The sequence below is a fragment of the Vidua macroura genome, chromosome 3 (genome assembly GCF_024509145.1).
Source record: "Vidua macroura isolate BioBank_ID:100142 chromosome 3, ASM2450914v1, whole genome shotgun sequence".
Lineage (NCBI taxonomy): Eukaryota > Metazoa > Chordata > Aves > Passeriformes > Viduidae > Vidua > Vidua macroura.
In genome coordinates this window covers 98,970,153-99,042,241 of record NC_071573.1, presented here as the reverse complement: position 1 = coordinate 99,042,241, position 72,089 = coordinate 98,970,153, and the positions used below count along the sequence as shown (strand labels likewise).

At 37.7% G+C, this 72,089-nt stretch overlaps 1 long non-coding RNA gene across 1 annotated transcript; it reads left to right on the top strand.

The window, feature by feature from the left end:
• Positions 1 to 32,561: 32,561 nt before the first annotated feature.
• LOC128805299 (uncharacterized) lies at positions 32,562 to 54,597 on the top strand. The gene is made up of 3 exons (XR_008436369.1): positions 32,562 to 32,750; positions 42,622 to 42,711; positions 54,543 to 54,597. It is a non-coding gene; the product is annotated as an uncharacterized LOC128805299 (long non-coding RNA).
• Positions 54,598 to 72,089: the final 17,492 nt, after the last annotated feature.

Sequence of the window (72,089 nt, the reverse complement as noted above, 5' to 3'; positions counted from 1 at the left end):
TACTGTTTTTTTGCATCAACATAATGATGTTAAAACTTTGCTTTAGTTGCTGGGATAGATTCTGTCATCATCACTAAGAGCTGAGCAATCTTCTTCAGTGTTATGGGGCTGCATAAAGTTAATGAGTTGAAAAAGTGCTTACAAAGTATTTTGGTATTGGTGATGTGGCAAAAGTCAGAAATAATCCTACTTGACTCAGTCTGCAGAACGGTTGGCAGACCAGGCAATATTTGTTTTTCTTTTTTTAAAAGTACTTTTTTATTTCATAAACTCTGAATAAAATTTTGAAAAGTGAGACTTTCTAGCTCTATTTGGTGCATGTTGGAGGCGGTGTTAATACATCTTTTAACTTTAATTGGAGCAGAGTTTAGCTAATGCCAAGTATTTTTGAGATGTCTCAACATCACTTTAAAAGTATCACTTCTGAAAGCATATTTTTTTCCAACAAAACAGTGTTGTTTTCAAAGCTGAGGGCCAAACATTGTTAAGTGTACAAAAGAATGGCATATTAGGTTTGAATTTTCCTTTCAAACACATTGGTTTGGAGAAACTGACAAAACAAAGCTAGTTGGATCCTCCATAAAAGAGAAAACTTAATTCAGATATTATATCACAGATCTTGGATGCAATATTTCCCTGTATAAAAAGGTGAAAATTGCTCCCTTTATGATACAAGAGATTAGTTTATGAAAATATAATACCCAGAAATTACTTGAGCATGTTTTTAGCATACATCATATCACAATATTTCCATGGATTTCTACGATAATTCCACTACTGTATGTTAAGAAAGCACTCAAAAAATTACAGAAAGTAAAACAAAAATAGTGACAAAATATTAAAAAAAAATGTAAACCTATAGTACTGTAATTGACATAATATCACATAGAGCTAGCTGAAGGAATATGATTCAGTTCACAAAGCTTTATTGTGAAAAAGATCTCACATTATTGTGAAATGCTGAGAAATACTCATTCCCTAAGATAGTTTTATTATTACTGAAAACACTGCCAGATTAGGGTAGAAAATAATTGACTGCCAATAGAAAACAAAGCAGGATGTATTTGAAATTGATCTTTTCGCTCAGTCATCTGTATTCATCTGGTCACCGCAGATGGTGTTAATAACCTCACAGGTAACGTGATTAACTGGGGCTTGGCTACAGGGCTTTGTGGATGTAGAGATATCAATCTGCTCATTCTCATTGTCTTTTTCTGTCTCTTGCTTTGCTAGTGGCAATGAGGTGCAAGCCCTAGGAGAAGAAGCTGAACGAGCTGGGGTTGTTTAGCCTGGAGAAAAGGAGGCTCAGGGAGGACCTTATCACTCCCTACAACTGCCTGAAAGGAGGGTGTAGCTAAATCTTGTCTCCTAAAAAGTGACAGGACAATAAGAAATGTCCTTAAGTTCCACAGAGGAGGTTTAGATTGGGTATTGGGTATTGGAAAATTCTTTTGCTGAAAAGGTGGTTAGCTGTTGGAACAAGGTACCCAGGGAAGTGGTGGGATCCTTGGAAGTTTTTGAAAAACGTGTGGATATGGCTTTTGGGTACACTGTTTGTGGTGAGCAATTGGACTTGGTGACCTTAAGGGTCTTTCTTAATCTAAATATTTTTATCAAGGAATCACAGAAGTAATTCCTCGTCTAGCATAGAAATTATGATTCTATGAGTCTAAATATTAGAAGCTCTCAGGATCAAAACCACCTCTTTTATCTTTGAATGAATGAAGGACAACCTTCTTCCTTCCTGTTTCCACAATGTCACAAATGTCCTTTTTTCTTGAAAGCAGAAAATTTTGACTCTTTATTTTCTCCCCCTTGTCCTATGATAAACTGAGAGAAGTAAGAAACATGCTGTACTTTTTGAACACACATTGAATGGAGGCGTTAGAAGATCATATATATATACACATACACATATATATACAGCATGTCTCAAAATCTTCCCAGGGAGGTGAAAATATACTTTGCAATGTGTGAAGGTAAATTTTTCAAATGATCCCATGGTCAGATTTTTTTACTTGATTCTGAAAAAATGCCAACATTTCTGAAGTACTCATGAAACTTTGCAATACTCATTGCAACATCTGCGGGCAGGTTTTTTAAAAATGATTGGTACCTAGGGTGCAATTAATGCCCCAGAGTCTGGCAATCTGTTTTGGCATTAAAAAGAAAACTGAGAAGTTTAGAAATCACTAAGGAATGAAAGAAACACTGAGAAACTGCTAGAAAGTATAGACTGTTTATTTTGAGTAGCAATGAAAAGTTACCTTGATTGCCTTGCTACTTTCCAGAAAAAGGCTGGCTATGGAGTTAAAATTATCCTATAGAAATAGAGGTGGCATGAAACTACTAAAAATATAAGCTTAACCAGGAAATAGTAACATTTCATCAGGATAACCCCTTGGTGGTGGAGCTGCTCAGTTGCAACATTGGAACCTCTGTGGTGTGTCTCTGAAAAGTGAACTCAGGTAATATGACTGCGGCTCTCAAGTGCTTGGAAAGCTTTCAGGGGACACAAAGTGAGTGGACAAAGAATATGCTCAGAGTCTCAGGCGTTTTGCTGGTCCAGCTGACCAACTTCAGTCAAGATATTCTATCAAACACTTTTTCCTGACATGCTAACCTCTGCTCTGCTTATATCTCTGTGTATTTTTTTCACGTGAGCAGCATGTATGAACAACATTGGGGTGAGGCACACGAGGCAGAGGACAGTGGGAGGGACCTGCCATTGTTTAGCTTTCAGGAAAAGAGGATTAGAATAAAAATTTGACAAAACTGAGAACTTTGAAAAGAATAGCCATGAGCAGTCAGATTTCAAAACTTTTAGTGGTCTCATTTGATCAAAGTCAAAAGAATCCAAAACAATTACAATGAATGGTGGGAGGAAGGAAACAGCGACTTTCTAACTTGATGGTCTCAGCATAGTAGGCATGCTTATTTCTAGGCCACCCTTGCAAATCTGGCTCAGCTAACAAGGGTGGGAAATCATAGCCATGTAAAAACTGTTTATTCTCAGAAATTACATGAACGGAGTCATAGATCTCTGTCACATTTCTGTGGGCAAATCCCTCTGCATTTAAACATACCCTCACAGTGGACAGTCCATGGCACTTGGTACACACTCCACACTTCAAGTGGGATACAAGGACAATATTGGTATGGTAACTCCTAGAAGTAATCATATATTCCCAATTTTTCCTCAGTCAAAAATGGAAAGACACTTGAAGTCAAAGCACCCAAAAGGAATTAACTTCCCCAAAGACTTCGAATTATACTATTACTCTGGCAAATTTTACTGTGGATAAATTCATGAATTTGAGAGGGGCTTGTGAAGATAATGGATGTGTCCATAATTTTGGCCTGCTTTGGAAAGTGTGGAACCAGATGTGGAAGTTAATGTAGAAAAGGAACGTTGAAGGAGTATAAACAGATGGCAAATAAAATAAGACCTTTCTGTCTCATATTTATGAAGAAGTCACATGTAAGAAAATGAACGTCTAAGAACCCACTGTGAGCAATGAAATAGGAGAGTCTGGAAGAAAGAATCTGGGATTGATCCTATTAAATAAACTTCAGTGTCAAAGAGTATTGTGGGATGTATTGCTCAAGAACAATAAATCCTATCACAAAGATTTCTGTCGCCAAGATTTAGTATCTACAGTATGATGCACATACTGCTGGATTAGCTTTAGCCTGCAGACCAGCTGATAGTTCTGTGTAAAAAAGATTTTTTTTGGCCATCATATTGACTGAAAAGTTTTACTTTCCACCAAAACTATTTGAAATTCAGTATTTTTCAGCCAGCCCAACACTTTACTGTGTACAATTTTCCCTTAGGATTTTCTTTCCTTTACATGTTAAAGGGTCCTGGTCCAGAGCTCTTGCTCTCTAACTAAATAATCGCCAACTGTAATTTAGTTAAGACAAGAAAAATATTAGTTTATTATGAATTAAAAAGTGATATAGTGTTTCTACCACAACATTATTTAAAAAAAATATTTAAAAAATCATGAAATTCAATGATGATTCAAATACTGACAGAGGCTTTATTTTATTGTTTACATGCATGTTGATGCTGCTGTAAACAGACTGAAAATGTACTTTTGTAACTTGAAGGCCAAAATGGACCCACAGCATTTTTAGTTTGACTGATAAGAGAGACATTTACATTGTATTTCTTTATCAATAAGTGACTTCTTTAACTGTATATATTCTGAAAGAAGAAAAATACATGTGGTAGAAATTCTTTGTTGAAATAGCATGTCAATTATTACAAAGTTATAAATGCTTTAGAAATGCTTTAGAAATTACTGTCTAACATATGTTCACTCAAGGCTCTGAGTTGAAAAAGGTAGTAAATATGCTACATGAAGAATGATCATGAAAATAAAGAAAGAAAGATCTGGACATAATTACCTAGTTCAATTTTAACTTTCCTCAGTAACTAAATACAAACATCTCAATTTACATAATCCACAGGGTTTGCTATGTTTGTACAAAATTGTAACAAAAAAATATCTAAACCCTGCAATAGATTCAAAACACAAGCAAGTAATAGAGGACATATTACAGTAATGTTGACAGCTGAACCTTAAGTAGAATTTTACATTTGAAATTTTACCATATCTCTTAATTTTTAACTTATGGAACACAATGAGCTCTTCATGAATTTGTTTCTAGAATTTGTCCACAAATGAATTAACTATCAGTGTCTGTTAGACTCTTACAGAAAAAAGATAATACTGACACTTAGAATTTTTGCAGCACTTTTAAAATACAGATTTACAGGAAGTAAAGGAAATAAAAATGGGTAAGGGATGAAATCTTTTGTTTCATCTTTAAGAAAAGGGAAATGTCATTCCTCACAGAAGGCCATTAAAATATAGATGAGAAAGAGGTGAAAATGCTGAATACTGAGAAAATTTCTTAGTTTGGAAAGTATCTGTGCAACAGAAAGTGAGAATCAAAGTTTCTCTCTTTTGTATATGCAAAAACTCTTTTGATGACAAAAATTTGGGCAGCTGGGGGACAATGAAGTTGTGTTTTTCAAAACTATTCTTATTCCTGTTAGGTTAAAAAGCATATGTCAAATCTTAAATGCAATGATCATTAGGTTGAATGCAATATTAACGTCAAGGTTTATCTAGGCTAAAGAATATCTTCTTGGTTGTTTGAGTCTCTCACCCTAAAAGCTGACCTTGCTTCAAAGAATGTAGAGGGTGAAAGCCTAGTCAGTAGAGTTTAGTTAGTGATGGAAAGGGACATCAGCTGAAAATGACTTCACAGGACTCTTAACTCTTTGGTTGGGTATGTGTCAAGTACATATTATCACTCTGTGCTGGAAAGAGGCACAAGGAAGGATCATGTTGCACACAGAATCATAGAACCTCAGAATGGCTGGAGGTCATCTGGTGACCTGGTACAGCCTGTTTCCCAGAACCATGTCCATACAGCTGCTCAGTCACTCTCCCAGTAAAAAGATGTTTCTTGTGCTCAGACAGTACCTCCTGTGTTTCAGTTTGTGCCTGTTTCCTCTTATTACTGGGACTGGAGTGTGGCTGAAAAACAGGGAACAGGTTTCTGATCAGAGAACCCAAATGTATAACAGGCAGGTAGGGCTGCAAATCAAGCCTCGATGAGCATGGCCACCAAGCATGCTCATATCCATGCTTGTGATGGAACTCTTGCTCATCCTAATCCATAGCAATGGATCCTGAATGTTTTTTTTTATGCACAGATAGAGACTCTGTGAAGGCACAGAGTCAATGCATTGCTTTCCATATGTTCATGTATTTTCTCAACTGAACAATAGACTGGGAAGGACTAATGTGGCCTTGACTGGTCAGTAGCTTTTCAGAAAAAGAATTTCCTCAGAAAAACATTATTTCTTCCTTCTTTCTTTCTTTCTTACTTTCTTTCTTGCTTGCTTGCTTTCTTGCTTTCTTTCTTGCTTTCTCGCCTTCTTGCTTTCTTTCTCGCTTTCTCTCTCTCTTTCTATTTGTTTCTCTCCTTCTTTCTCTTCCCATTCCTCTACGTTATCTATAGGACCACATTCCTTCCTTTTCTTCCAAAATTTAGTTTTGAGATGTTAAAGTACATCACTGATCTTCTTGATGTCTCCTCCACAGACATGTTATCCAGGGATATTTTTAGCTCCTACTAAGCTTCCATAATACTTCTCCAGCTGGGGTCAAGGGATGGGATTTGCTTGGAAGCAGAGGGTAGCAGTGGGCCTGTAAACTACAGTACAGACAGCATAAGGAAGAATTGAACATTTGGATTTGAAAGACAATAAGTGAAATATTAAAAAAAAAAATAAATTTTATTCAAGGGGGCCTTGATGTGGCAAAAACTCCAAAAGTCTTTACAATGACCTAAGTATTGAATTTGCAAAGAGATGATGAACATTAGACATATAATTTTTTTTTTTTTAAATGAGAATTGAGTAGCTCTAAAAATTGATACTTTAGGGCTTTTATCATTGGACTTCTACCCAGGGTCATTTGGCAGTATGAATGAGTATAATTTTTCATTATTTATTCCATTACAGTATTAATATTATGAATATTTCTGTTAATTAAGCCAGTAGTTTTAAGAGAAATTCTTTGATCCACTAGTATGTCAAAAGTCCTGTTTCCTAATGATAAAGTGGTAAATGACAACACGACTGTAGAAAGAGCAGTCTTAATCTTTATGAAACATCAGAGGACACAAACACTGAGTTTGCTGTCTTGGTTAATATATATTTTAACTACAGTTATTATCTTTTCCCCTATATTCTTCAGTAAAAGCTCTTCATAGGTATAACTTTTCACTCTGAAAATTTTGATTTGGTCTTTTTCCTCCCCCCTTCCCCAGTACTAGAAAGGTTAATGTCTTAAGCATTTGCTTATCTATGTGTTGGTTATATGTTATTGGGAAGCCAGGGAAATATTTTGTCTGGAGCCGTGGCATTCTTCAATATGTGTGCTTCTGGGTAAGCTTCCCTCTAAACTCAATATGAGCCAGCAGCAGTGCTTCAGTACATCCTACACTTGTTTTTTCCTTCATCTGTTTGGTTAACACATTCACCCATCCATGTCAAGTGCTGCTTGGATAATCTGGTAGAACCAGGCACTCTGACTTGTCCACCAAATACAGACAAGGATAAGACTCCAAGATCTACAGCAACTTGTCATTGTTTTTGATTGTTCAAATCTGGGCAGCTAAAAACCTTTCTAGAGGCAGATTATTCTCTCACAATGCTTCTTCTGTCTTTCCCCTTTCTAAAGAGTAATTGTCATTGTTATCAGTGAACCAATCTTTTGTTGACTCACATAATTTCACAATTGAAAATATAATAAAAATAAATATAATGCAGATGTAATGGACCTCTGCTCTTACAAATAGCTTATAATTATATACAAATATATTTATTTTAAAATATATTATATAATATACTTCACAGAGGATCATAAGTCTCAGAAATATAATACTGAACATTTCTTTTATAGATAAATGGCAAATGCCCTAAACTATGTACCTCAGACCTCCAAACAGTCATACATTTTTGAGTGTTTTGTTAACAAATTTTCCCATTCTTCTAGTTTTTACAAGCTTTTGCACTTCTGGTTTCTGTCTGAGACTAGAAAAGCAAGTACCCAAATACCACAACAAAGACAGTGCTCAAGATATTTCAGGCTTGATTTAGAGCAGGGAGTATTTAGATTCCTTTAATGTTTCCAGTTAAATTTTCAAATACAAGAGTATTCAGATAAGCAACCAAGCTGACTAGTGCTCATCTGAACTGAGTACAAATACTCAAACTTTAAAATTTACCCCCTTACAGCCAATAAGATCTTTTTATGGGACAATTCTGTATTGGTATCATGTAATGGACTGCTGGATTACATAATTTGTAAGCATTTATTGTGTCTAACACACTTTGTATTTACTTATGGAAAACACAGACTGCATACTGAAGCAATATAAGAAATATATTTCTGAGAATACTGGAAAAAGACTTGTCATATGTATACTCAAACATCTATGATTAGACTAGGCCCTTAAAACACATTTCAGCATTCCACATTTGTGGTACAACAAGATTACACTGTTTTGGATCATTACTGCATATTTTTTTCTAAGAAAAAAATAACTTTTTCAAAGAAAGGAAATTATCATAAACATTGGCTGTTTATCACACTATGGTATTTGTTTTCCTTGTGGCATTTGCATCATTTCCTAAACAAAGAATGGCAAGCATTGCAAGAAGTACAATGAAATAAACATAAGCACCTTGTTTAAATACTTATCTGAATATGACTTGAATAGTTTATAATCTTTTTATGCAGTTTTAGGTGCCACTCAAATCAGTCTAACTCTAACTGCAGTTTTAGTATTTTGATTTTAAATGGTTAGAGTTTGTGTTTCAGGGAGTAGCTGAAATAAGGTGTATCTGGGCTAAACAGGTGTTTTGGAAAACACATACAATAATATTGTTTTTTGAACCAAGATAGTTTCCTTGACATAAAAAGTGTATCCGGAGGAGAAAGGGACTAATTGGTGATTGTATAATGTGGCCTGAATCCAGAATTCACCAACTCACTGGGTCAAAGCTTTGGAAGAGATTTTCAAGACATTTAGACAAGAACAGCACTTAACTATGTGAAAAGATGATTAAGAAAGGCTGGAAAGAATATCTTGATGCTTACAAGTGGTTAATTTATATCTGTATGTATGGAAGGAGTAAAACTCTTGTGTCCAAACAGATCATAAGGCAGCTGAAGTTTGTTTATAGTATTTTGCCTTTATGTGGAATTCAACTTCTAATGCTGAAGCAGAAAATCTGCAACTACCACAAGAAATGCTAAATGGAAAGGAATTAATAAACACATTCAGATTCTGTTAGCAGTATAGAAAACAATTCCCTGCTTTTTTTTGGTGCAAGAACATTAAATACAAAATTTACATAGTTCAGCTTCAAAATTGTCAGAATTTTAAAGCAATTATAAGACACTGAGAAGTTACTGTACATGATGGAGAAGACTAAGGAAAAAGACAGTTCCCCACTGATATGTCTATGCAGCTCATTTATTTACCCTGAAAACATGCCAGATATCTCAGAACAGGCTGTAAGTTAACTAGCTGAAGAAATTTTGGCTACTGAGCTGCTAAACCTCACGTTTTGAAGAGATTAAATTATAAAATGAAATAACTGATATTTGAAGTTGAGTGGGATCCTATGAGGATTCCTTGAAGAGCAAAGGAACCATTAAAAGCTTGATGACCTATATAAAATTTCCTTGAAACACAAGGACAATCCACCCTGCTGTAAAATAAACCAGCTTGGTTGAATGGAGAATTAAAACTGAATTCAGAAGCAGACCTGAAGAGGTGGAAACTGGAGAAGTGTAACCAAGAAGGAATATACCTAAACACTTTGGGAGAGTTAGGAAAGCCTGACCTTAGCTAAGTGGAAATTGGTGAAGGATGCAAAGGTCAGCATGAATGGCCTCTACAGGGCTCCCTATCAGTGAAGGAAATGCCGGGGCAGGTGTTGAGCTGTTCGTGAGTAGTGCAGGCAAGCTCATGAGGGCAGAGAAATGAATGAGGTACTCAGAGCCTTCACAGAAAAGGACTTTCCTTGAATCTGCATGCCAAGTAAAATTTGTGGAGGATAGAAACACATTGAAGCTTTGGAGAGGGTCAACTTAGGGATACTTAGGTGAGCTGATCATGCACATACACAAGCTCACAGGACCTGACAGGATGCATGATGCTGTTGAGCAGGACGGGAACAGAGAACTCCAGATCAGAAGGCTAAGAAAATGAACTCTCCCTTTATTTCAAATGTACTGCTCTATATATAGAGAACATCGAGAAGACTAATTTCATTGGTCTTAGAGTAAAAACATCCCACACCATTGGTGGGCAGGGAATGACGCACAGTAGCAGGACATATCTATAAACAATATGAGCAACAAGATAGATTAGAGAATTATTTACATTCTTTCCCAACTGTTTCCCAGGCTCTTGCCTGGTTAGAAAACCTTTCTCTTTCTCTCTGACTGAGCTGAGAACATCTACAGATGCATATGAGTGTGTTGAGGGATCTTAAAGGCTAATGTCACTTTGTGTTTAATAGAAGGGCTGGTAAAGTCTTCATACCGATAGCATGCGTCAGGGCAACACCAGGCAGGTGAGACTGATAACTGGAGAGCAAGACTGAGACAGTCCATGCAGACAAACCTCAGCAGGCTCCAAGAAAAGGAGCCTCATGAAGTTTAACAGAAACAAGCACTAAGTCCTGCACTTGGGAAAATGCGTATACTGTGCACCAGTACAAACTAGAGGCTAACCGTTCATCAGCACTACAAAAACAGTACCTGAGAATCCTTGTGGATCCACATTAAACTAGTTCAGTTCTATAATCTTGCAATGACAAAAATGAAATCCAGTCTGGTATGTATCAGCAATAATTTGGTAATCCATCACTAGCACTGACATAAATATATTGTCGTTATTTATTACTTATTGTGATTGCTTACTTTGAAACTTTTAGGACATTACTTGCTTCTCTGAAGATATATGTAGTTATTGTATCAGATCACGTATTCACACATAACAATCTGCATGTGGTTCAGAAAACAGATTAATTAAGGAATTTCAATATGTTCTCATCAGTGATGATCCTGCTTCAGCTTGGCACCCTGATTAAATCTTAAAGCACTTGATGAAGCATCCATTTGTGCTCCTGAAAAGTGGTTTTCTGTTCTGTCCCTCTGTATAGAACAGCCTGTACAAGTGAAGGAGCTTCTAGAACTGCTCGTATATATCTATACATTATATATATACATACTATATGTATACTGTACATTATCTGCCCAAAGAAACAGACTGTGGCTTAAGATCAATGTATAGAAAATGGGCTATGTTGCCTAATACAGTAACTCTGGTCTGGTTTTATTCCTCAAATTCTTTCAAAAGTATTGAGACATTAAGAACAGTAAAGTTGAGCCAAGTGCCTAACTATGCTATACCTTTCTCTAAGGAAGCTTTAGTTCTTAGCAAAATGAAACAATGAAATCTGCTCTGCATGGGAAACCACAGATATTAGCTTTTTTAAAAAAGCAAAGGGTTTTTAAAGCAGGAAAATAACTTAAATTGTTGAAGCTGCTGCAGCTATTCTCATACTGGAATTAGGCATTTAAGTGTTTTACTGGCTTTATCCTATTGGACACTATTATTCAGTTATATATTCAAAGAAACTGAAAGCAGAGATGAAAAATTGTCCTTTACATTGCTAAATATCAGAAAAGAACTAAGAGTGCCGACTCCTGAACAGAAGTTAATTGGCTGTTTTCACAAGAGTTAAACTTGAGCAAATACCAAATTTCCAAATCCAGCTGAAAGGCAAAAGAAACAGAAATGTTATGACAGACATAGAAAACTGCTGTCCAGGCTGGTAGCCAGGCCACCTGAGACCAAACAGGAACAGCTGGAAGCCAGCAAAAATCATTACTGCCTCAGTAGAGTCCCACTCATGTATTGCAGAAATGGAGAATGAATAGTACTGGAGGAATCAGTGAGATATACTTGAATTACTGGAGAAATCTCAGATAACTCTTGAAAATGGAGAAAAAGTTGAAAATCTGATTTTTTTTAATGGTACAAGTACAAAGCATGCTATGTCCTTTTCAGAAGCATCATTATAAATGCCAGGACCACTGAAATTACCAGTACAAATTGCTTCCAGATGAGATTGCAGCCTATCATCCATTTCATTTCTGAGTTGTGACTATCCTAACAAGGTATGCAGTGAATTTAAATTGCACCTTGATGATAATATGTTGTCATCTCAGAAATATATTGATCCCTTAGATTAATTTTGTCATAAAAGCAAAATATTGGTATCTAAAATAATTTATCAGAATGGAATTGAAAGGGTTACACTGTAATGCTCATGTTGCTGTACTACTGGTGCTACCAAGACTTTGATCATAGCAATGTAGACTGAACATTTTTTCGTAACCCAGCAAAGTGATTGTGCATTTAATGAAAGGAAATATTTCAATTTTACTTTTAAATATGCTGGAATTAAAAATTGTTGGCTACTACTGCTATAGACTGAGGTCAGTTAGACTCTGCCTAACATCACTTTAAGACTGTAGGGAGAGAATTAATTTCACTGAATGCTGGGCACATGTGAATCCACACTTGCATTTGAGGACTGACCCCACACTCCTCTTCTAATGAAAGAAAAACACACAACAGTTTGTATACTGTGTTTAGTACCTATTTTTATTTCGGTTGAATACTTGTGGAAGCATTTTTCTTTTTCTACTCGCTGCTTGCTTGCCTATCTCAGTCACAGATTCAATGACATTGATGTTTTATCGTGTGATAAATCTGCATCCACTGGGTTTAGGCAGGTGGCTCTTATGCTTATTGTACATCATTGAAGCTTACATTTGGTGAGATAGATGCCACTACAGATGCTGAAATCTTAGTGAGAAATTCAGCTTATTTAATATAATTCACATAATTCAATTATCAGTTACCCAAGGGCACCCAAGCCAATGTGTATTTCTTCCTCTGTTCTAGGACCTAAGCAGATACATCTAGATTTGTCTCTGTATATTCTTATTTACCACATGTACATATTTTATTGTCTTGGAAGAAAATTATGACAGTAGAGAAATACATTGTTGTCAGTCAAAGCCTCTTAATCTAAAAGAAAGAGCTCTTGGCACTGTAGTCAATGGATGTGGGATTGTGGGAATAAGGTCAATCCTTTTTCACTTTTGTATTCTTGCTGAAATGTCCATTGTATTTCACTGAAAGTAAAAATGTACACTGTAAAGGCATTGGGTTGTCCCATGAAATACAGCAATCCACAGCATGTTAACACATTTTTTTTCCCTTTTCATATTGCCCCAAACGGCAAGAAAAAAACATTGTCTTTGAAAAAATAATACTAACCATTCTCAGCAGTTTCTAAGTAATGGACTCTCCTTACATTTCAGGCTTTTAATTCTGTTTTGTTTCTTCCATTGAGGAGATGGAAAAAAACCCTAGATCAATTCAAACTCATTTTTCAAAAGCACTCACTTCCCAAGCAGGAACAAATTACCACCATCTCTCTGAAATTTAATTGCCTTCACTCCAGAAGAACACCCCTTCTGCACAGAGGAATGAAGAAAAAGAGAAATGCTAGATGCACCAGTAAAGAATGAATAGGTTTTAGTTGTTTTTCCTCCTCCTAAATTAAGTTAGAGTTACTTGTCCATTAATATATAGCTGCACATCATGAAAAATTCAGCACTTCCCTTATTAAAATTAGGAGCTGAAATATCTGTTTATCTATTCAGCTCCAAAGTAAGGTGCTTCTGCAGGGAAAAAAAAGAGAAAAGATAGAAAAAGAAGCAGAAAAAAGAGAAAGGGAGAGAGAAGAGAGGAGAGAGAGAGAGACAAAGATGGAAAAGAAGCCAGGCAGAAAGCAAGAAAGTCAGAAACTGTGCCTGCGTGAGAGAAAGTAAGAAGGAGGGCAAGAAGGAAGGCAGGAAGGTAAAGAACCCGTAAAGAAATTAGATCTAAGTTGCAATATTTCTGAAGCAGTGGGTCTAGCATGAAATAACGGGCCAACCAAGTGTAACATAAAGAAGTTCAAAGTAATAGGGTTTGGTAAGGTCAGAATAATGATTTTTTTTTTTTTTTTTTAATGTGAGATATTCTTTAAAGTGACACTGAGCTATAGTAGGCAATGGTAGGAAAGGAAACATCTTGTTTACAAATGTCAGCCAGCAATTAGCATCATTTAAAGAGTGGAACCACAATGGCTGTTTTTTGTTAGCTTCAAAAACCCATCTCTTTCTTGTGGCCAAGTTTTAAGAGGCAAAGTAGACAGCAAGACTCTGAAACCAGTTCATAAATAGTTGATTTCATATTTTAAAATCTTGCCTATAACTGTCACCCCCCTCGCGTGGATCACAGATGGTGAAGAACTAATTTGTTACTGTTTGATAACGGCTTTTATGTATCAAAGCGCTTATTTACTACTCTGTGGGGGGAAATGACAGACTAAAAGCAATTATGTGTTTTTCTTTCAGTTTTTCTTTAACCACTATGCTCTTTGGCATTTTTTTTTCCACTCCCGACATGTTTCTTATTTGAAATATAGCATTGTGAATCTTTTACATATGTTGTTTCTCATTTAACCCTCTTTCTGGGTTTTCAAGAATGCATCTGGCCAGGCAGATCAACTGTAATCTTTCATGATTGTTTATAATGGCCCAGTGATAAGTAATAACACTCAGGGGTGTCTCCCGGTAACAGCGTATTACATTACAGTATTAAAAATGCAAATTGGGACTTTGCTTTTGAAGATTGTCAGGAAAATGTTTCAAGAAGGTAGAATAGCTACCAGGACGCCTATAAGTGAAATCACCCCCTCTCCCCCCACCATCTGGGGCCTCCTGCCTGCAGGTTTTCTGAAGGAGCCTCTCACCCCCTCCTCCTTCCCCCAAAATAAATAAATAAGTGAAGAGACTTTCCCTGGTACATGGTATTAAGTAACTGATGTTGGATCTCTGGCCCTGGAAAGTCATGAACTCCTGCATCTTTCCATTTTTTTTTCTCTCACTGGTGATATGCAAACTGTTTACTTGGTGTTGCCACCAAGAACAATTTTGCTGTGAGTTGTGCTTTCTGGTGTTGCATGGCAGCAGAGCTGATGGGGATGAGGGAGTAGTTTGGTCACATACATTTATTTAAAATAAACAAAAAGGGATCTAATTTGATGATGACCAGGGCTGATTTGAGGGTGAGTTTCCTTAAAATGAAACAGTGGACCTGCTTGTGTGACTAAAGTTGAGGAAGTGCATGAACGCCATGATGAATTTTGTCATTAGTGTAGAATTTTTTCTACTGAATTAAGAGTTAAATTTAAAGGGCAAAAAAATCTGTTATAGATAGGAATTTCAATATGGCAATGTGATATCATAATAATGGTTATTGTCTACTGCTGCTGAAATCAGTCAGAATTTTCCCACTGACTTAAATGAAAGAAGGAATAAGTCACCATGGAAAAACCCATGGAAAGATTACAAGCTTTTGTTTGTCTCATTACATCCTTGAAATTACCTCCTGGCTCTCTTTGCCTGGTTCACCCTCCTTTTCTTCTTCCATACTGTAGTCACACTGGCATTAGGAGATGCCTGTTAATGTCAGCAGGACTGCTTGGGGAAGCAATAAACTCAACATGAAGAGGGACAGAAAGTTTTTGCCAAATAAGAATATATAGAGCATGTACTTCCTTACTCTCTGAAGCCTGCCTTGTAGCCAAAGCTTAGACTATCAAGAAAAAAAAAAAGAAGAAAAATCAAGGAAATGCAGAATAGAAAAGGAGAATAAAAGGACAATGGAATTTAGGAAGCTAGTTCAAAGCCTATCCTGTTTAAATATGAAATATCATAATATATCCCTTATTACAACAAAAATATGGGAGTAGCACTTATTTCAATGCTTTAATACCAGAAAGCTTCAATACAATCCATAAATCACTTCCACATGTTTTTGAATAAACCTCTGCCCTGCATTGTACAAATTACTTTCTTAAGACACAGCCTGAGTAAGGTCAGCAATCCTTCCCTCCTCTTGTGTGACTTTCTCAGGGTGAAATTCACCCTTGGCAGTTGTCAAGAAAACGACCTGTGTCTCTGAACTTCTGCCTAGGCCAATTGATTTCCAGTGAGAGTTATATTTAGGTTAATCAGGTCCACTGTGTCGGGATGTGGCAATGAAATAGCTGAAGCATGCTCTATCAGGCCCCATTTGAAAATGCTGGTCCAAGTGTGCTTGTCATTCCTGCTGTATTTCAGACTCTCCATCATTTTGATAATTATACAGCTTGGAAACTTTTTTCTTTTTATAGTCTTTGAAACTATAATGAAGTCTTCGGTGCTGCCAACCCAAACCATCCAAAAATCTTGAATCAGGCTTGAAATAATCATGAGATTGGCCTGAAAATCACACAACTGAATGTACTTGGCTTCTTTTATTTGCCTTCTGGTTTTGAGTGTTTAGGGTGCAATGGGGTCACATTTGCAGGGTTTCCTCTACCTCTGTGTGGGCCAGAAATGCAACCTTTTTATAAGACAACTTAAATTCCTTGGGTATTCACATGACTCCAGGAGCTGGGATTTAATGGGGGTGTGTGGGGGAAATCCACTGTGTTTGGGCTTGTGATAAATTTGGAAGTCTTGGCATTACAGAGCGTCTCACATTCAAAGTTTGTTTATAAGGGGAATATAGTTATATGGAGAGAGAGAACAGAGTTTCCTTCTGTTCTCTTCTGACTTGAGAGAAATTCCTCCCAAAGGGTGAACTTCACTTCTCAGAGCTAGCTATTCAGCATCTGAAGTGATGCATAGACCTGGCTGTCTCTCTCTTTGCCTAAATTTACTTCATGCTACATTAAAAGAAGCTGCAAAAGTTATTGTAGCTGAGATAGTTTAATGTTCACAAGGAAAAACTAAATTATTTATAAAACTGCCTATTATCAAGGATTTGGAGGCAAAGTTCAATACACTGTGGTACAGAACTAAAAGCCCTTCTGAAAGAGGATGGAGGAGGCCCTTGAAGCAGGGAGGGAGTTGGGGAGGGAAGTACATGAGCTTTATAAAATTTGGTATAATTCAAGAAAAGAATCCAGTCTTAGGACAAGTATTTGTGCAGCAGGAGGCATTTTAGACATGCAGATAGGAGCATCACCTGGAAATTTTGCATGTAGGACTAAGATATTAAAGGTGGGATTAATTGTATCAGTTATAAATATCTAAAACCCAGGAAATTTAAAGTGAGATTTACCTTATCCACCACCTACATATGTGCTAGCTCTTTGGTAAGCAATGAAAATTATCAGATACTTCTGGAGTGCAGTTCATCTCATCCCAACACAGATATCTAGAACAGATTGGAAAACTGCACCATAAAAATGCCCTCTTATTTCCATTGGCTATGTAGGAAACTCAGATTGATGTATTTTAAGAAGATTGGTTTTTATGTAGACTATTGCCAGTGTAGAAGTCCAAAGTTAAGCATTTTTTCTATGTTTTGCTTAAGAATAATCTTAGCTGATGCTTTTTGAGCAATTTGGGATACACACAGCCTGTTTTGGTATTTTTTCTTATTTCTCTAAATAAGGGGTTAGTAAGAGTAGGGAGTTTAGTGCTGCTCCTGGAGAAGACTGCATTGAACCAGACATGAAGAGGGAGGTGAAGGTATGGCTTGGAGCCATTTATACTACATGATAAATGTCTAGATAAGGCACGGTGGTCATAATCTGGGATCCTCAACGACAAACCAGTCTCAATGTCCTAAAGTCTCGGACCAATCTGTAGTGCTTTAAAATGGTTTGTCGAGTTTTGCTTTTCTTTTGTGACTAGCAACACCTTTAAGTAATGCACCATTAGTGCCTCTTAATCCCAGTTGTGTATGCCTTAAAAATTGGCAGAATGTTTTCAGTCAAAAGGTATCACATTCAATTTAAGTACAGGATTTACACTGTGCCAAGCCAAGTACTCATTGCCAGCAATTTGACATCCTGAACAAATAAGGTTTGAATTTCTGCTCTGAAACAGGAAAAGGATCATTTAGTCTGTTTGAATATCATTTAGAGTAGGATAGCTTTATTTTTTTGATACAGCAGTAGTGTCAAGTGTGGATTCTGACAGATTTATTGAATTGATGCTTGCACGTTAAACATACAGCTTTAGACACATTTCAAATACATATTCAATCTTTCTATGAAATTTAAGTTACAAAAATACCCTATGATAGGTAGATTATAAATGTAACATAAAATAAAAGATAACAAAACTTTCTCAGGGTATTTTACCCAGAACAGCTATGACTGAGGTTAAGAACAAGGACAGGGGAGATCACACATGAAGGAATAGATCAGCAGAAAGATGGTATTTATTTTCCAGTTTTGTCATAGAAGTCAAACCTCATGTTCTCACACCCTGACTTTCATCTTCCCTCTGTTGCAGCTATTGCCCATCTTTTGAGACATAGTGTTTAAATCAGTAAAATTTCCTCAGTGCATTCATTTCTGCTGCAGAGAGAATAAAATATTGACTGTTGTAACTGCTCTAAATTACCCTAACCTTAGCATGTGTCTGTGGACAGGAGATAGACAGTGAAGTGAGAGTATGTCCTTGTACCTGAAAGTAGTGTAATTTTATTAATGAGACAATCTGAGGTAAGAAGAACTGCCTCTTAAACAGGGCCATCAACTTTAAGTAGGGTACCTCACCAATTGACCTTATTGTTTCTGTTCTGAGAGTTGGCTTAGTTACAGCTGCCTTGGGTAGCTCTGTCAGGAACTCCACCAGGAAGAGGTATATGGATACTCTTAGTGTCCAAAAACCAGGTGAGAGATAAAATAGAGGAATTAGGGGATGAGCACAGGGGACAGCACATGGCGAGTCAGGCTCTTCTCCTAATGCTCTGCACCTTAGAGCACCAGCTATGAGCTGACTGGTATGTAGCATGGTGCTACAAACCTAAATGTTCTGCTTAGGTGGCTGGAGGGTGAGGTGTTACCATCAACAGTGTTGTGCAGCAAGGTGAAGTGATGAGACTGGAAATCAGACAGACAGGAGATGACTTTTGCTTATGTACATGGATGAATATAACACTCTGTCCCATCTGTTATGCCCCTGTCCACTGGGTAGTTTTAGGGGAAGGTTGTTTGATTCACTCTGGGTGGTGCATGAGAAAAACAACAAAATTCTCGGAGGTTCTATAACAAACATTTACTTGCAAACTCTAGAACATTAAGGTAAAATAAGGTACTTGGCAAATTTTAAAACAACATCCAGGCAAAGTAAGGCACTTTGTGAACTTTAACTTAGCAAACTTGAACTTGGCCAACTTTAACTTATCCAGACACAATAAGACACTTTCTAAGGCATTGACTGGAATTCTTTAGTTTGGGTTACAGTATAAGTTGAGAAGTTGGGAGAAGAAAGACAGTAAGAAAGAGAAAGCAAGGATAAGAGTAGAAAGATATTTATGTTGGGAGAGGTTTAGGTTGAATATTAAAGAAAGGTTCTTCACCCAGAGGTTGTTTGAGCACTGGAACAGGCTCCTCTGGGAAGTGGTCACAGCACCAAGCCTGAGAGAACTCAAGAAGCATTTGGACAATACTCTTGGGTACATGGTGTGACACTTGGGGATGGTGCTGTGCAGAGCCAGGAGCTGGACATGATGATCCTCGTGGGTCCCTTCCAATTCAGCATATTCTCTGATTCTGTGGTATTACCACCTGCTAATACATAAACAAGACTTGATTGCTGCAATTTTAATGTCTGCTGATCAAAGTGATGGCCGTAGTCTTGATCCGTTGGGGATGAGAGGAAACCCACGAAACATAAAGTTCAATGGTTCAATACATGCTTAGGTTTATGTAGGAACACCCATCTACCTCCCCTGATAAGGGGAATTTTACATTATAATGTAACACTGTGGATCAGGTGCAGTCCTTTAGTGGAAGGCTTCAGAAATGAGTCTGAGGGCTCTTCAGGGGTCTGTGATGGTTTATGACACCTTCTAAGACATGACAGCTGCTTCTTATGTCAGCATATCTGAGCCAGCCTTGCCCCATCAGAAGGGATGATCCTTCAGGCCTATGTTTGAATGTCCCGATACCTTCCCTGGAGCAGAGTTTTCACCTGAGCCGGTTGTGCAACAGAGGACACTGGCATGATAAAAAGCACTGTCCCAGCACGCAGGATTTTCTTCTTATTGGCCTCTTCCCTTACCTGGCTCAAAACCCAGGTTCTTGATAAATAAGTGTTGATTTTTTGTAGTCATCCTCTGGTGCTCACGTGCCCTGCACCTGTGCTATTACCATTCACATTGTCAGCAAACACCACTGCTTTTGCAAATGGCTGATTGAGCCATTAATCGTTAACATCAGTCTCTCACACTATCCTCTTCCTCCTACTGTTAATTTAGGTTTCAAAATGGTTTACAGAAATCCTGGTGAGGCATAGTAACATTTTCTAAACCTCATTTGGCAGACTTTGAACACTTTTCACTCATGGTCAAGCCATGCCATTGTTCAGAAAAAAAATTATAGCATTTTTCTGTCTCATGGCTACTGCAGCAAAACCTTTATAAAGAGTTTTAGCTTGTCATCACTTTTTACTGAACACTTGCAAAAATAGTAATAATAATAGTATTAAGAAGAGCTCTAATAACAAGCCCTTCTGTTTGAGGCTCCTTGACTTATATCACTCCATCAATGAGGATATTGCTTTGAGAGAGAATTCATCCATCTCTAGCTATGCATCCATTGAGGGAAATGCAAGCTAAGGGAAGCCAGTGTGGAAGACAGGAAATGCTAATTTATTTTGAAGAAGGGCTACAAATTGTATTTGGGCTTTAGGTGAAGAAGCGTCTGATTTTTTAACGTTTTTGTTAATTAAACTTATGATTAAGTCAAACTTGATTTAATTAAAGACATGCAATAGAAATTGCAAGTACACTAAGACAAAATCATTTAAATATGCTCACATTTTTTAAAGAATCCATAGAAAATTTCCTTACTTTTTTTTAGCCTGAAAGCACCTAAGAACAAAATATGAAGCAGAAGTCACTAGATGTTTACTCTCAAAGACAACTTGAAATACCACCCTTATCACAAACACTGTGTAACCCATGGTATAGTAAGGAAAGAAATACTCAGCCCTCAAATCTGCTCATTTTGCATTGTATTTACAATGTCCTGGTTCTTTAGCAACATGGATTTCTTTGCATTGAGATAAAATAAATGCAAGACAGTCCTTGTGAAATAAAAAATTTGTAATCATGTGCAAAAATATAAAAAATCACACACACACACAAAAGAAACAAATGCACTTACTGTTGTGGTTTTAGCAATTGTTAATTTGACAAATAAGTGTTTCAGGATCTATCTTTGGCTTTTGATGCTATGGATATGCTGTACCATATGCTATTATTCAGGCTAGTGATGGTGACATGAAGCTCATTTTCTGTCTATTGTTCAGTGTAACTTTCTGAGCTTGTTCTGCACTACTGATAAAAAATATCCCTTTTTCTGGACTCTCTAGAAATTAAAGGTGATCTCAGATGTTGCCATTCTTCATTGCTGCTTGATGTTTATTTGTTCTATCACCAGCACAACAAAGGAAAGGCAGCTTTAATTTGCTGTATGTTGTGTAATGCAAACGTGAGTTACTGTATATCCCTTAACAGCCCATCATTAATTTCCCTTGCATGCCGTTTCCAGGTTTCATATATTGCTGGCTGTTGTGATAGTATGTAAAGCATCAGCTGCTGTTTCACAGCTTGGATTTTAAGGGGTCCACAAGGAGAGATCAAAAGCTGGAATTCTAATATTGCCTCTAATGGAAGAACTATTACCCAAACAAGCAGGATGTAGATTTCTTTCCTAGCAGAATGCTGCTATGGCATTCTCTCACTAATGGCTCTGCAGCATTCAGGACTCTGGCAGTGTATGGTTTCCAGTTCTGACAAACAATTATTTTATACTTATTCTTTTGTCCAAGGGGGAAAAAATAGTCTAACTAGTTTAGAAGCAAATTTATTTGTGTAATTTCTTACAATGTGCTTATCACTTTAGTATATGGGTGTAGTACAAAAAACAAGGTTATTGACACTGGACATTTGTGGCAAACAGAGATTAAGCTTGAAGCCAGAACAGTGAGATTCTGATTTGTATAGCGACCTAAAATCTGGTAATTAGTAAAGTTGTAGATCAGGACTAGTTTTTATAACAATTCTAATGTTCTTCATAAACAGCAGAGCATCTTTCTTAGTTGTCTTCGAGGCAATGGGACTCATTTGACTCAGATTCAAACCCCAATTTCTTTTCTGTAAATTCATAAAATAGTAAATAGTCCAAGTGAAATTAGGAGAACTGACATATAATGAGAGTAATTTATTCTCTATAAATATACTTTGTAAAGAAAGCTACAAGATGTTTGTTTTCTAAAAGAAAAGCAAAGAGAAGTGTTGAGAAGGAAACTATTTTGTTTAAACATGGAAGAATCTCCATTCTTAAAAATAAAGAGGTAGTGTGTTGTTATGCTTTGATCAAAACAAAATCTCATTTATTCTGTTTCTTGGTTGGAGATACAGACTCTAGTTCTTGAAGGAATGCTTGGGATTTTTAATTAAACCATCACTGTTCCTATTCTGAGACAAACATAGAGATAGACATAAGACTGCTGCTGTGAGACTCCTCAGGTAAACTTTGATTCCATTCTTATGCATTTGGTGCCTTTTAAGAAAAGACCACATGGAACTTCATGTATGGGGTTAAGATTGCTATTTAGTTTACCTATTTCTAAAAAATCTGTTAAGAATCAGAGCTCATCCTTTAGGGGGAAAATTATTTAATTGTCATGAACAACTGATTGCCAACAAGGTGGGTTAGCATCTTCTGGAAGACATGTTTCAGAAGATAGATGACAAGTAGAGTCAGACATGAAGCAGAAGGAAAGAAATCACAACAGAAGCCTAGAGGAAAGATTGTTAATGGAAAATCATAGATGTAGGATGGTTTAAAAATGGATTATCTACAATCACTTTATAAATGTTTCTCTTTTGTGCTAACTTATTGCCTCATCTGCTACGGTAGCTTGAATTTTCTTTAAATCTTTTCTTTTTTTACCTTGCTGAATCCAGTCTCAAAATCTCTGTCTATTCTGGAACAGTGCAATTGGAGTGTAATGGGCTTTTTAATTTAATTACAATAAAACCTAGGGAAACTAAGGATCTTGACACTAAAGTAAAGATCTCTCTCACATAAGGTATGTAGGTAGCTGGTTTTCCTTGTCTATAATACAGAATTTCTCCTAACATTTTTCCATAGAGGCCTTATTTGTAAAATGTGACTTTTTCCTTTGCTACAAAATGACTCATTTTCAAAAAAATCTGGAAGTTGAAAAGAAAAAATCCAAGTTGCAAATTTAATGCAAAACTCTGGGTCTTTTTAGCTTTTAAACTTGATGCACGGGGGAACGTATGTGAAGGGATAGAAATCTGGGTCACAGCATGAAATTCCTGTTTTTGTATTCATAAAAAACAAACTCTATATATCAAAGGAAGGAGGTGTGAAGTAGTAAAAAAGAAAAGGAGAAAAGCAGTCTAAAATATTCTCAGCTCTCGATATTTCTCAAAAACATACTGAGTTCTTTTAAGATGTTATATGATTTCCTCAGACCATTACTGAAACAAAAATGTTACTTTCTTTGCTAATAACTGCTCTAAATTTCTCTTCTGGAGAATTAATGAAACATTTTAAGTTTTCTAATACTTTTTTTCTATCAAAATAGGATCCTAGGCTCTGTGGTCTTGAGAAATACTCAGGTGGGTACCAATTTATATAGAAAAGCAGGACACAGACACTGAATATCTCCTTCTCTACCCATATTTGGTCAAGAGTTGCAGGGATGATGGTATGCAAACAAATCCTTATTGAGAATAAACCCTTGAGGTGTACAGTGTCTCATGTACATGCCTGAAGAAAGAAATCACAGGTACACACCCCTTTTAAACAAACTGGTAATCTGTATGTCTCCTGCTCTACAGAACAAATCGTGGACCAATTACATTGCAAGCTGAATCTCCAGAGTGGCCTGATGGAATTTAGTTTACAAGTTAATGATGACTACCAGGTTCAACATCACACTGTAGAATTATAGAATTTGCTGGGTTGGAAGGGAATCACAGGAATCATCGAGTCCAACTTCTGGCCCAGTACAGCCCAGGAATCACATCACATTTCTGAAAACATTGTCCAAATGCTTCTTGAACCTAGCAGACTATGGGATGAACCCTTGTTTTCTAGATGAACCTACATGTAATAGATTGAGCTAAAAATGTCAGTTTGATACTTCTGAGGAGAACCAGTAAATGAGAAATAGTTCTTAAAGAAATCATACTTCTAGCATGGCATTTGTAGTGGTAAAAATTGGGCTTTTTTAGACAGCTGCAGGGAGATCAATTTTTCTAATGCAGTTCTGTCAAAGAAAGAGAAGGAAATATAAATATTTTTTGAAGAGGAACATGCCAGTAATTACATGAAGTACTGTTCTGCTGCCCTGGGATTTTATTTTCTATTATAAAATTACTTGAGAATAACCTGAGAATAACCTAAAAATAACCTAATAATGAGTGAAAAAGTACGGTTTTAAGTTGCTTATGAGAGAAAAAAGAAACAAAGAGAAGTAGTTGCCACTAAATTTCATTTTTCTTTTTGAAATTCTTGCTCAGCTCACTAATGCTTTTTGACAAGAAGTTCCACTGCCCACTACTGAATTTACGTCCAAGAAGTGAGTAACATAAGGGAAGGTGCATGACAATATCAATCTCCTAGTGACTTTCCTTGTGTTGTTTGTTTGCCAATAATTATATTTTTTATGCACTCATTTGCTGTGGGAGAACACAAGTGATCTCAGCCATCACAGGACAAATCAAATGGGATTCCATGGACCAAGAGAAGGGATGGGTTATTTCTGCTTGCTCCTGGTAAAGATTCCCAGTGCTCAGCTAATTTAGGACTGTGAACCTCCAATTGTTCTCCTTTAAAATTTCCCCACCCCTTGAAAATTACTATGTGTGGTTAGTGACAGAAAAGAAGCATCATCCCTGTATAGTGACCATACATATTTTTATTTACAGAAGAGATGGATAAGCTTCCTTCACATTCTCCCAAATATACAAAACTTCTCAAATGGGGATAATGTCATTCTTTATCATCATTAAGTGGAAATAGCATTTCTAGGAATTAATGAAATAATTATATCTTCATAAACCTTTTGGGCAAGCTTCTTCTTTTGGGTTGAGGCTGTGCCCTAATTGGCATAACTGCACCCTCGTTGTTTTCATGTTTTCATGTTATAAAAGTCTGTCAGTAATGAAACACCAGTAGAATTCCAGATGCATGCGTTAGTCCCTGAGAGACACGGGTCCTCTCTGCTGTGAGTCAGACATAAAAATATCTTTTATAAAAGTCACATGTTTGCCCAGTGGAAGAATAGTTAGATGGTGATACCAGTTCACAGAAGTGGTGTATGATGATCTACAAATTAATTACACACTTGGATTGCCAGAGTGTCAACATTTGCTAGGATTTGCATGAATGCTGATTTAGGCTTCAAAACAGCACTTAGGCTCAGGCTAAACTTCAAGCACATCCTTTAGTCCAAGAAAAAAAAAGTCAGGACCTAAATTATATTGTGTATTTAATTTGGAGCTAATAAAATGTAAGTACAAAAAGGGAACATTTGAGTCAGTTTATTATACAGTATTTGACCCTATCTACCCTATTAAAATTTCACATTCTTTCTCCAGTGGTGCCGTATGGGAACACAAGATTGCAATTGTGCCCCAAGAGCATGACAGCAGTCCTCATAATAGTTTCTTCAGTCTTTTTTTACTTTGCTTTCTAAAATGATGCTGCCATATGTGCTGTTATATTTAAGCAGCAGATGCTGTGAACTCACAAAGTTGAAGAATGCTGAAGTATGATGCCATTTGAAAACAGGTTTTCTAAGGAAAGCTGACTTCTTGCAAGGCTTTGGATTTATTTCAGGCATTTCATTACTAATTACAAAAGGCCATATAAAATACATTTATACCACTTATTGGTTCTGTCTTGGGGCACCTAATATATGGGCTCTCTGGCTTTTACTATATATTGCTGTTTCCACAGCTACAAAGAAGCTATAAGCTCTGTCTGCAGCAGTGTTAATGCTTTAATTTTGAAAAGAAGCTGGGAATGGGTCTTCATTTTCACTCCTTTACTTAACCAGAGTTTGAGCTAAGGATGATATTGCACTGTAAACCAGGCTCATAGTATTAGGCTATGCATTAGCTAAAAAGGGTATTATGCATATAATGTTAAAAAATTCAAATAGCTTCAGTTTTCATTGGTAACTGACTTTCTAGCCATTTTCATGTTTGAAAATTAAGAAAGCAAATTCACAGTGTAATCTGAAGTAGATTGAGATTGGCAGACCTGCCGGATTCAAGGGAGTCAAATCAGTTCCAATAGAACACACATGAGGTCCCTGGACTAGCAGCTGAAAGAAGATTAAGTAGAGATATGGAAGAAAAAAGGAAAAGAGGGACACATTTCTAATATAGAGGTTGCTTCATGGAAGTTGATTTGGGAAAATAACAGGATCTGGCAGCTGAAGTAAATACAAACATTTTTATAGCACTGATGACTTGAGTCAATTTAATTTCATGTGTAACTTCACTGGACTTATGAGACTGAAATATCAGGCTCTGTAAGGCAAACAGTTCTTTTTTATACACGGTCAGCTCTGAGCAAGTGCTGGATTCTGCTCCCTCGATGGGGCAATCCTGGATGTATGTACAGACTGTAGAATGAGATGCTGGAGAGAAGTGCTTAGGAAAGGGAGCTGGGGGTCCTGACTGATGTCAGTGCCTTGTCAGCCAGGAGGGCCAACCCTGTCCTGGGGGCATCAGCCAGCTGGACAAGTCCCACTCAGCTGTGCACTGGAGCAGCCTCACCTCGAGTGCTGGGGGCAGTTTTGGGTGCCACAGCACAAGAAGGATATAAAGCTATTATAAAGCAGCCAAAAGAGGGCAACAAAGATGGTGAAGGGCCTTGAGGGGAAGTTGTATGAGGAGTAGCTGAGGTCACTTGTCTGTTCAGCCTGGAGGAGACTGAGGTGACACTTCATTGCAGTTACAGCTTCCTTACAAGGGGAAGTGAGGGACAGACACTGATCTCTTCTGCGTGGTGACCAGTAACAAGACCCAAGGGAACGGCCTGAAGCTGAGTCACTGAAGATTTAGGTTGGATATTAAAAAAATATTCTTGACCCAGAAGGTGTTTGGACACTGGGACAGGCTCCCCAGGGAAGTGGTTACAGCTCTCTAAGCCTGACAGAGCTCGAGAAGCATTTGGACAATACTCTTGGGCACCTGGTGTGACTCTTGGGGCTATCATGTGCAGAGGCAGGAGTTTAACTTTGATGATCCTTGTGGGCTCTCTCCAACCTAGCATAATCTAAGATTTTATGAACTGCAAATAGCGCAAGTTGCCATCATGTCTTGTATTAATCTATAGTAATTCTTTCACCTTAGGGGATAGAGACTCTGATTTGGAGCAAAGGGACTTATCCACTGAGATTTCTGTAAGGTCCTGCACCTTTTTTGCATCCTTCCACATTCAGATAAAGTATAGACTGGCTTGAGTCTTCTCTCACTTGTGACACTGATTGACACTCCCATCAAAAGTATGAGTGAAAATATAGATCTAAATGTCTTATAAATATATTTGGTATGAATGGCAAAGTTTTGGCAGTGGAGAGGGGTGTGGGGGTGGTCTTTGGGGGAAGAAACATGGGACTGACTGACTTTTGTCTGATACAACCAGAATCTCCAAAGCAGACCTACCACACAGCGCAGCTGATCCTATCAGCTGAATTGTTGGCACCTTTGTGAACACATGTAAAAGAACAAAAAACACCAGAGGCAAAAAAAGAATAAGAAACAAGAGAGAACGACAGAGTCAGAGAAGGGGGAGCAGATATAAGACTGAGGGAACTGTGGCCTGAGGAAAACCCACAGTAGAGTGTAGGCAAAGGGTGACAAATAGAGAAACTATTGTGTAATTGACCTCCATCTCTGGTGCTGCTTGTTACCTTGTCTCAGGGACTGAGTGTAACCTATATCAATAATGAGTGTGGAGAGCAGTCTGGAGTGAAGGAGTAAAGTGGAAGCAAGGAAGAAGGCAGGACAGGAGTCCTTTCCTGGGAAAGTGGAAGAAAGGATTATTTTTCCCTCAGAACTTAATGCTTGTCTTGTTATATTTTGCAATGCTCTAATCAGTAATTAAATAGTTATGCAATTTGCAATAAATCAAATACCTCAAGTTGAGTTTGTTTTGCCTGTGACAGTAATTAGCAAGTGATTTTCCCTCCTTCACCTTTGTGGTGGTCGGGGGAGATGGAGACACAACATGGCATCGGAGTTCATGCAGCAGAGAGAGCTTTAATGGTCTGCACATCTCTTATAGAGGCCATTCAACAGACTCCACATTCAAATCTGATTGCCTATGATTTGGTTACCCCCAGCTCACTGCCAAGAGCTGCCTGCTTACGTTCTCTTCAGGGATTGGCTGGCATCCGCTCTCTGTAGCCAAATCCCTCCTCCTCTCCGTGAGGCTCACGCACCAGGTGTTTGTGTCATACACCTTGACCCATGGAATCTCTTAATCTTCTTCTCTCTTCTCCCACATCCAGCTGTAGGGGAGAGAAAGAGCAGAGTGAGCAAGTTCCTGGTTGGTTCTTGGGTAGCAGCTGAGGTGAATTCACCATGGCATTCCATACTAATTTTTCTCTCTCCTTCCTTCCTCTCCACTTTTTTTTTTTTTTTCCCTTTTCACCTTTTACTCTTTGGTCTTATTTTCTTTCCCTTTATAACAGTTTGAATGGGAGAAATGTATTAAACACAGTTGACAGTAAGATTATTGTTCTTGCAGTTAATTCTTGCTACTATCAGTTCCACAATAAAAAATAGTACAAAACTTCTCCTATTGGAGATGCTTCCAACACTATGATATTGGCATCCAGATCACATTGTTGAAAGGGATATTCTAACTACACTGCCAGCACTAGAATGAAAAATGTAATTGTTCTAAACCATAATTGGTACGGTTGCCACCCAGAAGTCATGTACATAGGTTTGTATTTTATACCTTTTCCCACTTCCTCTCTCATTGTGTTTCCCTCTTTCTCATTCATCTGCTGTTTTTGGGGTGACGTTCATTTTTATTAAGTGTCTTATTGATTTATCCTTCTTTTCTTTCTGGTCTCTGCAGCTCTGCTAAAACATTGCCAATCCAACATCACTAGAAGATATATTGATTTCAGTAGCAGTAATGTTTAACTAGAGTTCTTGGCTAACATGACTGCTAGCAAGATTTGGATTCTTCTACCTCTAGATCCCCCTGATGTGTGCTGACCCTCCTCACAGTTAAGAGTTCTGTGTGATGCCCTCTTTCTGCTTAAAAAAGAATGAAATGCAAATTGTAGTGAAACTCTTTCTCCCCGTGGGAGGGATCCTGAAGCATGGCTGCAGTGTACTGGTAGAACATAACAAAGAGATAATTTCCAGCTAAGCTACTTAAGGTTAACAATGTCTTAAAGGAGACGTAATATTGCAATGCGGAGTAGATCCTACACTGCTCTTTGGAGTACCACACTCCCTTATGGATAAGAATATGTTAATTAATCAGGCCAACAAGTTTTGCATCTCAGCTGCAGTCTTAAAATAAGCTGACAGGCAGAGAGGAAATGGTTTGAGAGCACAAGCTCCAAGTTGCCCTTGTATTAAGAATATCACAGGCCAGCAGTGGAACTGAAAGAATGGTGCAGATGAAGGTGAGAGAGAGAAAGACAAAGGGTTAAATAGGCAATATCTGGTCTGCTAGATTGAGCTGTTTGGAGAAGAAGCATGAAGCTATAAAATCAAGATTTAGATTTTTAGACGTTCAAGAGAGCATGGCTCCCATTTGCAGTTCAGCTTTGAGTCTCTTTAGTAAAAAAAAGTTGGGCTTAGAATGAAGTTAGTGAAGTTTAGTTAACACTGTAAATAGATTTTTCAAAGAATCCCTCACTAAGTGTTGCTCACTTATCTACAAATTGGATTATATGGGGAAAGTTTTAAGAGTGTTGTGTTTTTCAATATTTCTGGTTTCTGAACAGAGTATCTGAAGCAGCTGAAACATTTACATGGTTTTGCTTTTCTTTCCAAACTTAACAAAGGTGCAGCTCTAGTAAATGACAAAATCCAGACAGAGTGTGGCAGCAGCAGGATCCCAAATTAAACAACTGGGAGGTTGATAAATGCTTCCAGTAGCAGATTTAACTGCAGATGGAATCGTTTGACCATTCGACACACCACAGTCTGCTTGTTGGGGGCTTCTGACCATCTCTCTGCAACATTAACTTCATAAAAACTTCCATCAAAGAGCCCCCACCAGAATCACAATGCCTTTTTCAGAGTGTTTTCAAACAGCAGAAATAAACATTAAAAGATTCTGCACTTCCTTCCTTGACATTTTTCTGACAGTAAATTAGAATCAGATGGAAGGTATCATTATTTCTACAAAGATTATAATGCAAAAAAAAAAAAAATATATTTAAAATAACTTAGGAAAAAAAAAAAAAAAACAAACAACCTAAACCCAAACCTTTTAAAAGATATGTATACATCTGGCCAATAAATTCATAGAGAAATTTTGTTCAAGGCTCATGTGTCTCAATTTATATTCCTGTCCTTAGTCAGAGGATGTTCTCCACTGACCAGCACTTTTAACAAGCAGTTTATTTATTATTCTGCACAACTGATAATTTTGTTCTTCAGGTGTTTTTCCTCCTTTCTAGGTTGGTTAACTGCTTGAAGGTTTTTTTGGTGGTTTTTTTTGTTTGTTTGTTTTGTTTTGTTAAATTTTTTAAAGTACTGCATTGATTTTCTGCACTCTGAAATGACAAAATAATTGCGTACCTGGCACTAGGAAAAAAAATCAGCAGCAAATTAGAGTATTTTCATTCCAAGAATCTCTAAGAATTTGAGATGATATAATTTTAAAATGACAGTTTTTGAAAAGCAGAGTTTCAAACACAAGCAGGTGGTTCCCCTGTCTTCCTGTTGGTGAACACTATGCAAAAGACTGTCAGTGCTCTCCAGAGAATCTGTTCACAGAGAAGGTGCTGAACCAGGATATTGATTTTGTGAATTGGAAATTTAAGAGAGATCTGAGATTAAATATATGTAGTTGAATGTAAATAAGGATATGAAGGAGGACTGAGTTGTGTACATTTTTGGAGGATGACATTTATTTATTAGTATTGAATAACAGATTCCACAGTATAATTTAGAAAGGTTTATGATCATTTTCTTGGCTACCTACGCAATATAATTGTGAAAGAAGATAGAATTATACCTTTATTCTTTAATGCTTATATTCTGCACAGTATTGGAGTAAGAGACATCACTGCTTTTTGTGTTTTGTTGTTTTGGTCTTTGTTGCAAACACTCCTGGCAAAGTGCAGGCTGATGACCCAGAGAGTACTTGTGTTTCCTTCTGAGTTATAAGGTCTTGCTTTACTGTGAGCAATAATTACTTTTTTAGAATGAAGAAAATCAGGTCTATTTTGGCTCTTTGTTGATGGTTCTTTGGAAATATTCTCAGGATCCAGTAACTTTGACATTGCATTAAAATTCTAGTTGGCAGATTACTTCATAATTATAATGGTCTGGAATTACAACTAAGTAAGTAAGTTTGTTATTATTTGTATTTGTATGTTGTAGTATTCACAACACACTGTCCAACATTCACCCATGGCTTGTACCCACAGAGAAATTCTTGTCGGGTAGAGACTCAGAAGTGTTCATGATCTACATCCACAACTAGGTACTCAGAGATCCTCCAAAATTTAATTATTTTTAAAATACATATACACACACACATTTTTTAATTTTTTTTTTGTTACTGTAAAAATCTTTCTGAATGTTCCAACAAAACATAAATCTAAATTATTTGTTAGGATTACAAGCTTTGTCACATGTCACCACCTATTCATATTGAATACATCATCCAGTGTTTTAGTCTTGTTTTCTAAACTATATTCTAAACTAAGTCAGATCTTGCTATTTTCCTGTAGTGAAAAGATCTCTTGGTACCTTGCCTGCTCACAGCTGGCTTCTAAGGTGTACATTTCAGGCTTCTATCTGCCCTCAGGCTGCAAGTCAGATCTTTATTGCTCTCAGTGGCTGTTGAGACAGGCTGTAGGTGCAGGGGTTTAAGTGCAGTGCCCCTACTGAAGAACCAGGCCAGGCCAGGCCAGGCATCCAGCCATGCACATCTCACATTTGGTGCATAGGACAATGCTCCCTATCAAATACTGCCATGTCCATATCAACTATTATACAGGTTTTAGCAAATTTTGGCACTGGTCAACTGAAAATAAATGGTAGCAAAAAATGTGATTGTACTGTTTCACCAGTGTCAAAAGATGAACTTCATGAAGGTGATAATACCACACACTTACTGCTCTCCTTTAGTGTAAGGCTCACAATATTCATTATGAATATCTATAAATCAGTTTTAACAATTACAGATTTGATGGGATGGTCATTTTACAAACACCAAACAAGAAATATTCAAAAATAGTGGTTGATTTTTTTACAGATGATTTAGGACCCAAATTAAATTTGAAATTGAATGACATTTCAACTCATAAACATCCACTTAGGTTCTTCTATTCTGAAAGGCTCAAGATCATGAGGTCCAGGCTGCCTGTGGCAGAAGCAGGAGAAGTATCTAGACCTTATGTTCCCAATCCATGGAAACATAGAATGGTTTGGGTTGGAAGGGACCTTAAAGATTATCTACTTCCACCCCCCCTGCCATGGGTAGGGAACATTCCACCAGACCAGGTTACTCAGAGCCGCATTCAGTTTGGTCATAAACACCTCCATGGAGGGAGATTCCACAGCCTCTCTGGGCAAACTGTTCCAGTGCCTCAGCACCCTCACAACAAAGCATTTTGCTAATACCTAAACTCACTCTCCTTCAGCTTAAGACCATTCCACCATGTCCTATCATTACATCCTTATCCTTTGGCTGCAGGAAATAATCTTCTCACCTACATTTATCCAGCACTGAGGTAAAACCCTTCTTCCTTCATAAAGAAAAGTAAACCAGAAATAACTGTGCAAGACATGGAGATGTTCTGAACAACTTTCTATTTATTATGTATTTGAATGTCCTTCTGATGGGTGACTATGCCTTTGCTAGTGGCACTCAAAGAGACAAAAGAAACATATGTTGTGAAAAGTACCTTTAGCAAAACAGACAGATGGATAGGTAACACTTTAAATCAGGGTGGCCAATGATTAGCAATTCATTTGGTATTCATTGCGATAACATTAATTGTTATGAATAAATTACATTTAGCAACACTTGGAATTTTGTGAAAAGAACATTTGCCTTTTGGGGACTTTGTGAAAAGGAAAAAAGAAACCACTTTTTTATTTTTCCATTTTGTTTTATTTTTTCTATCTCTTATTTATATTCTATCCCAGAATATTGGGTTTTTTGCAAGATTTTCAAGAAAACCACAAGCTGTGTACCAATGTTTTAGAATTGTAAATGTTTCTAATACAATCTCTAAGTAGGTTTCCACTCAGATCATGCTTTTAAGCTTTTCTTTTTTTACAGCAATTGAAAAATTTCTAAACTGCTCAATCCTTTCTGCTGGTTAATCACTCTCCTACTCAGCTAAATACACCACAGAAGTGAAAAGATATACCTATTTCTTGTAAGCTGTAAACAGTCAGTAGATTGTATTCTGATGATTACAGACAGTTTATATTGGCTGGACCAGGCTTTAGCTGTCAGCACATAAAGAGAGAAATGGACAAAAGAGGCTCTGAGAGCAGATGTTGACACTGGAAGCTCAAATTCAGGGATCCTCAGCCTGTGGCTATGGAAGCCCAGCTGGGAGAAAGAGACAGGCTGTATTCATAGAGCCGCTCTGGGATCCCTGCCCCATGCAGGTACCCAGCCATTGAGAGACAGGAAGATGAAAGGCTGCTTCACAGATGTCACCTGCTGAGGGTTCAGCAGCCTGTCCAGAAATGTCATGTTTGGCAGCTGGTGGAGGATCCCTCCCACCAGCTCTGGCGTGCAGATTCTCACAGTATTCCGGGAAAGATGCTTACACAGGGGCTTCCTAATGAGACAACATTAAAGAGAATTTTTGGCTTCTGCCTGTAACAGCACGTTGACATTAACCTAGCTGTCCATTCATTACACAGTTCTCCTGAAGATCAGTCACTCTAACAAAATGAATTTTAGGCATAAGCATCAAGCCAAATTGCTCTGGAAAATTGTTGAGATGGCTATCTCTTCTCATTCTGTTAAAACTATTCTGCATTCCTTTGTTTCTGTGTATGTTTCAGAAATTCTATTGATACAGGCTCAGCTGAGGTTCTCGGCCCAAAAAGCAGTACAAACAGCAAAGTTCTGGAGGATATATGACACAAAAACGGCATACTGAAAGCTCCTAGGTCCTATTATCTGCTTGGACAGTGGTAGGATATATGACTTCATTTGAACACGTGTTTAGATCATCGGCAGAAAAAATCAGAGAATATTTCTAAGAAGGTAAAAAAGAAGGGCAATAAGAATTTGGCAGAAAGAAGTTAAGATCTAAGCAGAAAGGTGCTAAAGTGAAGAAGAGAAAAGTTAAGTTGGTTGGGAGAGGTTAGTGCTTGCCCTTTTCCTCCCCTACAGCCCTCAGATTAAGGCAAAATGGTGTTTGCTTTGTATTTGCCTTTCGGGATACTTCTGATGTGCACAGAGAGAACAAGGGGTCGTTTTCCATACTACATACAGGTTCAGGAAAGTGACAGGACTTGATTCTTGTAAATCAGTTACACACCCAGAAATATCACTTAAATGCATAATATCTAAAATTGGCATGAGATCTAAAACTGCATTTAGAATAACTCAGAATAGTAATGTTTCTCATTCAATTTTTTTTAAACTTTGCAATCTTCACCTATTTTTCCTCTCTTCTTTCTGTATTCAATGTGTTAACAAGAATAGCCATTTTTTTAACAAGTGGGATTTTTGGTATAACATCTATATAGTAGTGTATTGCCTCTTAAGAGCATTCTGAGGCATCAAAATTCCACTAGGTCCCAGGGAAGGATTATGATCATCAACATATTTTCACAACTATAATTTGGGTTATTGTTTTGGCTCTTCCCAAGGAGGCTGCTTGCATACGAGGCTAGAATAGGCAATGATCCTCAGAACCTATGGCAGGAAAGGTTTCCCTGAGCATGCCAAGCAGAAGGACTAAAAATAAATTTGCCCATTAGTCATATAAAATGGTTGAAGCTAAAATCACTTTTAGTGCTCCTACAGTTTTTTACAATGATGACTGAAACCTTAGAGCATTAGGGTAATCTTGACACTTCAGTCATTGTTTTGCAAAAGGAGAGGAGAAAAATAAAGAGTGAAAAATTAGCGGAGGGACTAACTGAAAGAAGTAAAAACACGCTAAAAAGTATGATTTTAAAAAAATTCACAGCATCGACCAATTGGAGAAGCATATACTGTCAAAATTTGAGCTTGGATTGGAGCATTAGCACCACAAAGCTGTGGCGATTAAAGTTACTCTCTCAGTTATTTCCATCTTTTAAGAGGAACTGGGAGGATATTCCAATTTGTGGAAGTCCAAATTGAGATATCTTGGAAAAAAATCTGATTTTGAAAAGGTAAAATGTTTAGTATTTTTGAAAATTGGTTACCTAATGTGAAAATCTGACAAAGAGAAGTCTTCAGTTTGTTCCATTGTGTGCATATAATTCGGACATCTAAAGAAGAATAAAACCCTAAAATAAAGGATGTCTTAGACAAAACCAGGAAAAAATCTCCTTAATTCCTGGCCCCTTTTAGTATTTTCAGCATTCCATTCCCTCTCTATATTTGTGAGAGAACCGCAAATGCTGGAATTTTCTCTTTAGGAGATATTGATGAGTTGAACTATGGAGTACTAAATATACATATCAATGAATTTTTATGTTTATAAAAGTATTATTTTATTTTAACTACAGTACTATATTCTCCACCATCAGGTTAGACTTCTGTCTAGTTGAGAAGGAGATTTTTAATTAAAGAACATAAAATTTAAATGGTTCAGAAAATGTCAACATGGGTTCCTATTTTCAGCCCAACACAGATGATAGAACGAGAGGGCATAAATGAAAATTAAAGAAAAACAAATTCAGAACAGATGTCAGGAAACATTTTTTTCAAGCAGCGAATCATAAATGTGTGGAATGGCTTACTAGGCAAGATAGTTAAGGCAAAAACACGGAGGTCATTAAGGAATCAATTAGAAGACATCATGGTGTAGATGGAAAAGGGAATAAGGCATGATGAGCCAAACCGCCTCTGCTTGCTGCAAGACTGTTTCATGTCCTCAAGAAATCTGGACACTGGTGGATGTTTTTAGGACTCTATGATAGGTGCTAGCTAGAAATCCACACAACTCTCTTCCTCTCTTCTCCTACTCTCTCCCTTGCTTTCTGCAGGTACTCAACACAGCTTTCAGGAATACCATCAGAGCAGTTTTAATGATGGGAGAATTTGCATTAAATATACATTAGAGATGCCAGTGAAATCTTTGAAACATGTCCTATTACAAAGCGATTTTATTATCATGAAACAAGTTTGCCAGTAGAACAACAGGCAACTTCTATTAGTAAAGATGTCTTCTACTGGGAAGATTTTAGTGTATATACATATATATATTTTTTTTTTGTGAGTATTACCATTATAAAGAAAGATTCAATACCATATGTAAATGCTGTCAAAGATGATGTGGTAGAAATAGTAAAAGGAGAAAGCCAAGTCTTATAAATAACCCAGGACAGTGCACCTGGCAAGTTGTACAGCAGAAACAAAGATTCAGACCTTGCTGTTCTGTCAGAATGGGGCAACCAGAGTATCTGGCTTAGGTGAGGATAGATAATGAAGAAGAATTTGGTTTACTATAAATCACCTATATCTATGAATGGAGGAGGAGGACAAACAAATAGCCTCCATTGCTCAAGATTATTTTGAAACAAAAAGGAAATCTGAAGTGATAATTATATCTCAAAAGCGACAGATGTTAAAACAACAAGATGCTTTAAAAACAAGTACAGGCTAGAAATGAACTAAAATAAAATTATTGCAGTAAGCCAGCTGACCACAATTATTTCCAGCTTAGCTGTTTCAATAACCTGTAAAATTCTAAATATATGGGAACTAAGAGTCATATTTTCACTCTGCAAGTCTAGAAAGAATTCTTTAAAGGGCTAGTGCATTATGAGGGCGGAATGATGTTTTAATCATTTAAAACATTCAGAGAACCAGCTCATTCTTGGTGAAAAAAAATGCTCCTGTGTTAATCTGTGTATTAGAAACAGAAAACTGCATCTTGTAATGTTCTTGATATAAATAAAGTGATATAAAATTATGTTAGGCAATCCTTGATAGCAGGCTGGATTTGGTAGGTGGGCAATGCAGCCTAAATAGCAATTTAGTCAATGAAGTGCAAAATACTATTCAGCTCACCCTAAAGTAGATAGTCTGGTCTGGTGAGATGAATATCTGGTTAGGAATAGTAGCAACTAAAATCACACTATTTGAGAAAATTCTTTTTGTGGCTACTATGATTTTCATTTGCCTTAATCTATTTAGGAAGTGATTAAATATGAAACATGTTGATCTTTTCCCATTGCCACCAGATGATTGGATGAAATGTTTCTAGGATCTCTACAGCTGATTTAGCCACCATAAACTTCCTTGTCATCAAAAGAGAAAAGTTGGCCACTACAGAGGCCAAGGTTTCATCTCAGTCTAAAGGATATCAGATTAATCACATTATGAAAATGCCCATTTTTCTCTACTAAGGGAGTGCAAAGGGAACTTAGGGTGACTAGGGGTTGGTGTTGAAATCTAATTAATGCCAGTCATAATATTGAGTTCTTCCCTTACTACACTCTTCTCTTGGAATCATGGAATCATTAAGGTTGGAAAAGGCTTCCCAGATCATCAATTCCAGCCTTTGGACCACTCTGGCCACTTAACCATATCATGAAGTGCCACGTCTACTAATTCTTTGAACGCTTCCAAGGATAGTGACTCCACCACTTCCCTGGGGAGCTGGTTCTAAGGCTCCAAGTTTGATCAATTTACACTTGTAAGATCCTTAAAGTTATAAGGAATTTGTACTATGTTCATTTAAAAATGCTCTTTACAAAAGTCTGAATGGAGACTAAGGAACAATTATTTCTTCCCATCGAGGAAATGAGTAGAGCTAAGAGAGGCCAACAAGCAGGTCTTACCTCTGGCTGTATGGAGTCCAACAAGTATTTCAATAAAACTTATTTCTGTAAAGAATATCCACAGAAAAGTAAAAACCAGTAAATTTTTGCAGATCTCCAGAATTTACCCATAGTTGGGCTTTTCTTTTTTTTTGGAACTGTTCAGCCTTGATTTGGACTGAATACCCAGAAAAACACCAGGAGCTCAGACCTGTGGCCCACTGGGGCCCAGGACACGGCATTTACAGTGCAGGATGGACTGATAAGAGACTGAGCAAGCCAAGCTACACCCCACGAATAGGACCCTCTCTGAATTTGCCATCTCTTCAGAACAGCGAGACATTTGATTGTTTAAAATTATTGACTTTTTTATGCTTGTGAATACTTTGCTTGTTAAATAAACAGTTTTTTTCCACTTTTCTCCAAAGAAATCTTTTCCCAAACCAACTGGGGAGGGGCCACTTGAATCTGCTTTCTAGAGGGTTCCCTTTGAAGTTTCCTCCCAAATTTGCCCTAAACCAGGACATTTTTGAAATTACATCATGAAATGTACTTTTCATAGTTTCTTCAATCTCTCCCTATTTAGGGAAGGAAAACTAATCTGAAATTACAAAGCTGAGCTATTATTTTCAAACCAATAGCATGCAGAGGTGGGATGTGTCCCAGGTGATTCACGCCATCTGAAAAGTCTGTTTATTTGTAAGGTAGTGCTTAGACTATATCAATGTTCAGCAGAGAGAGATGAGCCACCTCAGGACATATGACCCTCCTTGACAATTAAGTTTTGGCAGGACAAATTGCCTCCTAGAGGTGTCTACATCAGTCTGCTAAATATGCAGGAAAACCAGAAAATCTGCACATGTTTGAAACTTAACTTTCAGATTACTCCAATTAAATGAGGGTGAATTTTGGCTACAAGGGAAAGTTTGCTATAGCCACCTGTGTATTAAGTGTGATCACAGGCAGTGACATGAGAAACATACAGACCACAAAATAATGCTCAAACTTTTAGAAGGGAAGCAGACACATCTACATATGCAGGCAGATTCATGTCTTAATTGGGCTCAGGCATGCATGTTACATATATTGCCAAATTTCACATCATTACATATGATTTGCAGTAAAACAGAAATGCCTCAGACAGCAGAATTAGCAATAGACGCTACATTTCTGCTTGGGTGGGTAAGGAAATGCTCACCAAGGTTCATAACATGAAGTGCCAGACCTACTGTGACTTAGTGATTCTAAACACTGTGGAAGTTTAATAAAACAGGGAGTAAATTGGCTTATGCCATTGGAGCTGTGCTTTTGGCTACATGACTGAGCATTTGTTTTGGAAGCTGGAGACTCTGGTTTTGGTCCCAATGTTAATTAATTGTACCAGGCCTTTGCAGTGCAGTCCACCAAGGAAGGTGTAAGACAGTGGCTGGATGTGGATTATTTAAACATTACTGGCTCATCCAAAGGGCTTTAGTGGTCAGGTAATGTCCAGCTGGAGCAGTTAAGGCCTGTGGGCGAAGCCAATTGTTTTGCATTTGTGAAGGACCTCCAAGTGACTCTGTATTGCTCAGACAATTTTGACCATTTTTTTTAAATTTCATTTTGTAATTTAATTTATTTTTTGAATGTTTTAAAAATCAAACTCTTAATGTCATTATACTGCTTCTCTGCTCTGCCAGAACACTCTGTTCAGTGGCCGCAGTCGGCTTATCCTTGCTTTATCTTAATGGGAAATCATTCTGTTTGAAGCAATGCAAAAGCAAAGTATTATGTGCAAGTTATCTTAAAATTAAAGGTTTCACTGTGGAAGGAAGATGTCAGCTCTCCCTCCAAATGATAAATTGAGAAAAATAGTTTCTGAATGGAAACCCAGAAAAAGCCCATCTCTCCAAACAATTTCCAGGTGGCTATTTTGATTTGTGGAGCTATCAGTACCTATTCACATCCTGCTTTAGGACTTCATTGACTTTCTAGAGCAGGTAACTCCACTCCTCACACAACACTCAGGACCACTGATGCCTCACAGCCTGTATAGACTTGAGGGTAGTCTGTAAGAGGCACAGAGATTCCCTTTGAGCATGAAGAGCAGGACCAAGACTGTGCTGAATTGCAGAACATGGTCTGCATCCAGCTGTACTTGCAGGTCACTGATAATGGTGGTGTCACGGCCACTGCATTTCCCACTTTGAATGGGGATTTAGCAGGTCCATGGCTGGATTTATTCCGGTATGACTGGAGCCATGGCAAGGGGTAGACAGTAGAATAGTATATAGTCCTTTTTGTCCTTAGACTACCCTAATCTTTGGGTCGATATATGCCACATAACACATTGGGTTCCAAAACTATTCCTCATCTGTTGTTATGACTGTTGAATAGAAGATTGTTATTGGGGTCCTGTTGAATAGAAGAGCCCTGGAGAACAAACTGTGGTGACATCTGTTGAGAAAAAAATAAGCATGAACCTAAGAAAGACAAAGCAGTGGAAAGTTCTTCTGTGGGGCATCAGTTGTCTTCCATGGAATGATAAAGCCTTGAGAGAGCCCTCTTTCAGGTGCCCGGCTGTCTCAGGCTGCCTGCACAGTCATGGCATCTTTTGGAACATCAAACTGTCTAGTCTGGCTTCTGCTTGGAATGTGACTCCATCTGGTGAGAGCTTGCCAGTCTCCACAGACTGCACAGGAAGCTTAAGGGTCTTCCACAGATCAATTTCATTTTACACTTGTGCTTATACCCAGTGGAAGCAACTCCAGATGAAAGCTGAACATGTACTCACTTGCTGTGACATTCACAGAGAGATGAAGGGAAAATATCTACAGGGCAAAGGAAAAGATCAGAATCAAAAGACTTAAATAGAAGGAAGAAAAGAAAATGGTACAGAAACATGGCATAAGAAGGGCATGACGTTGGAGATGCAGATGGAGAGGCAAGTGTCTTAACACAGAACATTTTAAAAATACCCTTCTGTTATTGTTTTGATGCTAGTTTCTGATTTCTTCACAAAGTAGAGGTTTCAGTGAAGCAGAACTGAGGAACATTTCTTCTATTTCTTGCCTCTCTCAAGTTTCAACTTCTACTAGCAGTAAGAAGCAAGTAGGTAACTGGTACTTTTGTTCTGGCATATCTCTGCTGTAGAATAAATTCCCATATGTTAGAAGATTTGTTTTGATTTTATATGCTTTAAAGATATTTTCCATCAATACTGTTCACATTTTAATTACAATAATTACATATTTTTCCAATATTCTTTGTGCCTTTGATTATATGCCTAAAAATGTTGCAGCTGTGTTTACCTATATCCTTTTTGTCTCAGGCTTCATCTGAAATGAGAATATCATTTTATATATAGCTTTCCAGTGGCTTTGTGAACTGTTTTTCACAATACCCCAGTTTAGCTTCATATACATTCATACAAAGGAAAGTACTCAGCTCTCTCAATTTGAGTGATTCTGGAACAGAAGTCAGGATAGGCAGAAATTCCCAGTGTAAATTGTGTGACTTTTCAAGAAACAGTAAAATATGTTTTCTGTTTGAACAACACAAAAATATGTATAGCAGAGAATGCTGCACAAAAAAAAAAACCAAAAACAAAACAGTGGTGGAAAGATATACCTTTGTCTATCATTATGAAATGGAGTAGGACATATTAGACAAAAATGTTGATTAAAAACTGATTTTTTATCCTTGCTTCAAGTAGTGTATGCAATGACCAAATACTTTTCCATCATCCTTTTTCCAGGGTTATTATTTTATCTTCCATGTAGCTGACTATTTCTGGGAAAAAGGCAAGGTGAAATAATAATTAAGTTTTGTACAGTTGATGTGGACAAGAGATCTCTCACTCATTGTCAAAGCATCCACTACCATATGTGGTCTGTAGAGCAGCCAGACATTTGTGGTCCAGCAGCTGCCAAGGATTTCTGATGGATTAGGCTTAGAAGTCTCTTCATTGGGAATTGGAAAGGTCCATAGAGTTTCCACAGTGGCTATTGGAATTCCCTTCCCACATCAAATAATTCAAAAGGGCATAACTGAAAGCAATTGTTTCATCTAGATTGCTCTGCTACCAGCTCCTGGAGGCAGCTAGTAGGAATAGAAGAGCTAGTGTTGTGGTGAGGGATTTTAAAACAATTCACCAAATTCATATCTCTATGAAAAGATAAAAATGGAAAGCAAAGATAAGTGAGGAAGAAGAGGACAAAACCTGAACAAGGAAGGAAGAATAAACAAAATAATAAAGAGATGAGTAATAAAAAGTGTGTGATCAGGACCTCTAGGTCCTAAGGCAGGTGTAAAGGAAGCTTCCACATTTCCTGCTACTATTTTTAATTGAAAATAGTTTGCCAGAACTGGATGTTTTAAGCATGCATTGCCTTCTCCAGTTACCCCTGAAACATACAGACTTAATAATCCATTAACAGCCAAATAATAAACTGAGGGATGGAGACAGAGTGTTTAAGTGGCTTCATCTTCTCTGTCACTTATATAGCAAAGTGGAAGCTTTGTTCTGAAAAGTCAGCGGGCTATGGAGCAGCATCACTTTCTTTTATGTTGTGTCTATTGAGTATTGCAATCCTTCTTTACTAAACTGCCCAACAGGCTATTTATAATAAAACTGCACATTTTGCTACATTTTTGTAATGGACTTCTCAGGTATTTTTCAGGTAAAAAATGTTTATCAGAGCCAGGGATCATGAAATATTATCAACCTCAAGCACTCGGTAACCATGACACTCAAAAACTGTGAGTTTTTTTAAAAAATTATTTTCTGATTTGTATTTCTGTGATGTGATTCAACTTTTGCCACAGATGTGAGGGCTAGAATGCTGCTGGTTTTTTATGAGACATTTAGATTTCCACTTAAGTAGTGTCACTTCAGAAGTTACTTTTTTTAAGAGAAATGACAAATATTTCAGTATTTATACTAAATTAATGAATTGCACAGCATTCTCTTGACTTTCGAAGACAGCTCAAATTGCTGCATATATTTTGTGGACAGCCTCTTATTAGCTGATCATTTGCTGTGACAACTGCAGTTTTTATTTCTTGGACAGATTTCCCTCTAGACTTTGTAACCTAAATACTGATCTGGCAGTTTATTTTCTTAAAGCAAAAAGAATTAAATGCTTTTTCCAAGTAACTTAAGTGAAGCTGATTAAAACCAATGAAATTACTTGCATCATAAAATACAATCAAAGCATACAGAATGTCATAAGATATCTCATAGTCCATATAAAGGCACATCCCAACATTAGATATAGCCTGACATAATTAATACTGTGCCGTAATTATGAAAGCCTGTTTAATTTGCAGGATTTTTTTTTTAAATCAGGCTTTGATTCTGGAACATATATATTTGGTTTATTTCACAGAACACTAGGAAACATTCAAATGGGAAGAAATAATTCCTATATTTTATGACTGTGTTCGCTGACTGGGATCAAGTCAGTTTGCTCCAACTGAGATTTCTGATATACTGTGTATTGGGTCAGAAGCATTGCCTGCTCAAGGAGCAAGCCAAGCCCTATCATTTAAGGTGTGAATGTTCTTCTTTCAGGAGATCCTTATACAAGCATAGAGTTATTTAGGTTGGAAAAGACCTCTAAAATCATTGTATCTAGCTGTTAACACTTCCATATCCATATTCTTATATGGTCTTTGATTTTTCTGAAATAATTTGAACTTTTGGCTCTTATAGCAAAAGACACAACATGATGTCTAAGCTCAGAGACAAATAGAAATACTGTAACTGATGAAGAAGCCCTGATAACACTGAAGCCCTGGTTGTAATGATAAAAATGTCCAACAGTTTGGGGGTCCTCCATTTCAGAGCTCCAAAGTTTGAAAGTGTAGATTTTGTGTTATTTTGTTGGGGTTTTTTTAGGAGGTATGTATGAGGAAGAACAGTCACTATCGGTATCAAGTCATACTTGGATATCTGAGGGTGAATTTGGACTCCTGATGGTAAAGCGGAGATTCCACACTCATCTCTGTTTTCAGCTAGGCTTAGTGCTCCCTGTAAGACAGAGAACTGAGTCAGCATTGGCAGCTGATGGGTCTGAACACTAAACATCCTGTGGAAATTTGCTCAAGGCATTTTCACTCCTCAGGACCTGAGATGGAATTGTTTTGGGTTTTAATTTTAGCTGTTTTATATGATTCACCTCAGTAAAAATTAAGTCACCTAAAGGCCTTGCTATACAGCAAGATGCTTAAATTTAAGCAGCTGAAATTGGAAAAGTTGACCTTGTGCCTTCCTCTGGAGGGACAACTGGGTCCTGTGGGGCATCAGGCACAGCATCACCAGCTGGGCATGGGAGGGGATTGTCCTGCTCTGCTCTGCACTGGGGCAGCCTCACCTCGAGTGCTGGGGGCAGTTCTGGGTGCCACAATGTAAGTAAGACATTAAACTATTAGAGAACATCCAATGGTGGGGCCATGGAGTTGTTGAAGGGTCTTGAGGGGAAACCATATAAGGAAGAGCTGAGGTCACTTGATCTGTTCAGCCTGAAGAAGAGGAGACTGAGGGGAGTCCTCATCACAGTTACAACTTCCTTGTGAGGGGAAAGGAAGGGGCAGACACTATACCTTCTCTCTGGTGACCAGTGACAGGACATGAGGGAATAGCCTGCAGCTGAGTCAAGTGGGGGGGTTATGTTGGATTTTAGAAAAAGATTCTTCACCCAGAGTGTGGTTGGATACTGGAACAGGCTCCTCAGGGAAGTGGTCACAGCACCAAGACTGACAGGGCTGAAGAAAGATTTGGACAATGCTCTTGGATACATGGTGGGACTCTTGGAGCTGTCCTGTGCTATGCAGGGCCAGGACTTGGACTCGATGATCCCTGTAGGTCCCTTCCAACTCATCCTCTTCTGTGGTTCTGTGATTCTGTGATTCTATGAAAGGGGGTTGTTGTTCAGCTCTGTGTGTTTCAGCACTGTTTTCATTCACTGCTCCTGAAAGACAGTTGTGTCAGACTTGTAAGGGTGCGATTCAAAAGCTTTCTTAAGAGTGACTGCAATAATCAGTAGACATATAGGCATAGATTTCCAGTATTGCATACTGATGGTCTTGGAAATATTTATCTTCATTACATATACTAGGTTCACAAGTAGAATATATGTTTATAGTACTAAGAAGCATCTAAGGACTCTGGTGTCTTCTTCAGCTTCAAAGGTATTCAGAAGCCACATTGTGTTGTCAGTGGCAATGCTCCAGCCTCAGTGTTTTCAGTAGGTTTTCTGGGTTAGGGAAAAGACATTGTTGCTACAGCAGAAGAAATAAAACTGCCACTAGATCAGAAGGACTAAGAGGAGTGAAAACCCTGGAAACCTTAATTTCATCAAGAAACTAAGCTGAGAGATTTCTAAAAAGATGCAGGCAGAAAACTTTCTAAGACATTATTTGGGATTTGACACCATATCTGGTACAATTTAAAACAGTTGTACAGATTGAAACAGAATTTTTCACTTTTTGAACCATAAAGCTACTGCTCAACCTTCAACATTTCTGGTAAATCAGGAAGTGTTTTGGCCAGCCATCGGACATTCCTGTTGGCCACCACATATCCTATTGGCCCACACTTTTACTGAACACAAAGGCGACATAATGACGGATTATTACGCTTCACTAGATTTCTGCTGGTCATTAACACAACCTCTTGGCCTGCTGATGGTACACAGAGCACAGCTTGGCAGCTGTAGGAACAGAACAGAACCCATTGTCTGACAGAGGAAGAGGGATAGGAGTGTGTGGAGCAGGCATTTGTATCCAGGTTGTTGTTCTAACAGGCTGTGAGAAGTGAGAGATGTTCTTCTCACCTTCTGGTGGCCTCAGCAGTCTACTTCAGCAGCACACAGCAGCATACAGCAAGTCACAAAGCAGGTAATTACAATACTGTTTGTATCCCTTGGTAATCACATATCCCCCTCCTCTTATCTCATTCACATGTTATCTTGATATCTTGGTGCTGAATATAGGAAAATTTGGTTCAGACAAATATTTCAACCTCTGTAAAAAGTAAGGCTCCTTTACAAGTGTCAAAAAAGAGGAAAAACATCAAGGGAAACAGGAAGACCTTCCCAAAGGAGGGGTCATGGGCAGCATCTACACCCAAAGTAATTACTTTCTAGTCTACAAGGAAGTGGAAGTTAAATTAGATTTTTATTGGTTGTTTACTTCTGCTATTACAAGTCAAACACCTTCCACAAAGAGCACTTCAGTTGCAGAGATCTCTATCATTGTCAAGACCATTCTTCAACCAATCTGTGTAAGCAAAGGAACTCTTTTCAAACATTGAAGTCACTAGTGACCATGACTAACCTATCTGTTTTATTTTAAGTTTAGAAAACTGATAGAAGAAGCAAACTGTTGTTAAGAAAAAAAAGTATATTAGCAAAAAAGAAGCAAAGAAGTGGTCAGGAGAAGGACATTACACGGTCTTCATCTTCTCCTAACAGATATGGGAATCATATAGAAATATGATATACTAATGTTATTAACAAAAACCAGAGTATCTTGTAATACCAGGACAGCTCTGCTCCTGGAAACTTAGAGGATTATGGAGGTTATGTTTGGAGCACTCTGTGAAGTCTCAATCAAATTAAAAATAGTATTCCCAATCAAGAGGCCAGAGTCAGCAGGGTAGAGAACCCCAAATTTGCAAATGAATGTTGTGAAAGAAAGTAATAAGATTTGAGTAAGGGTAAAGAACATTAATGAGCCTTGATCTGTCCTGGTTTCTGAGAGTACAATCCTTCCTAATGGAGGAGGAGGAAACCATGGCAGAGTTCATAAGAGTGTTGCTCTTACAGTTGAGAGTGTGCATTGTTGGAGGCCCACAGGCCTCCAGCACCTGGGTGGCCTTGGCTTTCAGCTGCTGGGCTCACAGAAGCAGAAAGGACAAAGTCAGGGCTCAGGCCAGTTTGTTATCAAGGATGGACATGCCTGCAGAATTCCTCTTTCCTAGCTTTAAGACTTCAGAGAGTCCATGTTTGAAGTAGACAGGATCATTTTCATTCAAAAAGGAAAGGTGGACACATTTTTAGAATGCAGCTGGCCTTAGCTATTTTAGACATTTACTTTAATGATGAATTGCAGCCCAGAATCTCCCTTTGTTGGTTGACAAGAAGCTAACTCAGATTTTAGATGTTTAAATTGGTCAGATGAATCCTGCCCCCAAGACAGAAGATTATGAGATGTATTTGTCATTTGAAATGTGAATCATGCATATTTTATGGTCTTTTCAATGTCCTTTTATGTGCTTCTTGCCCTTAAAAATCATCCACCATGAACATTTCTGGCCCACATTTTTCAGCTTTTCTTCTGTGTTGTTCTCTTACTTTTCCCCCCCAAAATACTCGGGTGCTTCCACTCTTGACTATTTTTTTCTTTTTTTAACAACACTGTCCTTATTCTCCCCCTTCTAAATTAAATTGAATGATCTATATGTAGGGGCCAAAGGAGAAGGTTTTCTTTTGATCCAGCAATCAACTCCTCTAGTTTCTTCTCTTGTATCTGGCTGCATGGGTCAGAGGCACATGGTTTGCTTTGTGTTTCTATAGTGCCTGGTACAATGGAGCCTGCTCCATGGCCAGAGCTCTAAGGCACAATGGTTGTACAAAGAACATGGGAATAATGAATAGCAAATGAAGTAAGAGCTAAGTAAATAGAGAACTATGTTGAGGTGGAGAGGGGTACAGGGGCAGTGATATGAGAGAAGGCCAGAAACAAAAGAGAAGGGGAGAAAGAAACAGAAAATATGAAATACGGTGAGAAGCATTGGAGACTGAGGGTTAAAAGTCCAGTGTCACAGGATTGGAATTGACATGGAAAATAAAAATCAAATGTGAAAAAGGGTACTATAACAAAATAATAATGAAAGGCGAATAACATGAGAGTAGTACAGAAATCCCCAGAAGGATTAAAAAAATCCTTAAATATTCAGGAGAAAATGGAAGTAGGAGGGTCAGGAGTCAAAAAACCAGAGACAAACAGGATAAAAAAGGCATGATAGGCCTTGGGGTAAACTAATTGAGTACAGTCCCTTAAGAGCACAATGTTCTAGGCTTACTTTTTTTCTTTTCTTTTTTTTTTTTTTTTTTTCTTTTATTTCTTTTATTTTTATTATTTTAATTTTTATTTTTATTTATTCAAAGTTTCTTGCAACAGTATCTTTATCAGTTTATTTTCCTAAGGTGATAGAATATCCCCTTTTTCCACCTGGTTGCTCTGCAGTTTATATTCAGAAATGACTGGGTGTTAGTGGGCAAAGATAAAATCCACACAATGAATTTTGCAGCCTGAGAGTGACAATGTTCTGTCCTGCCATGTCAGCCAGAGCCTGCCCTTGGATGCTCAGCTCTCACTGAGCTGCACGTGTACAGCTGAGGGTAGGGTTTAGTCCTGCTTTCCAGCATACAATTAACACAGAAGGTCTATACATTATCTCATCTTGCATTTTTATTATTTTCAGCTTATTGTTCAACTGAGCATGTATCATTGGTTAATTAGTGCTGCCAACACTCTGCTCCTCTAAATGATTGTTTAGCCTAGAGTGGAATAAAATACTACAATGACTAATACACTATCATTATGTAACAGAAAATTAAAAATCTGATAATTTGATTGGAAGTCTCAGGTGAGTTTTTTGTATAAAAGTGTTAACCTCAAGTAGCTATAAACAGGTAAATGTTTTATTCAGCTGACTGATAAGGAATAAATGCTTATGATATAAATTATGTATAATTAATACTCCTGGGATAAAAAAAATGTATGCTAATAGGTTGTCAGTTAATTAGGAAAGGAATGTGAGGTAAACAAAGGTGATTAGACTATACCCTGGGACTATAAACAGAAATTGTGCCTTAAATAATCTGTAAAAAAACCCTCACACATTAAACAGCAAATACTTTAGTTTTAATTCAGAGCAAAAACATAATGCTTTATGGAGAAAGGCGCAGAGGACATGTTGAATGAAGAAGCAGCTTGTGATAAAAGATCTAGAGGCTGCAGAGTAACTCACTTTCCCTGTTCTGCTTTACCTTGGTTTCTATATTGTCTTGGTCTTTCCTCTGGTAAAAGAAGGCTAAAATAAGATTTGTAAAAAATATGGCAAATAATGTGCTGGACAACCAATTTTAGCTCACAAAAATGACAGCTCTTAATGGCTGGTCTTAAATCTGCAACATGGGAGATGTTCCCCAAATCGGTTTATGCTTCTAACCTGCCCTTTGACTCACTGATCCTCTTTACTTCTGCCAGTATCTTTATGTGATAAATGAGACCATCCTCTTTCCTGCCATTCTATAATTTCATTTGCAGTAGACATTTGAAATATCTTCCCATGAAGCAGGACTGAAGTAGACAAAGACATGACAGAGACGAATGCTCATTACAATCTCAGCCAAGTCTTTCCTTTGTATTAGAAGGTGACATATCTGCATCACCTTCCAAAAACAGCTATCTTGGGCAAAAATGAAGATTCATCTCCCCTGTGCCTTGTTTAGGACAGGAACAAAAAGCAGCTATCAAGGGAAGAGTTTAAGAATGAAACAAGTATATATAACACTCTCCTAGCCTATATATTACTCTCCTAGCCTTCAGACACTTACAGCTCGTGGGCTTCGTGACCTGGATATATATGCTAATCTCTAATGAATTGATTATTCATCATTCTGGCCATTCCTCCTTTGAATGTATGTAAGCATTAGCTATTCCTGAGACCATCCAAGGAGAATGGTGCGGCCAACAGCAAACTCACCTGCAAATGCTGAGTGGAGTCAGTGCAAGATGCTCCCTGCAATGCCATGCAAACTAGACTGACATCACCTAAAGGAACATGGCATTATTATGGGTTGCAGAAGGAAGGGAATTTTTGGATTGTTTAGAGCTTACTTGAAGTTGGACTGGCTAGTGGGTAGGAGAGGTCTCAGTGCCAACCACTGGAATGAGAGGCTGTCAACCTAAGGGGCTCAGTGATCCCCATTCCAGAGACTAAGAACAACTGCTGGGGAAAGCCAGACTGGGGGTTACATCCTCCACCAGTGGATTTCCACCCAGATAGCTGGAGAAGATGAACAGGACTGAGCCTCTGTGCTGTTCAGGTGTGTTGTGTGGAGTCTGTGCTTGCGTGGGTGTTGTTAAAGGCACTGTTCTCTGTGCTGATGTGTGGGGCCAGCCATATGTCTGTGTGCTTGTGTGCCTTCTGGGAATATGTACCCAGCTGCCTTACCACTGGCTGGACCTGGAGACTCGCTTCTGTGGCAGCCTTGCATCCATGGGGACAGGAGTGACCCTGGGGCAAGAGAGGATCCCCATGGAGGCCAAAGCCACTGCATTTGGTTACCACTAACATTTCACAGCTGCAATCCACAGCCTGCAACAGAACAATTTCATGCCCAGGGGAGTTGCACAGGTCAGGCACACACTGCTGGCAGCTGTTTTTCCTGAACTGCTCTCCTCCTACCTTATTTGACAGCCCCAGGTTCATGTCTCAGAAGAGACAGTGAAAGTTGGCACCTATCTCCTCTCTATGTGCCTCTCATGAAAGTACATGCAAGCAGTGCTTTGAGAAAGTTATCAAAGTGTGGAGGGATCACCACAAAGCAGAGCCCTCTGAGAGTCACCACCTGCTTTTCTGCAGCAAACTGCAATTACAGTGGTGGCTATGGTCCAGATGGACACAGCTTCCTCCTGCAAAACACCTCCCCTTGGAAAATGAGTTGAGTCGCCTTAAGAACTCTTTTTGAAGCTTTTTAAAATGACTGTAGGGGAGTCCAATGCTGCCACATTCTTAACTATATTCTTCAGGTCTCATGAGATGGACTGAATCAGGTCAATGTTGTTTTCCTAAGGTGCAAAAAACCACATTCTTCTGTCCCCTTACACCATTTAGTCATAAAACTGACAAGAAACCTTTTGCAAACATGTTCATCCTGCAGGGGGTGTCATTACCAGTTTCTCAGCAAATTAAAAATATAACTTAAAAAAAAATCATTGCAGAAATAAGTGCCTAGTTTCTCATAAAACTCATCTCTATAGAGTGGTGCAATTCCTAGTGAAGTGGCTTGGTAATTTTGGTATGTTTTCTTTTACTTAGGATCAGTTCAGGAAATGCATAAATCAGATCTCCACTGTATATTTTATAGTTATGTGGGGGAGTAGCATGGGCTGGAGTTGTGGAGGCGGACCTGGGGATGACCCAGCACTGGCTGTGCCCTCACCCACAGGGCACAGTCCCAAGGTGCTGGTAACAGGATCCATTGACACACTCCAACAGAGCAAGCCATGAATCAGGGACAGAGCACAGGAAGGGCCTCCAACCAGGAAGAGATGGGGCTGGAGATCAGCGTTGCTGCTGCTCCCATCACTGGGATGGGGACTGAAGGTGCTGGGGGGCTGCAGTGAGGTCCTGTGCAGGGTGGAATGAGGTCCCAAAGAGGCTGGGATGGGACACTGCTGTTTGTGCCCTCAGAGCCCTGGCAGTTCTATATTGGATGATTGCTTAAATTATGTGGGGATAAAGAAGTGCCATAAATGTATTATTAGTAGTAATATTTATATCCCTGTACCACCTACACAGAGTAACAGACAATAACCTTTCCCAAGAGTAGTAGGAGAAATGATATCTGAATGATGAAGGGTAGAAGACATCCAAATATAAGCATTTTCCCTGGGATTTTATCCACACAAGAATAAAATCAAGTTTATGATGGCTTGGGTCAAGGTGTTTTTCAAGATATTGATTTTTGTCTTTAGATATGGTGACTTCACAATTATACAGACATCCACACACTGTGATATAGCAAGAGATGTCTAAAACAAAAGAGATTCTCATGAAGGCAGCTAGCTTTGCTGCATGGTGCAGATATGGCCAAATACCTGCATATGTTTGGGCTTTCTGAAAGTGATATTTGATTTCACCCAGGTATCAAGCTACCACGAAAAGTGTCTGAAATAAAAAGTCTTTCAAGTGTAGTATACGACCCCTTCAGCTCCTTTTAATGCATGGAAGATAGGAAAATACTTTCAGAATGAAACTTTTTAAGTCATAAGACTTGTAAACATAACTCAAAATATAAAAGAAGATACCTGACATCAGGATCTGTTCAAGTTCACATTTTGAATTATCTCAGTGCCACAAATTAATTGTGCATTTCCAAGATTTGTTTTTGCACAGTTTATATGCCAGTGACTAAGACTATATCTATTTTCTTTCTCTGGATAGGCTGAAGATGGGAAGCACAAAACATTTTGCCAGCCTTAAATATGGAAGTTTAAAATTACCAAATGTAAAGCTCTAGCAGTGGGCTTTTAATTTGGCTCAAGCTTTCACAGTCTGGCAAGCTGATGAAGTGCAATTGCCATGGGTGAAAGCAGAGCATCAATTAACAGACACATGCAAGGTTGGCATCTACCAAAAATTCACCCTGAAAGATTTAAAGACAAATAACTCAGTGATCAGACACACCTGGAAATCTTGGAACAAACTTCACAGAGTTATGAAAATTAAACCCACTAAAAACTTCCAGTTGAGTATCTGGAACAATGCAATGTGGAGGCCAAGGAGGAAAATGATACTGTGTATTACTAATTGTAAATAGTAGATTATTTATGGAGAAGATTCTAAATAAATTTCTATTGATACAAAAGACAGTCAATGTTACAGGTAAAGAGCACAATAGACAGTCTGTTGCAAAAAAAGGTCCTCTGAAGACCCAAAGGGTCTGAATCAAAGATATTGATGTCTGTAAAAGTTTTTTCCATTTACTTCAAAGTGCTTGGAATCAGACTAACAGCTTAAGAAGTCAGATTAAAGCCTTCACAGATGTACAGGGGTCTCTGGCTTCCCAGATGAGTTCAGCCTATATTTAAAGGCATTTTACCATTGAATAAAAGGTAAAAGTAAAAACAAATACTTAAAAATACTTGGTTTTTGCCTTAAGATGATTCAGGATGTAAATATGTTTATAAACACCTAATCAACTCTGACTTTTTTTTTTTAATTTTGGAAGTGTCTTTTGAAGGCTTTGGGATCACAAATAAAATTCCCAAAGTAGAAATAAGTCAGCTCTGAGAAGTGTGGAAATAGTGTCTTCACTGAAGTGAAAAACTGCTCCCTACCACTAGGTCTTGGGCATTTTGGTCATATCTTTTAGATAGTATATTAGGAAAACTGTTAGAAATTAAAATGTACTTTCAAAGACCACATTTATATGATCAACTTTCTTGTTATCAGAAGAAAGTTTATGCAGATGAATTCTTGAAAGGCATGACCAAGCATAGAAAATGTCTATTCCTGATGAAAATGTTACCAGACTATTGATTGTTCTTTTCATGAAAATGCAGAAACTTCTTCATTACGAAAGACAATACAATCTGTAACAGACAGTGATATATTTCAGAGTTTTAAAATTACTTTCTAATTGAGTCAGTATTGCTTGGGCTCCAGTTCAATAAAGCATTTCAGAGTGTATCAACCTTTAAATTTGGCAGGGTTTAGGTGCCAGTTACTTGATCTTAACCATGAGCCATTAGATAAATGCTTAAATGCTTAGCTGAACAGTGCTCTTTTTAAAGCACATTAGACTGAAAGAAGCCCCAAGAATGTATCCTTTTCATACTGGTCTTCTCCCCTCTTGCTCTTGCTGAAAAACTCCTCTGGCTTTCTTTTCTCAGTCTCTCCTTTTTTGCTTGGGTTACAGCCCTGTGACCTTTATTCCTTCCCAGCATTTTCACTGGCTTACAAACCTGTTCACATAAGTTGAACATAGGTTGTTTTTGTGCTATATCTAATTAAGTGTATACAGGTACTTTTATATATGCAACAAGTTGTAAATTCAAGTTTAAGAAAATCTACTCAGAGCTCAACCCACCAGGAATATATTATATAAAAAATAATTGTGATGGTTGTTTTAGTATTAATTTTAGCCTAGTAATGCTATGCATATGATACTGAAGATTAAGTTCACTCTATCAAATCTGTAGCAAATTCTGGATTGGCAGTATTATTTGAAGTTTCTTAACATGTTATGGTTGAGATGGTTTGAATTCTCTTTAAATGAATTGCTCTGAGCAGAATCTCTTGGGGAAAGTGAAGATGACAATTTTTGAGACATTTTAGACATAGATAAATCTGTCAATTCCAAGGTAATTTTTGAGAGGGCCAGGGATTTGTGGAAGGCTGGTATGTTATAGCTGAAAGTATGGAAGGGCACAGCCCAGGTAGGAGTAAACAGGTGCAACCTTCTTGAAGTCAGGAAAAATATTCTGATTTGAACCAGCTGAGATCTTGCTGTCTGTAGTTTGGCTAAGATAACACAATTTGTTCTGGCCCAGAGATTCAATTCTGACTTTGAAACAACTTTTTTTGTGGGGAGTAGAAACCAGGTGCTGTTTCCAAAAGAGCTTTGGATTTCATCTGTACTTAGTTATGCTGTATTTGAGAATATCTCTCTGCTCTTTTCTTGGATAAGTCTAATAATTAATACTCTGAAATAAGAAGTGGTTTTCAATTCTTCTGTTACTTTAGCTGCATAGGTATGGTATGATCTTTGTCTGTCTTTTATTTGTAGGTCTGCTTCAGGAGAAGAGAGAAATGAAAGGAAGAATAAACATGGGGTAGGAGCAACAAAATAAAAGAATATTTAAATGATTTCAAATGGATTGTAATGCGTTGAATCATAAAGGATTGGCAAAAAAGCCCTCTCCTCATGCGGTCTGGCTAATATTAGGAATTATTGCCTCAAACTCTGCAGGTGTGGATCCATTTCTTTCATTGCTAGCAAATGGGGTTGCAACTGCCTTTGACAATGTAAAAGCTGCACAATCCCTGTGCCCCAGGGCAGACAATGATGTTGGTGAGATGCTGATTTTAGGATAGAAAATTACAATGGTTATATAGTAAACAGCACCTGGAAGTTTACTAATGATTTTTTCAATTAACAGCAGCACTACGGTCTGATTATTCATGCATGCTTTCTATGAAAGGAAAGAAAAGAGGCAGATGTTGAAAAGAATCATCAGTTGAGGGATATTTTAATTTTTTTTTTGTAACTGGAGGTAGAGCCTCCTTCCTGTTATCACTACTTCTGATAATGAGATGCCAAAGCTAGTAAATTAAAACTTTTTAAGAAATTTAAAAATGCTTAGACTGTTCTACTTTCCCATTAACTCCAAATACTCACATGAAATGTGCATGGAAATGGACAAATATGTGTATATGTGTGTACACAGACTATTCTCTGCCTGTGTCTTGATATGTCGTTTTGGCATCCAAGTAAGAAAAAAAAAAAAAACCATCCCACCAAAATTGCATGGCCATGCAGTTCTTCAGCTTTAACTACTGGATCATCTATGATAATAATGGTTGGATCTCTCCCCTTAGAAGTCCACCAGGTGTGCACCTGCCAGGTTAGTTATTTTAGAGTGCTGAGATTTAAAAACACTCCACCATCTGCAGCATAAATTTAAAAGTACAGTAAGGCATACTGGTACCTCATATATTTTCTCTCTCTCTCTAGTCATAATTTATTTTCACAGCTGTTCTCGACCCACTGCCAAGCAAAGGCCTCTTCAATTTCTTTTCTATCATGTTGAGGCATAGTCAGTATCTTAACAAAGAATGGGTGAGGCAATGACCATAAAATACAACCTCTTTTTCCTTTAACCCTTTCTAAATTACCGCAACTAAATCTTTTGGAAGCCTCTGAAATGGTCTCATCTTTTCACTGCAATAGTCTGTTGCACATTATTCTTACATGACTTCTAGACTGATATTGCAAATCCAAGAAATTATAGCAAGAAATTCTTAAGAAACTTTGTGTGTTCATGCTGATATGTCAGGACTCAGCTCTAGTGGGGTTTGTTGGTCTTGTGTTTGTAAGGGCAGGTAAAACCATGCATGTTTTTTTCTTATCTCTGGTCAAACAGCTCATACAAAAAGTGTAAAAGACCTTGCCATGGGGTGAAGTTGATAATATGGTGAATGTGAACTTAAGTAAATCCATTCTCTGAACCAAGGCCAGGGATGGACACACTGTGTGCTGCTGTCTGTATAGACTCCTGGTTTGCAGGAGAAAAAATTAAAATTTACAGATTAAAATTTACCTATTGCTTTTCTGGTTAGTGTCCAGAAGAAGCAAGTGAGACTGAGGTTAATTTATTTTAGTACTAGCTAAGTGATTGCTGGATATTTCGAACATTTTTGGTATCTTCTGAGATATCTGCAATGCTGGGTTACTGCCTCTAGTCTTGGAAACTAAGTTGTCTTGGACCTATCCAAAACCTAGCTGAGAAAGATGTCAGGCACAAGCCAAGGAATCACAGAAAACACTGTACCAGAACAGGTTGACGAGCTGCAAGTCAGGATTCACCCCATCACCCTGCTGAAAGGGCAGCAGTGATGGTGTCCTGCTGAGCGGGACATGGGTCTGACATGACCCTAGACCCTCCTGTGTTCTGAACGCCCTTGGCTGGGCAGTTACCTGTAACTGCTGTGATTCAGCCAAGAAAAGGGCTGGTCTCATGCAGGTTACGTTATGCTTTTTCTTCATGTTTTTGATAAAGAAAGGAAAATATTTTTTTAGATTTCTTCATCTCCTTACTTTAATGGACATTTTGGCTCCCTAATTACCCTGGACTCCCTTTGGCTTTTCATTTCTTATTCAAACTAGGACACTTCATATTTTCAGGTTTAACTTTCACATGTGTTTAGAAAATACAAATAAACAGTTATATATGTAATCTATTATTTGTCTATCTAAACCTACTCAGGGACAATCTGAGAATATGAATGCATATCTGAGAGATGTTGTCTTGCAAGTGAGAATGTCTGACATTGTTAATGAAGTCAGCTGTAATGGTTCAGGCGTGCAAGTAATTGTCCAGTCATTGGACAGGTTCTTTCTCAGTTAAATTTGGCTGCTGTTCTGGCCAAGAGAATCATGCCTTTATGAATTGAATATAATGCATGTTGTGTCTATCCAAGTACACAATGCAGCCTGAAAAAAGGCTGAATATTATTAACAGAAAGACACTGAGACATCTAAATACTTAGACTTTCATTTACATAATCCAGTTAAACTGGAGATATACACATGTGTATATAGTATGGATAAAAAGATCAAATAACAAATTTTAGTGGCTCAAAATTCAAGACAAATGAAGTCACATAGATTTCAGGCAGTTGTCTGAGTTTAATGAACTGCCTCTTGGACAAAACACCTTGTTTGTGCAGGGGCAGATGTACAAGGGGAGAAGGTGGACACCATCCCACTCCAGCCATCCACATGATGTGGCTGGCATCTTTTGTAGTCAGGTGAAGAGAAGGTAGCAATGTGGCTGTGTGGTCTTTCCCATGTCCAATTTTCCTCACATCACATGCCAGTTCTTTGCCAAACCAAGCATTTTCTCTGTCTTGTGAATCCCATTAGAATCCCTTGATTTTAAATCCTTTGAAATGCTGAATTTCCAAAATAATTTGTAATTGTTCTTCACCAGGTAGGATAAGATATGAAATTGCGATCAAGATATCAGAAAAAAGACAATATTTTAAAATATCATAGCAAATGAGACCTTTGAGACAAATTATTTTCTCTCTCATGTTCCTATGTCAAACCAAGTGTTTTGCAAGGCTACCACACACACTGCACAAATTGTTTTGTATTCCTGATGAGCTTTACTTGGAATCGTCCTGGTATGCCAAGAAAGCTGTGGCTGACTTGGATTTTCTGACTTGTCATTGTTGTGCAGTTTTTTCTCAAGGGAAGATCTTGAAGTCAAAGAAGCTTATCTGAAGGAAGAGAGTGTGCAATTTATATAATGCAGAAATAGGATCCTCAGGATCAGCTGGGCATGAAGAGAGGTCAAAGATGAAGCAAGTTATTATGCTTTTATACTACAGTGAATTAAGTGCATCAACATACTGATTCAATTGTGATCTCCACAGAGGATATGAACAGTGTGGCTTGTCCAGCTGGGGAAATCTGTTTTATGGCTGGTGCAGAAAAATCAGGGATATTCTTTGGTGAAATTTTGAGGATCAACTTGCAGTCTTGTAGCTGGTGAACAGAAAAGGGTATAAAAACTAATATTTTAATAAGCTCAATTAAATCTTTCTTATTATGGTACATGTAGTATTTGGAGCAGAAGAACACACTTTGCTACTTGCAACATTGAATTTTTTGTTTCTTGATCAATCAAACCAGGAGTACTGTGTTCTCTGGCTGAGAAAGCCATGGACCATTTGGGAACAGCTGTGTTTGTTGTTGACCTAGAATAAATGCAAGACCAATAAGAGTGCAAGTGCCTACGCTTATATTTGCTGCCCTTGTGAATACTGTTGAAATGTCTTTAAATTAGTTTGTTTCGGCTTGGGGCCTAATCCTGCCAAGCACATTTTTAGCATGTGATCATGTGCCATCACTGGGAATAAACAAAAATAAACAGTATCTGAGTGTTCTCAGTGCCTCTGAAAACCGGACTATTTATTAATGTGTGGGGTTTTAGTTCAGTAACATTTGAAAATTATACTTTTGAATTTCTTTTGGTTCTTTTGGAGCTGTTTTGGAAATTGTTACACCACAATGTGCAAACAGACTATAATATACCTGAACGATGGAAAGGGTACAAGTAATGGCCAAGTGCTCACTTTTATACCTTAAAGAACTGGAGAGGTCAGAAAGATAGCATTTGGACTGACAAAACAGATGTTAAAATGTTACACTAAATAGAAAAGACTCTTCTGACTATCTAAAACTGTAATTGCAAAACTATTTTAAGGTCTCTACTAACAAATGAAAATGATTAAAATTACTAGAATGATATACTTTCTGCATTTGTGTTTCTGGTCATAATTATGTTCTCTCACGTCAAGAGTAGACTCCTCTTTACTGTCCTTGGTTGGTTCACCATTCATAGTCAGCCAGTACCCATTGATAGATTTACCCAGCAGAAAATACCAAATGGAAACAATGAAAGCTGAGCCAAATACATTTAAAAAGAAACACCAATTTTTCTATGTTCTGCACTACCTGACAAACAGCACTTTGCTAAGCTGTGGAGTGCGAGCAAACCATGGAGAACAAAGTATGAAAGAAGAAGGTGCTAGTGATGCTGTTGGTGTCACTCTTCTTCTGAGTCAGATTTGAACTTATGCCCCAGCTTTGTGTTAGGTAGTATAGTGCTGCTGAGATTGCTGTGTTTCAGCTGAGATATCAAATAAAGGTCCTGACCTTGTTCTCATTAGAGATCCCTGGGTACTTGTTCTCATTAAAGATCTCCTGGCACTTTTCAAAAGGGAAAAAGTGTTAGCCCCAGTGTCTTGGCCAGATTCCAGCTTGGGTAATTATGTTCTGCCTACCTAAATTCCCTTGTTTCAATTCACTGTTATTTTTAATTTCTTCCCTAAACCTGTGTATAGCATTATCATGTGTTGGGAGATAACTTCCTCTGGCACACTAGATTTGCTTGCACACTAGATTTTGAGGTAGAATTGAAATTTGTATATAATATTAATAATTTGTTAAGTCTACAAAGAACTGAAAGTCTTATCATTTAATGTAAAATCATTTTTAGAATGCAATCTAAGTCTTTCATGTCTTGCAATGATCATACAACTATTTCTACAAAGAAAATACTTTTTCAGTTGGATGGTTTGAAGGTACCTTTTATGTTATTTTAGTTGATATTTTTTAAATCAAATGATGTATTGTGTATTGAATATCAATACCCACAGAACATTGGAAGAGATGTTCAGCCTAGAAACCATTTGTTTATTCATTTTTTTATGAGCATGAAGAGACAGAACATGGAAGATGGGTGGGTACTCCCATGTGTGCTTTGGATGACCTGTGTGCAGAAAACCATTCTACAGAAAGAACACCAAATACAGAAGATGTTAGTCCCATCACTTACAATCTTAATGGAAGATTCTCTATACTAGTATAGGCAATGGAACAAGAACCCCCAGAGAATAAAAGAATTAGCATTAACCAACTATAAAAGGTGAAAGTCCTCTTTGAGGCTCCAGACTTTTAAGATATTAAACTCAAGCTAGACTATTGAATTAAGTGTATCCCTTCAAGTACACACTCAAACATGCTTCACAGGGTTTGGAAGAGCAGTTATTTCGGCATGGCCTTTCATGGGCAGAAGCCACTCAGAGTTAAAAGTTAAATGTGCTCAGTGATCCATCGTGAAATAACACAATCCCCAAAGGCTGGTGATCGGCACATGGAGGAGTTGTATCTGTGGTTGGCTGATGCAGTGACTCCCATCCTATCCAGTCCAGCTGTGTCCAGGTGTGTGTGATTTGTGCCACTGTTCAGGACTGGTCAATTTTGGCTCCCATATACTCAATGGAAACAGATGGCTTCAGACAGACTACTGCAAATGCAATTTGGGTCTCTGAGCAAAGTCTTGTAACAAAAGACCCAAACCCAAGCACACACATCTTTTCTGAATGGAGGATGCAATACACATGCAGGAGCTGTTAAGCTTTTGAGAGATTTCCCATGCTAGCTATTTTTTGTTTAGGGAAGCAATTTTGTTTGTTTCTTGGTATTCCACTGTCATCACTGAGTTGCAATTCCTTAAAGAAAGGGATCCTGGAAAAATGAGTAAAAAGGGATTATGGGCCTGATACCTCCTGGTGCTGCCCAGTATTTTAGTTTTGTGAAAGCTGAGGGTGCTGAGTTGCTTGTTTGCACAGATCCACTTGTGTCCAAATGTTGAAACTTTTGGTAGGGAAAATATTGGGGTTTTGTTGGTTTTTTTTTATCTGCTTTCAAGTGTGGACGGTTTATTCAATACCTGGTTGCTTTTTTATTTGTGCTATTAACTTGTTGTTTTACTGATCTGTTTGCACAGATTCCTCTAAATTGCACATTATTTTCATTATAATTTGTATCTGTTTTTTGAAAATAAAACCTCACTAGAGCTGTTGCCATGAAAATAAATTAAAATTGAAAAGTCTATAATTACAATATTAGCCTGTAATTATTTCTAAAAACTACAATACAGTACAGAGCAATAAAATAAGAACAATTGTTGAACAACTCACACACCAACTTTGTTGGGTAAAACTAAGCAGTTAACTGTACACTAAGAAGTAACCAGAAATCCTGAACCAAGGTTCCCATTTGGACCGAAGTCCCTGTTCTGGATAGTCCTGTTATGTGAGATCACAGGCTTTTCTGAGAACCTTACAAATGAGCAGGCCCTGGGAGACTGGTGGGTGAAGTGAGATGTCCTTGGTCCGAAACTCTCTGGTGTCAGTGTCTAAAAATAACCTCCATGGCAGGGACTGGAAGGACACAGCTCCACACAGGGCTGCTCAGGGAAGCTCCTCTCTGCCTTAGGGCGACTCAGAGGCAGGGACAGCAGCGCTGCATTTGAAGAGACAGCTCTTTGTTCTCTCTTAAAGGGTACCCTGAAATCCCACAATGTGTGAAGAATCCTGCCTAGGAACAAGATCCTACACCAGATATAGTGTTTGTGGTACCCCCTACCATGTGACATTTAAGGTGATGGGTGATACCCACTGGAATAGAGGATGAACATGAGACAATCTTGATCTCATCTACCCTTAGTGCACTCTTCTGAAGTATAATTGAAGACAATGGGAACATAGGATTAATTTTATAACTACTGTAGTCCTTACCTATTCGTACTTCCCTGCATTTTGAAGCCCTACTCAGCATCTGATAGATCATGAAAGTCCTAAGAAATTTATCTAAAGTCTGCTCTTGGGTAGAAAACAGCAAGCAGAAAACAAGGCTAAAAGTGTAGCGCAAAGACTGATGCCTTGATTTCTAGCCAGCACTTCTCCCTGTTGAAAAGGGACATTATTTTTATTGAAATTAGTGATTTTTGCTGAAATGAGAGATAGATATACTTATGAAGTTTTGCTAATTTTTCAATAAATTGATTTGAAACAGAGATAGCATTATACACTCCTTTTAAAACTGGTAGCAGGGAAGAATTCTGCAGGGTTCTAATTTCAATTTCACTTATTAAATTTTATTTTCCAATACTTTTCTGCAGTTTGAAAACTGTTCTTAATTTTAATTCTTTCCTAAAAATAAGCCAAGGATTTAAGAAACAAAGTATTTAAAGAACTTTTCCAGCAACTTTGTATTGCTACATGACATACATGTGCCGGGGCTACTGCTTGTATCCTGAATATGGCCTGGTTTTTGGATGGCTTTGGATGAGCTGAGACCTGTCCTACTCCATCTCAACAGCCAGCAGGACCTGAGACATATAGCTTAAAGCTTTCTTGAGTTTGTTTCAATTACAGGCACTGTTTTACATATGCTTAATATAACCTAGAATTAAAAAATACGTTTTAGAGCCAGTACACTACTTCAGATGCACCTGTTCAACACTTAGGAGGGAATAAAAGTAAGGATTTTTCTACCATCCTAATTGCTGAGGCAAATACAATCTCTAGAACTAGTAAGCAAGCCTGCTCCATGGGGTAGTGGCATTTGATATCTGGGAGGTATATTAAAAAAATATTGTTGTTACCCTCTTGCCAGGGGAACCAAATCTGACCATATCTAAAAGAGATGCAAATGGAATTTACAGGGAATATAAACCCCTTGGTTACCCATCAGCTGCTCTTTTATGGAGTTCAAAGACCTGTTCTTTGAACAGGTTCTCCGTTGTGGAAGGGGTCAATTTGTACAATGAGCCAAAATTAATGGTACTGGTATCCCTTTCTTGCAGAGTGGTCTCAGCTCAGGATCCTGAGTGGAAATGTTATTGCCTAGTCACCTGCCCCTATTCTGGAAGTCCCGTCTTTCATGCTGAGATAAATCCATTTTCCACAAAGTAGAAGACTTATTCCATGGGAGTGTCCACCTGGAACAGCAAAACCAGAATGGTTAAAGTATGCCAATTTCCAGGATCACAATTCCAGTTGGTTTATTTTCTGCCCATACCAGTTGACTCTTTGCTTTCTTGAAAGAGTAATTATTATGGAAGAAGTTATTATTTGAGAACAGAATATCTGAAAAAGGAAGAGAATTGGCATAATTATAGTAGAATAGCATCCCTGACCAGATCAACCCTAAGTGTCACAGCAAGTTCTTTGATCTGCTCTGAGAACAATGTAGCCACAAACTTGCTTTTCCCCTCAAGACAGAAAGTTGAATCACAGTATGTCCCAAAATACTTTAATGAGCAAGAATTCCAAATTAAATTAAAAACCCTGTAAGGGCACTACACCCCAAAGATACCAGTCGCAGCAGACTTTTTTAACCAACTGTGTTTTATTTTAAATAATAACAGTAATTAAAAATACATATCTTAGAAGTACAAGCAGATTAGTTAAAGAACATTTTAGGATTTTAAAAGCACTTTCCGTTGTATCAACCAGATGTCATTTCAAATGCTACTGTTTGGATTAATTAACTGAGTTCAGGATACCACATATATTAAACCTTCTAGTTGTACTACCCATCCTCCCTCATATCCTTTTGTAATTTGTTATTAAAATCTTGACCAATTAGAAGAACACAATCTATTAAGTAAAACAACACACTGAACCAATCAACAGTAATTACTCAGACTAAGAGCCATTTAAATGATTTATGGCAGAAGTGAAATAATTTAAAAATGCTTCATAAAGGTGTGATTTGTTTCTCACATACACATATACAGTATGTGGAATGTATGGAGTCTGGGTTGAAATGATACAATTAATTGCCTCACAGAAATGCCACAAATCATGTATTTTAGTAAAAAGATCATTATAACAGGATATAATTGATTTAAAGCACTACTCTGGTTAGGGAATACAGCTATAAAATGCTTCAGACTGCAGTGTAAGAGCAATTCTATCTCTCTTATAGAGATACTTAATTACTTTAATAAGTCTGTAAAACTATTTTATAAAGCAGTAGCTTTTAAATTACTTTCACCCTAGCAGAGATTATGATCGTTTTATGGAATATAATGCAAACACATTTCTCAGCATATTAATAAATCCTAACATTTGCTGCATTGAAGACTAGAAGAAAAGTGCTGTCTTTATATAAATATAGGTGGCCTTCCTCTAGATTTTCCTTTGGGCTACAATAAATTAAGTATAGATTAACTAGTGTATAATAATGCTTCCTTATCTATACCAAAAAGCACATAACAAGTCTGATCACTTTAAACTGGGTCAGTTCACCTGGGTTGGGCCCAATCTCTGGTCTCCAGTGCTGGCCAATGACAGGCGCTTGGTTTAGACTTTAAGAGCAGGGTATTAGCAAATATTTTAATAGTTTTGTCGTCAGCCTTCCCACATAGTAAGTCATAATTTCCCTCCCTTTGCTGCTCTGGGAGATGCAAGACCTTCAACGAAAAGATCTGCCCATTAAAGAACCAAACCCAAAATCAATGACGAAGAAATTTTTCAGTACCTTGGTGACTGTCAGAAGAGAAAGTTACCTTTAGAGATAAGATTCCATTATGTAGAATTGCTTGAGTGTTAAAACTAACATTTAGTAAAATTTAGATCAGCGTGGCTACATAAAACTTTGGTTCCTTTATCGTTACAAAGGATGACCTAACAGGAGAAAGGCATTGGCAGCATTTGCAGGCTCTTTAGCAATTTACAGTGAAGCTCAGTGAATAAGTAGGAATGAAGTAGCTGACAAAAATCAAACCTATTGTAAAAACTACCTAGACTAATAATAGGTTTATGACAGATGACTTTTGTCATTCAGTTTAAAAACAAATTTCAAGTTCCATAAAGGAATTTTTATTTATATTTATATACTTATTTTTTATTGAACCTCTAGTGTGCTCTTTAATGCATTCACTTTATCTGTGACACCATGGCAAAGTTTCTAGATAATGACAAAAGGTGATAAGATAAAGGACTGTTTTGTTTTGGTGTTCATGAACTTCCAGAAGTGATATTATCTATTGAAAATAGTACTGTGAGGTGTGATGACATTGGAACTCTTATTTTGAGGGCATGCCAATATAACACAGGTAATCATACTCCAGAGATGCTACAAGGATGGTGTGGCAAAACATTTGGTTTGTAAATAAACAAAAATACTATTCTAAGCTTAATCATGTTTAACAAATGAAAGTGTGCTCTTTTTTTTTTTTTTTTCTTTTTTTTTTTTTTATAAGAGTCTGGCTGGGAGGGGAAAACCAATTTGTCTAACGTAAAGCAAATGCATTTTTCCTACTTCCACAGCTTCTGCCTATTTCAGGTCAAAGATGCGGTAATTTTTTTTTTTTTTTAATTAATGAAGCACACTTTCTCTTTTTCCTCTCTTTGCAACAAGTCTTTTGCGGAATAGTGATAAAGAAATATGATGCAGGTGATTGGATTGCTGGAGCAGAGTAGTTCCCTGTCTGAAATGGACCATACAATTTCTGTGGTCACTGGAATCTAGTCTGTAGGAAACACATATTCTGTCGAGTTGCAGGTGTACTTTGAGAGCAAAGCACATGGAAATCACACCCTTAAATCTGCAGAGCAATCTAAGATGAACAAAAGACAAGGAGATCTATTTCTGCTTTCCTTCAACAATTCATACACAAACTGCAAATATAGATAGACAGCAATGTTATCAGATACATGAAAATGTGCTGTTTAAGAGGACTGTTTTTCAAAACGTTTAGTTCTAACACAATTTTAATGATTAAAAATATGTGAATATATTGGAATATATTATTTTTGAGTGTTCAACAGTTTATTATCTTTATAATCTTATTTTAAGGCTCTACAGCAATACCATCTAGTAGATTGTCCTTGCAGAAGGAGATGCAGTAGAGGAATTGGGAAAGGAATATGCTCAATTAATTAGTACAGTATTATATCTTGCTCCTATTTAAAATCTAGCTAAAATATTAATTTGGCAGATTTTTGGCCAGGAAGGAAACATTAGGCACTCTTAAACTTTGGGGAAGTGAGTAGGAAAACATAGAGCTTGAAAGGCATTTTGAGAGCATTTTATAATAGCTTTTTTCTCAATATTTAGTACATTCTCTTTCATATCAATTCTAATACAGGCTTTTTTTTTTTTTTGTTGCTGTTTTTACTATCAAATCACTGCATTCACACTCTTCATTTCTCTGTGGTTACAGTAAATCAGCCCTGAGTCTCTAATTTTTTTTCTTTAAATTTTTCCTTTTATTGTGTTTTTGTCTTTTTATTCCCCACTGATTACTCTCTGAGAAATCAAAAGCCTAGAACATGCACCATCTCACCTTACTCTGCAGAACTTTGTAAAAGCCTTTTTTCAGGAACGATGTCTGTTGAAGTTTCTCTCTACAAATATCTCTCCATTTCCTTTTGTCTGGACAGGAAAGATAAAATCTGCTACAGAAAAAGCTGCAAGTTTCTTTCTACTTAGATGCTAGAACATGTTTTATAAGTACCCAACCAACTGAATAATCAAAATCTTTTAATAGCAATTTACTATGGGCTATATACATGAATAATAGCTTTGCTTATAATTTAAATTATTCTCCTACATTGTATCTGTAATGAGCATGTGAAAAAACCAGCAGAGCCTGAATGAAATGAGCAGTTTTATATATCTGACAGGAATTCTCTCTGGGACTTCCTAAGAGCTTAACTCTAGCTCAGCTCTTATTACAGGTTTGCATACAGACTGTTGTGTGTTACTCACGGATCTGCCTCAAGAGGAAGGGCAAGCTTCCCTGGGAGCCCGGATGCCACCAGATCCTTTCTGGTGGGAAGGTACAGCCTGTCCCAGCTATGGAGCTGCCTCTAGCTTTGTGGGCACTCAGGGCTTCCCTGGCTGCACGGGCTATCACAGGATGGAAACAAGGAGCACATTTTGGTTTGAAAACATTACTCTATCCATGCAGCGGTGATGTTGTGATGTTTTTAATTCAGATATTGTGAAATTAGAGCTTTATAAAAATATAATCCTTTGGGTGTATAAGGTGTGAGTGTGTGTTATTGCCTGGATTTACAAAAGTTTCTATTTCAAAACCCTTGTCCAATTTCTGGGCCAGATATATTTGTAAAACAATGGCAAAAATAAATCCTGGTTGTAAAGCAAGATTATTCCAAATGAACAAAAAGCCTCATGAGTCCTGGCGCTTACTTCATCAGACCAGGCCAGAGACACTTTATCTGCAAACTATGCAACAGTTTCAAGGGAGCCGCTGAAGAAATTGTATTGTCATGGAACCAAGGAAATTATTACACTGTCTTGGGCTTTGACCTTGGCTGGATCCACCTCTGCAACTGGACAGAGGAAAGAAAAACTATGATGGAAGGCTCATTTGTTGAGATAAGAACCCGGAAAGATCACTCTTTGATTACCAACATAGGCAAAACTGGAATTCAGGAAATTTACTGAATTTATTATCAAGCAAAATCAGAGCACAATAATAAGGAGTAAACCAAATCTTAGAACCACTTTCTGCCTACCCCTCCCTCCTTCCTGGGCTCTATCTCCTCCCCCAGCTGCACTGGGAGATGGAGAATGGGGCTTACCGTCAGTTCATCTGATGTGGTATCTGCTGCTGCTCAGGGAGCTGAGCCCTTTCCCTGCTCCAGCATGGGGTCCCTGCCATGGGAGACAGTCCTCCACAAATTTCTCCAGGGTGAGTCCTTCCCATAGCTTACAGTTCTTAACAAACTGCTGCAATGTGGACCACTCTACCATAGGGTGTAGTCCTTCAAGAACAGCCTGCTCCAACATGTGTCCCCAGAGTGTCACAAGCCCTGCCAGGAGCTTGCTCCATCTTGGGCTTCCCATGGGGTCACAGCTTTCTTTTGGGCATCACCCACCTCCACAGGCTGTGGGTGGATCTCTGTCTCCCCATGGTCCTCCATGGGCTGCAGGGACACAGCTGCCTCACCATGGGCTGCAGAGGAATCTCAGCTCTGACACCTGGAGCACCTCTTCCCCTTCCTTCTGCACTGACTGGGATCTGCAGGCCTACTGCTTTTCATATTCACATCTGCCTCTTCTTTGAGCTCAATTACAAGTGCACAATCACTTTTTTTTCCTTTTTAAATATGTTATCACAGATAACATATTACATTATTACTGCCACCTCTGATGCACTTGGCCTTGGCCCATGGTGGGTCAGACTTGAAACCATCTGGCATTGATTCTGTCAGATGTGGGGGAAGCTTCTGGCAGGTTATTACAGAAGCAACCCCTGTGGCCCCAAAATCTGCTGCCAAATCTGGCCATGCAAAGACAATACATGTGGTCTAGAATAATTAGACATTATTCCTTCAAGATGCTTCTTCTTGATGCCCAAAGTTATAGAAGAAATACTGTCTTCTGACCTAAGAATATATTTCTACAATACATTAAAATTTGCATTTAGAGAAGACAGACTCAAACTGGATTTTATGACTAGTTTCTCTAGGGAGAGGCCCATGCTATTCAGTACTGTGCTATAAAACAAATGTACATTTTGTGAAATGAATATCAGACTTTGAGTGTTGTGTTTACTATACTCAGACTTCTTAGATCAGTGACTGCTGAGTTCTCAAGGGATACTAAGAACAAAATCAAGTGAAATGACTTCTGTTTACAGAGGACAAAAGCAGGGTGCAGGAAATCAATATGTAATCTTCAAGGGTCTCTCGAATATCAGGGAATGCTAACAAGAAAGGCACATCTCAATATTCTTCTATATTGATCAAAAATTAAGCCTCAACAGCTTTGAATAATAAGAAATTTAATAATATATATTTATTTTTATATTAAAATCAACAATTAAATATAGTAAAATAAAATATTGTGGTCTATGCGTTACCACTACCACCCTGCACTATTACTATAGGTCACTAAAATATCTACAATATATGTCATAAATGTTGCTTCCATAGAATTGCTGTATTTGGTTAGATTTCCCTTTGCTGGTTAAAAAATTCTGGTTTATTATACTTGCGCTGAGAGGGCCAATACCAGGTGATTCAGAATATACTAGAAGGAATATACTAGAAATCCCATGAAATGCTAATAATTTTCATGAGGATGTTTGGGTTCTAATTCTAACATTCTAATCCTCTCACATAAAGTCATCCCAAGCTATAAAGCATACGTTTTCTGGTTGTTACATTTCTTTTTTCGTCTTAACAGTAGGCAAGGTTGGACATTGTTCTTCTATAAAACCTTAGTTGAATTTGCCTAGCTGGCACCCCACCTCTGTGAGCTCTACAGTCTAATTATGCTTTCAGTGAAGAAATTCACCAGGTAGGAAAGGAGCTGAAAAAGTATTTTTATTATTTCTTTGCCTAAGGCCTTACCTAGAGAAGTAAGTAGTCCTCTCCAGTTTGTTAAACCAGGAACCCAGCTAAATTAAATTCAGGGTTTTGGTGAAATAAAATCCACAGATTAGGAGGCAGAAATAAAATTAATCCTGTGAACAAAACTATGGAAATTGGTTAAAATTCTTTGTTCAGTCATAAGACAATAAAATGAGTGCCTGAGACCCCAGAATTTTGATCCATTTAATAGAGATGCAAGAAGGGAAAAGCTATCAGAGCTTTATAAAGTTTGATTAATATCTGAAGGGTTTCAAATAAATGGTTTTGATATTGCCATCTCAATTAGAAACAAATTGTTTCCACTGACATGCTCCTTAACAGTACATAGCTGGAAATCATAAAAAAGACTACAGAGGGCATTGAAAAAGCAAGCAGAAGCTTTTCTTTCACTCAAAATTGTCTATGGTCAACTAAAATATAGCAGAATTGCAGTGAGACTTACTGTGTACTCCTTGATGCAAAGGTGGGAAAACACCAGCTCTAGATGGCTGAATGAGTTTGTTCTGGACTGCACTGTAACTCATCCAAACCAGTTCACATTATCTTTACATCTACATGACTGGGAAATTACTGCTCATGATACCTCAGAAGTGCTTAGCAGGAACGAAATTTCAGCTTAAAACTGAGGTTCCTAATTTTAATTATTCTAATGCTACTGTTCTGTTTAGATCACCTTCTGAAAAAAAAGTATTTCTGTGGGAAAAAAGAATGTGGTTTTGGTTGTTATTGTTGGCTAATGCATACACACAGACACAAAAAAATGTAATAAAAGAAAAACTTTCACAGCTTTCCCATTATTAGTTCTGGGAAAACACAATAAAGCCACAGCTGGCAGGCACATTTTTTTCTTAGCATTTGATAATAGAATTAATTGGTAAGTGGAAAGCTTACAACCCTTTTTCTGCTGCAAGTTGCCCTCTGCTATCATTTTGAATAGATGTTAAAATCCAAGCTAATTGTAATTCACTTAATAATGAAGAAATATATTTGCATCATCAATAATCAAGGCCTTTTTTTTACAAGTAATTTTAGTGTAGAACGTCAATAAACTGTGGACAAAAACATGTTCAGGTTAGCATGAGTAGTTCAGGGTGATGGGGTAAATTCAAATGCAGCACTCTAATATACATCTCTAGTCTGTGTGCTTCCTGTTGTAATAACAACACTCCCTATAACAGCATTTCAGGAAGCATGGGGCAGGGGTTGGTGTGGGTGGGAGAAGAATGTCTGGCTTTCTAGTACCCTACAAAGCTGAAGTGAGCAGTACTGTGAGTGATGAACAGCAGCTCCAGCAGAGTTGTCTACAGTAGTTCAAGCCCATTACTCCATCCCCATTAGAGACATTTATCATTTAGTCACTATGCTTATGCAACAGTATTCTAAAGCTGCAAAAAATACCTTGCCAGCTCTATATTAGGTATGGGTGAATTCATTCTGATAAAATGAGAACTGTTCTGAATTTTTCCCAGACCTGTAACTGAACCAAAACCTAATGCTCATCCATCATTTTTCAGACCCAAAAGTTTGTGCTTTGCAAGCAGAGCCACTATGTATCAGCTCAGCGAGGTCCCTAATGCAGTGGTTGGTGGGCATGGTATAAGAGCCTGACCAGAATGGAACAGATTATTTGGGAATTTCTCCATCCCTTTCCATCTGCAAACTTCTCTCCTAGGCTTCTTGCCAGTGGTGAAACCATGGTGAGGATGTAATCTGCTGGCAGGCCAAAAGAAGCGAAGTGTCAGCAATAAGGTTTGATACATACATTTAGGAATAGCTGGATTTGAAACACAACATAAACTTACAGTCAGATTAATCCTGGGAAATGTTAACCAGCAAAATACTGCACAATAAAAAAAAAAAAAAAAAAAATCTGTTTCTTCTATTTTGATTCCCATGTCATTTTTCTCACACTTTGTTTTTTGTAAGCCATTATAATATTCATGGCATTTACAAGCAGCTTTCAGCAAATTCTTGTGCAGGTATAGAAGAGACTATATATGTGATTATAACAAAATTCATGTTTTTCAATACAAAGTTGCGTTGCATCTTGTTGATTTATCAACCCTATCTAAGTACAGATCTCTATGTACTAAGAAGTATTTCTTTAGTGAACACTTTTCATATATTGACCAGGTTGGAGAACAGGTCTTCCTAAAATCTGATAAAAAGTAAAGGAAGAAATATGTATTACAGCAGTGACATGGAACATAATAAAATTTTCAGTCCTAAAAATCTTGTTGAATTTTTAGTTGTTTTTTTTTTTTAAATTTTATTTTAAAAGTGCCTAAACAATAAACAAAAAACTGTTTCAGTGCTTGAAACTAAAGTATTTTCAGTGTTTAAACTGAAACCATGACTTTTCAGCCCTTTCCCTCCAAAAAATAATCTGAAGTAATAAGCCCTCATCCTTTGGTGAATGAATATATTTCTTTGTGCCTGTTAATATTCCAAGACTGTTCAAAATTTACATTTAATCATTTGCAGCCAAGGAGAGAAAAATATTCCAGGAAGTTTTGAAGAGGTAAAGCAAAAACTAATGTAAGGATGAGATATTGGAATATTATTTGATGACCATGTTCATAGATGCAGTACTGCGGGCTCCTAGGGTGACATTGGACATGGGATTATCTCAGAATTACATCTGAAACCTCTGTAAGGAATTTTTTCTTTGTTCGTTGACTAAAAAGATCTTTTGTTGCAATCAAAAAGGCATTGAATCTGTTCTCTCCTCTCCAAGATAGGAATGTAGGATGATAGGAAGGAATTCTCTAGTGGGTGAGTCTCCCCTTTCTGCAATGAGGAGTATTTGACACAGTTTCTTATATAGTCCAATGGC